The sequence below is a fragment of the Eucyclogobius newberryi genome, unplaced genomic scaffold (genome assembly GCF_026437365.1).
Source record: "Eucyclogobius newberryi isolate DKJ021-1_F unplaced genomic scaffold, fEucNew1.0.hap1 SCAF_133, whole genome shotgun sequence".
NCBI lineage: Eukaryota > Metazoa > Chordata > Actinopteri > Gobiiformes > Gobiidae > Eucyclogobius > Eucyclogobius newberryi.
Genome location: NW_027315761.1, coordinates 28,555 through 95,538, shown reverse-complemented (window position 1 = coordinate 95,538; position 66,984 = coordinate 28,555). Strand labels below are relative to the sequence as shown.

Below are 66,984 nucleotides of genomic sequence, written 5' to 3'. Positions count from 1 at the left end.
ACATCATCATGAAGAGCCTCAATATTTGTTATTATTAAATAATCTATTTACTTTAAATTAAATTCACTTTAAATAAAGCGAGTGTCTGCAGAGCCGCGGCCGAAAATGCCATGTTATTTTTGTGCCGCGGCTCCTGAAACTGCGCCGCTATTTGACAGCGTTTTAGCGCCGTTTTAGACCGCGCCGGGTTAAGGTTAGGGTTAAGGTTAGGGTTAGGGTTAGGGTTAAGGTTAAGGTTAAGGTTAGGGTTAGGGTTAAGGTTAGGGTTAGGGTTAGGGTTAGGGTTAGGGTTAAGGTTAGGGTTAGGGTTAGGGTTAGGGTTGAGGTTAGGGTTAGGGTTAAGGTTAGGGTTAGGGTTAGGGTTTAGGTTAAGGTTAAGGTTAAGGTTAGGGTTAAGGTTAGGGTTAGGGTTAGGGTTAGGGTTAGGGTTAGGGTTAAGGTTAGGGTTAGGGTTAGGGTTAGGGTTAAGGTTAGGGTTAGGGTTAGGGTTAAGGTTAGGGTTAGGGTTAGCCATGACGCTATAAGAGAAGTCCCGCGGTTCCTGAAACTGCGCGGCCATTTGACCGCGGGCCGCGGCTCTGCAGCCACGGCCTTAAATAAATAAGTCCAGCTACAGAATCAAAATCCTTCTCAGCGTCCAGACTTATTATTACGGCTTTGGTTTGTTGTTTTAGGTTCATTATGCGTAAAGATGGTCTTATGTTCTGTTCTGTTCTGTTCTCTGCGAGATGGTCACGACTAAGATCTGAGCGCTCCAAGTGCCAGGGCCGTTTGCTTGTCATGTAAAGATGATGTGATTAAAGTGTGGAACAAGCGTGTGCAGTGATGACTAAAGTGTGGAACACGTGTGTGCAGTGATGACTAAAGTGTGGAACACGCATGTGCAGCAGTGATGATTAAAGTGTGGAACACGTGTGTGCAGCAGTGATGATTAAAGTGTGGAACACGCGTGTGCAGTGAAGTTTAAAGTGTGGAACACGCATGTGCAGCAGTGATGATTAAAGTGTGGAACACGTGTGTGCAGCAGTGATGATTAAAGTGTGGAACATGTGTGTGCAGCAGTGATGATTAAAGTGTGGAACACGTGTGTGCAGCAGTGATGATTAAAGTGTGGAACACGCGTGTGCAGTGAAGTTTAAAGTGTGGAACACGCATGTGCAGCAGTGATGATTAAAGTGTGGAACACGCGTGTGCAGCAGTGATGATTAAAGTGTGGAACACGTGTGTGCAGCAGTGATGATTAAAGTGTGGAACACGCGTGTGCAGTGAAGTTTAAAGTGTGGAACACGCATGTGCAGCAGTGATGATTAAAGTGTGGAACACGCGTGTGCAGCAGTGATGATTAAAGTGTGGAACACGCGTGTGCAGAAGTGATGATTAAAGTGTGGAACACGCGTGTGCAGTGAAGTTTAAAGTGTGGAACACGCGTGTGCAGCAGTAATGATTAAAGTGTGGAACACGTGTGTGCAGCAGTGATGATTAAAGTGTGGAACACGCGTGTGCAGCAGTGATGATTAAAGTGTGGAACACGCGTGTGCAGTGAAGTTTAAAGTGTGGAACACGCATTGCAGCAGTGATGATTAAAGTGTGGAACACGCGTGTGCAGCAGTGATGATTAAAGTGTGGAACACGCGTGTGCAGCAGTGATGGTTAAAGTGTGGAACACGCGTGTACAGTGATGATTAAAGTGTGGAACACGCGTGTGCAGCAGTGATGATTAAAGTGTGGAACACGCGTGTGCAGCAGTGATGATTAAAGTGTGGAACACGCGTGTGCAGTGATGATTAATGTGTGGAACACGCGTGTGCAGTGATGATTAAAGTGTGGAACACGCGTGTGCAGCAGTGATGATTAAAGTGTGGAACACGCGTGTGGAGTGATGATTAAAGTGTGGAACACGCGTGTGCAGCAGTGATGATTAAAGTGTGGAACACGCGTGTGCAGCAGTGATGATGTCATGAGGCCGGTGAGGCTGAGACGACTCCAGGTTTCACACAGAAAGTTCTTTGTGAAAATGACATCACTGTTTTGAGATCAACCAAGCAACAGCAGTACACAGGATCAGCACATCTACGTAGTACACACACACGCAGTACTGTGGTACTTCTGCAGGGCATTTATACTTCTGAGCCAAGAGGGACGTGTGCTAAAGCAAATGGAAAGATCTGAACAGAACACGGGGGAAATGTGGTTTATCTTTTATCATAACAGAAGCTTCAGGAGTTACGGTCATCTACTGTTTATGGATCGAATTGTAATTCATACCTCTCTATTTACTTATAGCTAGTAGTAGTAGTAGTAGTGGTAGTAGTAGTTGTACTAGTAAAACAAGGCCAAGAAATACATCACGTTTTCCACATTAGAGACTCCTTACACTCGGCCGTATGTGTCCGGTGCAGTACTACTGCAGTAACACTATAGTATTACTGCATATATAGTGTATAAACTGCAGTCATACTATAGTGTATATACTGCAGTAATTCTATAGTACTGTAGTGTTTATGTAGGAGTGAAGGGTGCGGCAGATCAGCAGAAAAGACAGTTTGTTTGCTCTTCACTGCTGATAGGAAAGGAATGTCCATCCATGAAATGAATGTGTGAGAACATGCAGAGAACATGCAGAGTACACGCAGAGAACATGCAGAGTACACGCAGAGAACATGCAGAGTACACGCAGAGAACATGCAGAGTACACGCAGAGAACATGCAGAGAACACGCAGGGAACATGCAGAAAACATGCAGAGTACATGCAGAGAACATGCAGAGAACATGCAGAGAACATGCTGAGTACATGCAGAGAACATGCAGAGAACATGCAGAGTACATGCAGAGAACACGCAGGGAACTTGCATAAAACATGCAGAGTACACGCAGAGAACACGCAGAGAACATGCAGGGAACTTGCATAAAACATGCAGAGTACACGCAGAGAACATGCAGAGTACACGCAGAGAACATGCAGAGTACACGCAGAGAACATGCAGAGAACATGCAGAGTACATGCAGAGAACACGCAGGGAACATGCAGAAAACATGCAGAGTACATGCAGAGAACATGCAGAGAACATGCAGAGAACATGCTGAGTACATGCAGAGAACATGCAGAGAACATGCAGAGTACACGCAGAGAACATGCAGAGTACACGCAGAGAACATGCAGAGTACACGCAGAGAACATGCAGAGTACACGCAGAGAACATGCAGAGAACATGCAGAGAACATGCAGAGTACATGCAGAGAACACGCAGGGAACATGCAGAAAACATGCAGAGTACATGCAGAGAACATGCAGAGAACATGCAGAGAACATGCTGAGTACATGCAGAGAACATGCAGAGAACATGCAGAGTACACGCAGAGAACATGCAGAGTACACGCAGAGAACATGCAGAGTACACGTAGAGAACATGCAGAGTACACGCAGAGTACATGCAGAGAACACGCAGGGAACTTGCATAAAACATGCAGAGTACACGCAGAGAACATGCAGAGTACATGCAGAGAACATGCAGAGTACACGCAAAGAACATGCAGAGAACATGCAGAGAACACGCAGAGTACACGCAGAGTACACGCAGAGAACATGCAGGGAACATGCAGAGTACACGCAGAGAACATGCAGAGTACACGCAGGGAACATGCAGAGTACACGCAGAGAACATGCAGAGTACACGCAGAGAACATGCAGAGAACATGCAGAGTACATGCAGAGAACACGCAGGGAACATGCAGAAAACATGCAGAGTACATGCAGAGAACATGCAGGGAACATGCAGAGTACATGCAGAGTACATGCAGGGAACATGCAGAGTACATGCAGAGAACATGCAGAGAACATGCAGAGAACATGCAGAGTACATGCAGAGAAGATTCAGAGAAGATGCAGAGAACATGCAGAGTACATGCAGAGAACATGCAGAGAACATGCAGAGTACATGCAGAGAACATGCAGAGTACATGCAGGGAACATGCAGAGTACATGCAGAGAACATGCAGAGTACATGCAGAATATATGCAGAGAAGATACAGAGTACATATAAAGTACATGTAGAGAACATGCAGAGAACATGCAGAGAACATGCAGAGTACATGCAGAGTACATGCAGGGAACATGCAGAGTACATGCAGAGAACATGCAGAGTACATGCAGAATATATGCAGAGAAGATACAGAGTACATATAAAGTACATGTAGAGAACATGCAGAGAACATGCAGAGAACATGCAGAGTACATGCAGTGAACATGCAGAGTACACGCAGAGAACATGCAGAGTACACGCAGAGAACATGCAGAGTACACGCAGAGAACATGAATGATTTAGAAGTCTGTTGGATTTGAGCCAAGGGCTAGAAGTAGTAGACCTGTAGAACTAGAAGTGTATAACTAGAACTATATAACTAGAACTGTTGAACTAGAACTGTAGAACTAGAACTGTTGAACTAGAACTGTAGAACTAGAACTGTTGAACTAGAACTGTAGAACTAGAACTGTTGAACTAGAACTGTAGAACTAGAACTGTTGAACTAGAACTGTAGAACTAGAACTGTTGAACTAGAACTGTAGAACTAGAACTGTTGAACTAGAACTGTAGAACTAGAACTGTTGAACTAGAACTGTAGAACTAGAACTGTAGAATTAGAAGTGTAGAACTAGAACTATATAACTAGAACTGTTGAAGTAGAAGTGAGTTTTCTAGAAATAGCCTGGTTTACATTGACCAAAGACAGAATTTGAATCACCAGCAATCACAACTTACTACATACTACGTACAACATACTACATATAAAATGCTACGTACAACATACTACATATAACATACTACGTACAACATACTACATATAACATACTACGTACAACATACTACATATAACATACTACGTACAACATACTACATATAACATACTACGTACAACATACAACATATAACATGCTACGTACAACATACTACATATAACATACTATGTACAACATACTACATATAACATACTACGTACAACATACTACATATAACATACTACGTACAACATACTACATATAACATACTACGTACAACATACTACGTACAACATACTACATATAACATACTACGTACAACATACTACATATAACATACTACGTACAACATACTACATATAACATACTACGTACAACATACTACATATAACATACTACGTACAACATACTACATATAACATACTACGTACAACATACAACATATAACATGCTACGTACAACATACTACATATAACATACTACGTACAACATACTACATATAACATACTACGTACAACATACTACATATAACATACTACGTACAACATACAACATATAACATGCTACGTACAACATACTACATATAACCTACTACGTACAACATACTACATATAACATACTACGTACAACATACTACATATAACATACTACGTACAACATACTACATACTACGTACAACATACTACACATAACATACTACGTACAACATACTACATATAACATACTACGTACTACATATAACATATTACGTACAACATACTACATATAACATACTACGTACAACATGCTACATCCAACATACTACATACTACATACAACATACTACATACTACATACAACATACAAAATACTGCATACAACATACTATATACAACATACTACATACAACATACAAACAATATACGGCATACTACATACTACATACAACATACTATATTCTACATACTACATACAAAATACTACATACAACATACTACATACTGCATATTACATAAAACATTCTACATACAACATACTGCATACAACATACTATATACAACATACTACATACTACATACTACATACTAAATACTACATATAACATACTACATACATGTCTAAACTACGATGTTTGTTACTTTCAGGGCTGAATTGGTGCAGAGGATCACAGAAAGTACATTTTAATCAAACTTTAGTTCTTCTGCCGCTAAAACCGTCATAAAAACGAGCCTAAAACATGAGTTCTGTTTTATTAAAGAGGCGAGAAATGTTTGTACACAATCTGCACGTATAGTATTGTATTTATATAGTATTGTATTTATATAGTATTGTATTTATATAGTATTGCAATAGAATATCCCCGTTGCACTACAGTATTGCAGTATCGTAGTATTTGAGTGTGAAGGAATAGAAAGTGCAGTATATAGTCACAGTACTATTGTTGTACTTGAATACTCTGACCACTCCTGTTAAACTGACCACTCCTGTGTAATCTGTCACATCCACGAGAACGCCGTAAAGCACCACATGCTCGTAAAACCGCTGCGGCCTTCATTAGGACCAGGGTCCCACTTTCTGCCTATGAAAGGCGTGGCCTGTGAAAGGCGTGGCCTGTGAAAGGCGTGGCCTGTGAAAGGCGTGGCCCTCGCGGTCGTGGCGCGTGACCATTCAATGATACACTGTTTTATGAATAACCAGGTCTGTGTGATGGACGGAGTTTAGAGCGCTGCATTTGACCCACCAGAACAAGCTTCATTTGACCCGTCAGATCAAGATGCATTTGACCCACCAGAACAAGCCATATCTGACCCACCAGAACAAGCTTCATTTGACCCGTCAGATCAAGATGCATTTGACCCACCAGAACAAGCCATATCTGACCCACCACAACATGCTGCATTTTACCCACCAGAACAAGCCATATTTGACCCAACAGAACAAGCTGCAATCGACCCACCAGAACAAGCTTTAATTGACCCACCAGAACAAGCTATATTTGACCCAGCAGAACAAGCTGCAATCGACCCACCAGAACAAGTTGCATTTGACCCACCAGAACAAGCTGTATTTGACCCTCCAGAACAAGTTGCATTTGACCCACAGAACAAGCTTTAATTGACCCTCCAGAACAAGTTGCATTTGACCCAGCAGAACAAGCTGCAATTGACCCACCAGAACAAGCTGCAATCGACCCACCAGAACAAGCTGCATTTGACCCACCAGAACAAGCTATATTTGACCCACCAGAACAAGCTGCAATCGACCCACCAGAACAAGCTTTAATTGACCCATCAGAACAAGCTATATTTGACCCAGCAGAACAAGCTGCAATTGACCCACCAGAACAAGCTGCATTTGCCCCACCAGAACAAGTTGCATTTTACCCACCAGAACAAGCTTTAATTGACCCTCCAGAACAAGTTGCATTTGACCCACCAGAACAAGCTGCCATTGACCCACCAGAACAAGCAGCAATTGACCCACCAGAACAAGCTTTAATTGACCCGCCAGAACAAGTTGCATTTGACCCACCAGAACAAGCTGCCATTGATCCACCAGAACAAGCAGCAATTGACCCGCCAGAACAAGCTGCAATTGACCCACCAGAACAAGCTTTATTTGACCCACCAGAACAAGCTGCCATTGACCCACCAGAACAAGCAGCAATTGACCCACCAGAACAAGCTTTAATTGACCCGCCAGAACAAGTTGCATTTGACCCACCAGAACAAGCTGCCATTGATCCACCAGAACAAGCAGAAATTGACCCGCCAGAACAAGCTGCAATTGACCCACCAGAACAAGCTTTAATTGACCCTCCAGAACAAGCAGCAATTGACCCACCAGAACAAGCTGCAATTGACCTGCTAGAACAAGTTGCATTTGACCCACCAGAACAAGCTATATTTGACCCACCAGAACAAGTTGCAATTGACCCGCCAGAACAAGTTGCATTTGACCCACCAGAACAAGCTATATTTGACCCAGCAGAACAAGCTATATTTGACCCAGCAGAACAGTCTCTGCGCTCTGGACACTGGGAGAGAACACGTTGTACCCGTGTCCAGAGGGCAGCGCAGACGATCCCGGCTCCGGGCCAGAGCGGTCACTTTAACAATGGAGTGATGGATTTGTCTGTGGAGTCGGTCAACACGGTCAACACCGGGAAACTCTGAGTAAGACGAGCTCGCGGGGCAGTTTGGACCCGGACGGGACCCGCGCGCTTTACTGTCTGAGTGTGGAAAGGAACTGGTAGAAAAAGTGTTAGTAAGAATACACATTGCACTAGAAGTAACAAACAAATACTTTAAACAATGTAGCTGTAGTAGTATTTGTAAAAGGAAAAGTAGCAGGATTTGAAGTAAAAATTGTAGTATCAGAAGAACTGGAGGCAAAATGAAGTAGATTAACAAACATCTGATGTAAATACTGCGGGTTTTAAGTCTTTATAACTAAATATAAGCAAAGGTTTTGTGAGTTAGTTTGCTTTTCTATTACAAAATGTGGAAAATAGCCTTTTTTGAATCATATAAGTAAATAATAACTTGTGGTAAAGTATCTAATATACCTGTGCATAAAACTAATGTGGAGTCAACATTTCCGTAAGTATTTGTCCAGTAAAACCAGAAGCTCTTCATCAAAAGTGAAGAGGGGGCTCACTATTGTCACGAGTTCCCCGAGCCCCCCACTCACAGGGCCGAGGGGGCTCAACCTGGAAACGGACAAATTTAAACGAATCTGGACTAAATGGGACAATAATTTTAATAGAAAGATCATGCGCCTTAACTTTTTTTTATAAACCCAATTTATTTGTCTCTGGCCCTGCTCTTGTCAGTTTTTGTTTCTTTTGTGTTTTATTTAATTTAAAAAAACTAAAATTTTATTATTTAAATAAAATCATAATAATCATAATAGTGCAATAAATAATGAAATAAAAAGTCAAAAGGGATGTAGAAGCCTTGGTGTGAGCGTGTTTAAAGGGTTTGTGCATGTGCAGCAGCAGCAGAACAATGAACATGTGTCTTATAGTAGCTCCATTATGTAACCACTGCCTCTCACACAGTAAATCTGTAACTCGCTGCACTTTCTTCCTTCGTCCTCCCGCTGCCGACCCGTCCCACCACAGACCCGTCCCACCACAGACACCCAGCCCCCCTGTAAAGCCGAGCCCCCTCCCGCAGCCACAGCCAATCACGGGCCAGCTCAGCCTCTCCTGTCACTATAAAAGCCAGCGTCTCCCAGGGAGGTTCCACCAGCCCGCCTGCTCCGTCCAGGATCCTCTCTCTGTCCAGGATTCTCTCTCTGTCTCCACTGGGAACCATGTCAGTCCAAGCTATGAAGACCACCACCTTCTCCACGCGCTCCTCGTCCAGGGGCCCCTCCCAGAGCTTCAGCAGCCGCTCCTTCTCGGGCTACGGGGGCAACGCCGGCAGGGTCGTCCCCCAGCAGAGCTACGCCGTCCGGAGCTCGTACGGGGGCGGCGGCGCGGCGGGAGGCCCGGGCGGGTTCAAGGTGGCCGGGGGGTACATGGCGGGAGGCCGGGGGGCTGCGGGCGGAGGGTCGCTGGAGTTCGGGTACGTGGGGTTCGGCGGCGGCATGGGGGGCGGGATGATGCACGAACCGGCGCACATCACGGCGGTCACGGTCAACAAGAGCCTCCTGGCGCCCCTCAACCTGGAGATAGACCCCAACATCCAGGCGGTGCGCACCCACGAGAAGGAGCAGATCAAGACCCTCAACAACCGCTTTGCGACGTTCATCGATAAGGTGAGGCTCAGGTGTGGGTGGGCAACGGTACGGGACGTTTAGATGATGGACAGTGTCAAATTATAATGTATTATTGTAATTACTCGACATGAAGTGCCTGGAAAAAAACATGATAATAATAAGTCTCCTTTAAAAAACATGTTGTCAAATGTCACTAAACATTCATTTGAGTCCAAACCACCACTAAACTCATAATTACACGTTTTGTGACTGGAGCGAGTGTGTAACGCTCGAGGGCAGTGACAGTGGTGGGGCAGAAGGGGGCAGTATTTGCTAATCAGCGGGTGTAATATAATTTTATTAGAGCGTGTATTAAAAGGACTAAATGGGGCGTGGCTGTGGGCGGGCAATAGGTCAGGATCGTGTTAAAATGCCTGTGATCGTCCACAGACCGCGAAAGGGCAGAAAATCTCTCTCTTTCTCTCTCTCTCTCTCCCTCTCTCTCTCTCTCTCTCTCTCTCTCTCTCTCTCTCTTTCTCTTTCTCTTTCTCTTTCTCTCTCTTTCTTTCTTTCTCTCTCTTTCTTTCTTTCTCTCTTGATGACTTCAGTGTTGAGATAAGGAGGCTCAGTGGAGGTCTAGAGTGGAGGCGTGGTGCAGGTGCAGCAGAGGCAATATCCTGCACCAAACACGGCATTTGAACTAAAGCCTGTTTTTATTGACTTTTCAGAAGTTCAAAGGTTCGTTTGAAATAAAAAGAAATGAAGTGACAGATGTGTGACGAAGACGCCGGGATGGCACAGGAGCCAACATCTTTTATTCAACACTAAAATGAGCCAAAAATGTATTTTCATTTTGTCGGGATAAAGCAGATCGGTCGTACTCCCTCAGACGCTAAAGGAAAGTGTATTTCTGTCAACGAGATAAGCGTCTTTAGGACTGGACAGAACTGCTGAGAGGATTACATTATCTTTTGTTATAAACATTTTCACGTGTGTTTCTACTTCACACAACAACAACTATTACTTCCACTACTTCATACTCCACTTAATAACACACGAGTCACTGTTTGGATGAATATTTACAGATTGTACTGGAGACTGGAGTATTCATCACAACTTCAGACACTTTTATCTGATCAGAGAGTTATGCAAATACTTCTCTCTTTCCACATGTGTGTACTCTATCCTCCTAATATATACTGTACTGCATTCAGAACTAACAGCAGTGGCACTTAGTACTTAAGTAAAGTGCACAGATTAGACACACGTTTAACTACAACGTCTTGAATATGATAAGAGTCAAGATTATTTTTATCTTTTAGGGGCAAAATCCACACGAATTTTGATGAAACGTCGCCTATTGATGACATCACAGAGCGATTCTGTTTTAGCTCTACTTCCTGTCATTTTAATCTGTTCTTTTTTAAACGTTCTTCCGGACCGTTGCCAGAGAGACGATCACGCCCCAAAGTCATGATTATAAAAAAACCTCAGAAATCATGCACTTTAAACTCGCCCTGAAACCGCCGCGGCCCATAAACGTGCCCCGCCCTCGCATACCTGTGCAGGTGTGGGGGCGCGGCCCTGTTTGCAGAAGGACGGTCCACCAAAGGTCAGGAGTCAGTACGAGAGAGAAAAGGTCAAAGCTTTGTGTCGAAACGCCCGGAGTTTAGATCAACAACAGACAAAGCGCGTGTTTTCTTGCAATCGATCTTTTCCGATGTCATTGTCTGTCAAAAAATGCCCATCGATTCTACAAATGTGTAACTTCCAAACAACCGAACTGAAAATCAATCAAATTCTTCCGCTCCTCATCCGTCTCTTCGCGCTCTCTGACTCGTGCGTTTGCTTGTTCTTTTGGCCCAGGTGAGGTTTCTGGAGCAGCAGAACAAGATGCTGGAGACCAAGTGGAAGCTGCTTCAGGAGCAGACCCCGTCCCGCTCCAACGTCGACTCCATGTTCGAGGCCTACATCGCCAACCTGAAGAAGCAGCTGGACGGCCTGGGCCACGAGAAGGTCAAGCTGGAGTCCGACCTGCACCACATGACGGGGCTGGTCGAGGACTACAAGAACAAGTACGAGGAACACAATACGAACACGTATAAGTTATGAAATAATGATGTGCTTGTTTTAGATACGAGGAGGAAATCAATAGACGCAACGAGTGCGAGAACGCCTTTGTGCTGGTCAAGAAGGTACATCACCTTTGAATGTGCTAACGGCTTTGGCTAGCTCTGTGTTAGCGTTGCTACTTCCTGTCTAATTCTATCTCTTTGGGTTTTGCTGCGTCAGTCTGGAATAAATGAAGTGTAAGTACTAATTAATACAAAGGATCAGAGGATAGCGAGTCGTGTGGTGTCACGTGAGTTTGTAAAAGAGTTTGTGTCTCGATGCTAATGCTAATTCTACTGTTGAGGCATAAGAAAATTAAAAACTAAACACGTTCAAATAACAAGCTGAAATAATCTCACATAAAAGTAATCGGACAGTGATTTATTTTTAAATTTTATCTGTGGTTTACATTTTTATAGAAGTTAGCACTAGAAGGGAGAAACGGTTAGCTTAGCATAACTGCTGCTGCACGTTTATCCTCGGTCAGTAAAAGTAGTTTAGAGTTCAGCACTTGGACTATTTTACTATCGTTCAATATGAGTAAAATATTTGTACAAGGAAACTGTATTTATATGTAAAAGGTTGATTAAACTCCGTTCTGCTCTTGTCCCGTGGAAGTCGCTTTATACAAAAGACACCGTGGACTTAATTCATTGACTAAACACCCTGTAGCGCTGACCAGGCCCCGCTAAGCGCCTGAGGTCTGATGTGGACCTCTAAATACTGCACCGTGAAATAAATACTACACTGTGAAATAAATATTGTACCGTGAAATATAAATACTGCACCGTGAAATATAAATACTGCACCGTGAAATATAAATACTGCACCGTGAAATAAATACTGTACAGTCAAATAAATACTGCACCGTCAAATTAATACTGTACGTGAAATAAATACTGTGTGTGATATAAATACTGCACCATGAAATAAATACTGCACCGCGAAATGTATACTGTACGTGAAATAAATACTGGGCCGTGAAATAAATACTGCACTGTGAAATTAATACTGTACGTGAAATAAATCCTGTAAATCCTTGCTGCAGGACACAGATGGAGCCTACATGATCAAAGTGGAGCTGGAGGCCAAACTGGACGCTCTGAGCGACGAGATTGACTTCCTGCGACAGCTTTACGACACCGTGAGAAACGCCGCAGCACGGATCCGACTCGGCTCCGCGCGCGCTCTCCCCACTAAAACCGTATGCATTTTCAGGAGATCGCCGAGCTCCAGAGCCAGATCAAAGACACGTCGGTCACCGTGGAGATGGACAACGGCCGCAACCTGGACATGGACGCCATCGTGGCCGAGGTCAGAGCTCAGTACGAGGACATCGCCAACCGGAGCAGAGCCGAAGCCGAGACGTGGTATCAGTCCAAGGTAGGCATGTCGAGGGTTTACGATTAACGTGAGCAGGAAAATCGCAATTTAACCGTTATCCCGTCCAGACGTTCCTGCTCCAAGGTCGAGCGCAGAGAACCTACCGAGGGACCTACAACAGCACTCGAGTCCTGAGACGAGGCAAAGTCCTGGTTTAGTTCTAAATGTGGCTCGTCAAAAGAGCATTTAATCCATCAGGAAGTGAGTGACACTTTATAGCAGGGATCTTAAAGTGTGCCTGCTTTTAAAGGCCTTTGGCGATCACTGTATACCGACCCTTGGGGTATAGTTACAGTGAAGCCGCGGGTTGTACGACATTATGACTCTTTATACAGCCCAGGAGAACGTGTCCGTGTCAGATTGACCTCTTTCCTCCGGAGGCACTGACTGTCGCCGCGACGCAGTGTCACGTTTGATGAGTTGGTCTGCGATTTTCCCCTTTTCAGACGCTCGTTGCAAGTCCGTGATTCAAAATGAGTCCCAATCCTTTGACGCATTCGCACTACTCGTTTTCAGTTCGCAGAGATGCAGCAGTCCGCGGGGCAGTACGGAGAAGACCTCAAGTCCACCAAGGTCGAGATTGCCGAGATGAACCGGAGAATCATGAGGCTCCAGTCTGAGATCGAGATGGCCAAACAGCAGGTGAACGCTTCATGAGATCAGAGCTTCTTGAGCTTCTTCTTCAACTTCGTTTTTGTGTTCTTCTTCTTCGTGTCCTTCTTCTTCGTGTCCTTCTTCTTCGTGTCCTTCTTCTTCGTGTCCTTCTTCTTCGTGTTCTTCTTCTTCGTGTTCTTCTTCTTAGTGTTCTTTGTGTTCTTCTTCTTCTTCGTTATTCTGAACATTACAGACACTAAGACACAGAATCATCAATAACACACTTTATTCATGAATATTCTTTATCTTGAAACCTTCAGTCAACATATTTCCATCTTTATTCGGTGGATAATGTATTTTAAAAAGTCTGACCACTAAAATGACCCGGCCCATACTGACCCCGCCTCCACCGCAGCGTCTGAAACACGTTACGTTCTCCTCCCACGACAGCGGGCGAACCTGGAGGCGCAGATCGCCGAGGCGGAGGATCGCGGTGAGCTGGCGGTGGCGGACGCCAAGCTGAGGGTCCGCGCCCTGGAGGAGGCGCTGCAGCGAGCCAAGCAGGACATGACCAACCAAGTGCGACAGTACCAGGAGCTCATGAACGTCAAGCTGGCCCTGGACATCGAGATCGCCACCTACAGGAAGCTGCTGGAGGGCGAGGAGAGCAGGTGAGCGAGGAGCGGCCGGCGAGCAGGCGGAGACCGCTCTGAGACGTGTGCTAAACCCCCGTGTGTGTTTCTTCTGGACAGACTGGCCACTGGGATCAAGACCAGCATCTCCAAGCAGACGTGTGAGTGTCCGAGCCATCGCGCGGTCGCTCCAGCTGTAGTTACGACCCCCTGTGGCCTTTTCTAGAACTGCAGCCATCGGGACGTTTTATAACTGTAGAGATTAAAATAGTGGGGGCAGAATTATTCAATATAAAATAATAAGCAATTTCAGATTTTTGTCGATTGTTTGTCAAATGTTCTAGAATCTGTTGTTGTCACATGTCGGCCTTTATGTGGTTAATCCTGTCTCCTATCGTCACCACCCTCATCATGTGACCTGCTTTATCCAATCAAACCCTCTGAATGATCAGTAAAACATAAACAGCAAACGCTTTACATTTAGCTTTACTTTTATGACAAAAGCCTGAGCAGAAAGGACCTCATTTACTTCTTAAATTTCTCAGATTTCTTTTAAATAAACTAAAAAAAACCTCTAATTTAGTTTGAAAATCATCACTTTTCTGTTGATTACAAAAAATCTAAAATGTTCACGATTATCTTTTAGTCTCTATGATTAGATTGTGACTGAAATAATCACGATAATCTTGACCTCCATCCTCAATGTACAATACTTGTTACTCTTTTCGGGTATTTATATATATATATATATATATATATATATATATATATATATTGCCCTGTCATAATATATAATCAGTACAAACAGTATATGAGAATGCAGTAAATTAAACTTTTACGCTTTTTTCTTTTCCAATTCAACATGACCTCTGACCTTTCCACAGCGGTGAACTACAACGCGTACGGGCTGGAGAGCTCGCGCACGCCGTCTTACGTGGCGTGCTCCTTCGGCGGGATGAAGGCGAGCGTCGGGACCAGCGTCGGGCCCCTCGTCTGTCCGGACGGTCCCACCGTGACCAGCGCCACCGTGATGGTGAAGGCCGAGGAACCGGCGGCGGAGCAACAGGAGGTCACGGAGGTCAAAGTGGAAGACGTCATGGAGACGAAGGAGGAGGAGCAAGAGCAGGTGGAGGTGGAGCCAGCGGCTGAATCAATCTGAACTGTTGTTTTACCCTGAGAATGAAAAGCACAAAGAGGTCCAATAAACACCAGATTGAGTTTATTTCAAAACTCACTCACTTGTCTTGTTTTTTTTACTGTCCGGTTACAGTCCCCCTACAGTCCCCCCTACAGGCTCCCTACAGTCCCCCTACAGTCCCCCCTACAGTCCCCCTACAGTCCCCCCTACAGGCTCCCTACAGTCCCCCCTACAGGCTCCCTACAGTCCCCCCTACAGGCTCCCTACAGTCCCCCTACAGGCCACCTACAGGCCCCCTACCCCCCCTACAAGTCGCACGACTCATTGAACTAAAACACAGTTAAAATAAATACATATATTTTGACATTTTGCAAAGAATGATAAAAATGGTATCACAGAATAGCACATTTTTTAGTTTTATAATTTCACTTTCTGTTTGTAATGTCACCATTATTTTAATTAAAAAAATAAAAGTATATGACAGTGACTTTATTTTGTTGAATTGATGTTTAGAGAGTCCAAAAAGTTTCTTTGTGTAAATTCTGCATAAACTTTGGAATGAGTGTCCCTGGTGTGATGTCACTTCCGGTCATTTCATTGACCTGACCCAGTATGAGACCACCCGACCTAGTATGAGACCACCTGACCCAGTATGAGACCACCCGACCCAGTATGAGACCACCCGACCCAGTATGAGACCACCTGACCCAATATAAGACCACCTGACCTAGTATGAGACCACCTGACCCAATATAAGACCACCTGACCCAGTATGAGACCACCTGACCCAGTATGAGACCACCTGACCCAATATAAGACCACCTGACCCAGTATGAGACCACCTGACCCAATATAAGACCACCTGACCTAGTATGAGACCACCTGACCCAGTATGAGACCACCTGACCCAATATAAGACCACCTGACCCAATATAAGACCACCTGACCCAGTATGAGACCACCTGACCCAATATAAGACCACCTGACCCAATATAAGACCACCTGACCCAATATAAGACCACCTGACCCAGTATGAGACCACCCAGTATCATAGTAGTATAATGGTATTATAATAGTAGTATAATGGTATTATAATAGTAGTATAATGGTATTATAATAGTAGTATAATGGTAGTATAATAGTAGTATAATAGTAGTAGTATAATGATAGTATGATAGTAGTATAATAGTAGTATAATATTAGTATAATGGTAGTATAATAGTAGTATAATAGTAGTATAATAGTAGTATAATGGTAGTATAATAGTAGTATAATGGTAGTATAATAGTAGTATAATAGTAGTATAATGGTAGTATAATAGTAGTATAATAGTAGTATAATAGTAGTATAATGGTATTATAATAGTAGTATAATGGTATTATAATAGTAGTATAATGGTAGTATAATAGTAGTATAATGGTAGTATAATAGTAGTATAATAGTAGTATAATAGTAGTATAATAGTAGTATAATAGTAGTATAATGGTAGTATAATAGTAGTATAATAGTAGTATAATGGTAGTATAATAGTAGTATAATAGTAGTATAATAGTAGTAGTATAATGATAGTATGATAGTAGTATAATAGTAGTATAATATTAGTATAATGGTAGTATAATGGTAATATAATAGTAGTATAATAGTAGTATAATGGTATTATAATAGTAGTATAATGGTAGTATAATAGTAGTATAATGGTAGTATAATAGTAGTATAATAGTAGTATAATGGTAGTATAATAGTAGTATAATGGTAGTATAATAGTAGTATAATAGTAGTATAATGGTAGTATAATAGTAGTATAATGGTAGTATAATAGTAGTATAATAGTAGTATAATGGTAGTATAATAGTAGTATAATGGTAGTATAATAGTAGTATAATAGTAGTATAATGGTAGTATAATAGTAGTATAATAGTAGTATAATAGTAGTAGTATAATGATAGTATGATAGTAGTATAATAGTAGTATAATATTAGTATAATGGTAGTATAATGGTAATATAATAGTAGTATAATATTAGTATAATGGTAGTATAATGGTAATATAATAGTAGTATAATAGTAGTATAATAGTAGTATAATAGTAGTATAATAGTAGTAGTATAATGATAGTATAATAGTAGTATAATAGTAGTATAATAGTAGTAGTATAATGATAGTATGATAGTAGTATAATAGTAGTATAATATTAGTATAATGGTAGTATAATAGTAGTATAATAGTAGTATAATGGTAGTATAATAGTAGTATCATCCATCCATAAATTTTCTACCGCTTGTTCCCTTTCGGGGTCGCGGGTGACTGGAGCCTATCCCAGTGACTTCGGGCCTTAGGCGGGGTACACCCTGGACAGTGGTATCATAATAGTAGTATAATGGTTGTATAATAGTAGTATCATAATAGTAGTATAATGGTTGTATAATAGTAGTATCATAATAGTAGTATAATGGTTGTATAATAGTAGTATCATAATAGTAGTATAATGGTTGTATAATAGTAGTATAATAGTAGTAGTATAATGGTAGGATAATAGTAGTATAATAGTAGTATAATGGTAGTATAATAGTAGTATAATGGTAGTATAATAGAAGTATAATAGTAGTATAATAGTAGTATAATGGTAGTATAATAGTAGTATAATAGTAGTATAATAGTAGAATAATAATGATAGTATAATAGTAGTATCATAATAGTAGTATAATGGTAGTATAATAGTAGTATAATAGTATAATAATATTGATAGTATAATAGTACAACAGTCGCTGGTGTGGCCGAACATGTACTGCAGTAAAAGTATGAGATACTAAAAGAAAATCATCCAAATGAAAATGTCTTGGGAGGTGCACACATGTCTGTCCAGAGGGTGGCACTGTTGCTCGTCCCTGAAGGTTTTGAGGGTTTTTTTCTTAATAAATAAGCTTTTTTGAATGTATTTTTTGCAAAGCATCAGCACAGTAGAATATTCCACATCGGTATTAGTGATAATAGTAAGATAATATTGCAGTAGTAGAAATATGTGTAAGCAGGTAGTACTTGTATTGCAGTAGCAGGGAAAGTCGTGGTACAGGTTTAAGCAGCGGAAGTAGTTGTAGTAAAAGTAAGCTGTGGCACTACTAATTAGTACTAATAAGTACTAGTATTTATTATTGTTCATCTTGTATGTAGCACCGAATCACAAAAGCCACTTCCTGTTTGTGAATGTTGTTCATTTACAATAGAAATAAACCTTTTATGATTCTGGTCTAGTGGTAACATGTGCAGTACTTTGACCACAGCGCCTGCAGTAACGCCGCGTGCAGTACTTTGACCACAGCGCCTGCAGTAACGCCGCGTGCAGTACTTTAACCACAGCGCCTGCAGTAACGCCGCGTGCAGTACTTTAACCACAGCGCCTGCAGTAACGCCGCGTGCAGTACTTTAACCACAGCGCCTGCAGTAACGCCGCGTGCAGTACTTTGACCACAGCGCCTGCAGTAACGCCGCATGCAGTACTTTGACCACAGCGCCTGCAGTAACGCCGCATGCAGTACTTTGACCACAGCGCCTGCAGTAACGCCGCATGCAGTACTTTGACCACAGCGCCTGCAGTAACGCCGCATGCAGTACTTTGACCACAGCGCCTGCAGTAACGCCGCATGCAGTACTTTGACCACAGCGCCTGCAGTAACGCCGCATGCAGTACTTTAACCACAGCGCCTGCAGTAACGCCGCGTGCAGTACTTTGACCACAGCGCCTGCAGTAACGCCGCGTGCAGTACTTTGACCACAGCGCCTGCAGTAACGCTGCATGCAGTACTTTGACCACAGCGCCTGCAGTAACGCCGCATGCAGTACTTTGACCACAGCGCCTGCAGTAACGCCGCATGCAGTACTTTAACCACAGCGCCTGCAGTAACGCCGCATGCAGTACTTTGACCACAGCGCCTGCAGTAACGCCGCATGCAGTACTTTAACCACAGCGCCTGCAGTAACGCCGCGTGCAGTACTTTGACCACAGCGCCTGCAGTAACGGCGCGTGCAGTACTTTGACCACAGCGCCTGCAGTAACGCCGCGTGCAGTACTTTGACCACAGCGCCTGCAGTAACGCCGCGTGCAGTACTTTGACCACAGCGCCTGCAGTAACGCCGCGTGCAGTACTTTGACCACAGCGCCTGCAGTAACGCTGCATGCAGTACTTTGACCACAGCGCCTGCAGTAACGCCGCATGCAGTACTTTGACCACAGCGCCTGCAGTAACGCCGCATGCAGTACTTTAACCACAGCGCCTGCAGTAACGCCGCGTGCAGTACTTTGACCACAGCGCCTGCAGTAACGCCGCGTGCAGTACTTTGACCACAGCGCCTGCAGTAACGCCGCGTGCAGTACTTTAACCACAGCGCCTGCAGTAACGCCGCGTGCAGTACTTTGACCACAGCGCCTGCAGTAACGCCGCGTGCAGTACTTTAACCACAGCGCCTGCAGTAACGCCGCGTGCAGTACTTTACCACAGCGCCTGCAGTAACGCTGCATGCAGTACTTTGACCACAGCGCCTGCAGTGACGCCGTGTGCAGTACTTTCCGTGTGGCTCACACAGGTCTGAACACGAGTCTGAATCATGAGCCAAACCCAGGATCTCAGGACTTAAGAACTTTAATTGTTTCTTTTGCTCTGAAATTAAATAAAAACATACGTAATGTGCTGTTTTTGCTTCTCCTGTTTCTGCTCCGACTGCCGCTACTTTGACTACGACACCCAGTCCTTATACAGTCCGAAATACAAGAAGTTCATCTCTTCCTCTGCAGGTGGCGAGCTCCTGCCACAGCTGCCCTGCGACGGACCGACAGGAATGTGGCTGCAGTTCAGCTCAGCTCAGCCCAGTAACACTACAGTAAATACTGCAGTTGTGCCCAAAGTAGGAATGAGGGAAACAATGTAATAAAACTATTTGTAAAATGTCAATTAGTGCCATCAGGCTGTGGTGCCTAACGAGCTTGTTAATGTGGGCGTGGCCTGCAGCTCATGTTCAACGTACTTGTCATTTCTGCTGCGAGAGGGAAACTTCAAAGGCAGAACTTTTCAGTGGTAGATCTTGGTCATGAAAGTACATCCTGAGAAGTACAAATACACGATGAATAACATGTATTAAGTGCAGTACTTCTATAAGGGACGGAAGAGTTTGGCTGACATTCATAGAAATATAATGTATCATTTTTGCTGTGTTTTCTGGTTGCTAGGTTCAGCTCACTCTGGGGATGTCGTGTATATAATTGTGTCATTTCTTTCAAAGACAAACAGGTCCTGCCCAATGCAGTGTTTTCAGTGTAATTACGACTGAAACGTGCTCAAACCTGCATGAGTCCAACTCCTCCTGAGGAAGCTACAGACGTGACCAGCTGAAAGTGCCACAACATTCACTTTCATGTTTGGTTCATAAAAGTAAGACATTGGATAAAGAGTATTCTCCATCTCGAACAGAGGAACAGTGCCGGAAGAGTAGTAAAAGTACTAGGTACTTAGAAACTTGAAAATACCAAGAGTTTTGTGATAAATCCTAGTATTATCTGCGCAACATGAAAGCTCATGACGGGCTGCACTACAGAGTCTGGACCTAAAGAGTTAGAGTTAGTGTTAGGGTTAGTATTAGTGTTAGAGTTAGAGTTAGGGTTAGTGTTAGTGTTAGTGTTAGGGTGAGAGTTAGAGTTAGTGTTAGTGTTAGTGTTAGTGTTAGGGTTAGAGTTAGAGTTAGTGTTAGAGTTAGTGTTAGGGTTAGAGTTAGTGTTAGTGTTAGTGTTAGAGTTAGAGTTAGAGTTAGAGTTAGGGTTAGAGTTAGTGTTAGTGTTAGTGTTAGAGTTAGAGTTAGGGTTAGGGTTAGTGTTAGTGTTAGAGTTAGAGTTAGGGTTAGGGTTAGAGTTAGTGTTAGAGTTAGAGTTAGGGTTAGAGTTAGGGTTAGAGTTAGAGTTAGGGTTAGAGTTAGGGTTAGGGTTAGTGTTAGAGTTAGTGTTAGGGTTAGAGTTAGTGTTAGAGTTAGAGTTAGGGTTAGAGTTAGTGTTAGTGTTAGTGTTAGTGTTAGTGTTAGTGTTAGGGTTAGGGTTAGTGTTAGAGTTAGTGTTAGGGTTAGAGTTAGTGTTAGAGTTAGAGTTAGGGTTAGAGTTAGTGTTAGTGTTAGTGTTAGAGTTAGAGTTAGGGTTAGGGTTAGTGTTAGAGTTAGTGTTAGTGTTAGAGTTAGTGTTAGTGTTAGAGTTAGAGTTAGGGTTAGAGTTAGTGTTAGTGTTAGTGTTAGTGTTAGAGTTAGAGTTAGAGTTAGAGTTAGGGTTAGTGTTAGTGTTAGAGAGTTAGTGTTAGAGTTAGTGTTAGGGTGAGAGTTAGTGTTAGGGTTAGAGTTAGTGTTAGAGTTAGAGTTAGGGTTAGAGTTAGGGTTAGAGTTAGAGTTAGGGTTAGAGTTAGGGTTAGGGTTAGTGTTAGAGTTAGTGTTAGGGTTAGAGTTAGTGTTAGAGTTAGAGTTAGGGTTAGAGTTAGTGTTAGTGTTAGTGTTAGAGTTAGAGTTAGGGTTAGGGTTAGTGTTAGTGTTAGAGTTAGTGTTAGTGTTAGAGTTAGTGTTAGTGTTAGAGTTAGAGTTAGGGTTAGAGTTAGTGTTAGTGTTAGTGTTAGTGTTAGAGTTAGAGTTAGAGTTAGAGTTAGGGTTAGTGTTAGTGTTAGTGTTAGAGAGTTAGTGTTAGAGTTAGTGTTAGGGTGAGAGTTAGAGTTAGGGTTAGAGTTAGTGTTAGGGTTAGAGTTAGGGTTAGAGTTAGGGTTAGAGTTAGAGTTAGGGTTAGAGTTAGGGTTAGTGTTAGTGTTAGAGTTAGTGTTAGTGTTAGAGTTAGAGTTAGAGTTAGGGTTAGAGTTAGTGTTAGTGTTAGAGTTAGAGTTAGGGTTAGAGTTAGTGTTAGGGTTAGTGTTAGAGTTAGTGTTAGGGTTAGAGTTAGTGTTAGTGTTAGTGTTAGAGTTAGAGTTAGGGTTAGAGTTAGTGTTAGTGTTAGAGTTAGGGTTAGTGTTAGTGTTAGTGTTAGAGTTAGTGTTAGAGTTAGTGTTAGGGTGAGAGTTAGAGTTAGGGTTAGAGTTAGTGTTAGGGTTAGAGTTAGGGTTAGAGTTAGGGTTAGAGTTAGAGTTAGGGTTAGAGTTAGGGTTAGGGTTAGAGTTAGGGTTAGAGTTAGTGTTAGTGTTAGTGTTAGAGTTAGAGTTAGGGTTAGAGTTAGTGTTAGTGTTAGTGTTAGAGTTAGAGTTAGGGTTAGTGTTAGTGTTAGTGTTAGAGTTAGTGTTAGAGTTAGGGTTAGTGTTAGTGTTAGAGTTAGTGTTAGAGTTAGTGTTAGGGTGAGAGTTAGAGTTAGGGTTAGAGTTAGTGTTAGGGTTAGAGTTAGTGTTAGTGTTAGAGTTAGAGTTAGAGTTAGGGTTAGTGTTAGTGTTAGTGTTAGAGTTAGTGTTAGAGTTAGTGTTAGGGTGAGAGTTAGAGTTAGGGTTAGAGTTAGTGTTAGGGTTAGAGTTAGGGTTAGTGTTAGAGTTAGTGTTAGGGTTAGGGTTAGAGTTAGTGTTAGTGTTAGAGTTAGAGTTAGGGTTAGTGTTAGTGTTAGAGTTAGTGTTAGAGTTAGTGTTAGGGTGAGAGTTAGAGTTAGGGTTAGAGTTAGTGTTAGGGTTAGAGTTAGGGTTAGTGTTAGAGTTAGAGTTAGGGTTAGAGTTAGGGTTAGGGTTAGAGTTAGGGTTAGAGTTAGTGTTAGTGTTAGTGTTAGTGTTAGTGTTAGAGTTAGAGTTAGGGTTAGAGTTAGTGTTAGTGTTAGTGTTAGAGTTAGTGTTAGGGTTAGAGTTAGTCTTAGTGTTAGTGTTAGTGTTAGAGTTAGAGTTAGGGTTAGAGTTAGTGTTAGTGTTAGTGTTAGAGTTAGAGTTAGAGTTAGGGTTAGTGTTAGTGTTAGTGTTAGAGTTAGTGTTAGGGTGAGAGTTAGAGTTAGGGTTAGAGTTAGTGTTAGGGTTAGAGTTAGGGTTAGTGTTAGTGTTAGTGTTAGAGTTAGAGTTAGGGTTAGAGTTAGTGTTAGTGTTAGTGTTAGTGTTAGAGTTAGAGTTAGGGTTAGTGTTAGTGTTAGTGTTAGAGTTAGTGTTAGAGTTAGTGTTAGGGTGAGAGTTAGAGTTAGGGTTAGAGTTAGTGTTAGGGTTAGAGTTAGGGTTAGTGTTAGGGTGAGAGTTAGAGTTAGTGTTAGTGTTAGAGTTAGAGTTAGGGTGAGAGTTAGAGTTAGTGTTAGTGTTAGTGTTAGAGTTAGAGTTAGGGTTAGAGTTAGGGTTAGGGTTAGAGTTAGGGTTAGGGTTAGGGTTAGTGCTAGAGTTAGTGTTAGGGTTAGTGTTAGAGTTAGAGTTAGGGTTAGAGTTAGTGTTAGTGTTAGGGTTAGAGTTAGTGTTAGTGTTAGAGTTAGAGTTAGGGTGAGAGTTAGAGTTAGTGTTAGTGTTAGTGTTAGAGTTAGAGTTAGGGTGAGGGTTAGAGTTAGTGTTAGTGTTAGAGTTAGAGTTAGGGTTAGAGTTAGTGTTAGGGTTAGTGTTAGTGTTAGAGTTAGTGTTAGTGTTAGGGTTAGAGTTAGTGTTAGAGTTAGAGTTAGGGTTAGAGTTAGGGTTAGGGTTAGGGTTAGGGTTAGAGTTAGGGTTAGGGTAAGGGTTAGTGTTAGTGTTAGAGTTAGTGTTAGGGTTAGAGTTAGTGTTAGTGTTAGAGTTAGAGTTAGGGTTAGAGTTAGGGTTAGAGTTAGGGTTAGGGTTATTGTTAGGGTTAGTGTTAGTGTTAGAGTTAGTGTTAGGGTTAGAGTTAGTGTTAGAGTTAGAGTTAGGGTTAGAGTTAGGGTTAGAGTTAGGGTTAGGGTTAGGGTTAGAGTTAGGGTTAGGGTAAGGGTTAGTGTTAGTGTTAGAGTTAGTGTTAGGGTTAGAGTTAGTGTTAGTGTTAGAGTTAGAGTTAGGGTTAGAGTTAGTGTTAGTATTAGTGTTAGAGTTAGAGTTAGTGTTAGTGTTAGTGTTAGGGTTAGAGTTAGTGTTAGTGTTAGTGTTAGTGTTAGAGTTAGAGTTAGGGTTAGAGTTAGTGTTTGGGTTAGAGTTAGGGTTAGGGTAAGGGTTAGAGTTAGTGTTAGGGTTAGAGTTAGTGTTAGTGTTAGAGTTAGAGTTAGAGTTAGAGTTAGGGTTAGAGTTAGTGTTAGTGTTAGGGTTAGAGTTAGAGTTAGTGTTAGTGTTAGTGTTAGGGTTAGAGTTAGTGTTAGTGTTAGTGTTAGAGTTAGAGTTAGAGTTAGGGTTAGTGTTAGGGTTAGAGTTAGTGTTAGTGTTAGAGTTAGAGTTAGGGTTAGTGTTAGTGTTAGGGTTAGAGTTAGTGTTAGTGTTAGTGTTAGAGTTAGTGTTAGGGTTAGAGTTAGAGTTAGTGTTAGTGTTAGAGTTAGGGTTAGAGTTAGTGTTAGTGTTAGGGTTAGAGTTAGTGTTAGTGTTAGGGTGAGAGTTAGAGTTAGTGTTAGTGTTAGTGTTAGTGTTAGAGTTAGAGTTAGGGTGAGAGTTAGTGTTAGTGTTAGAGTTAGGGTTAGAGTTAGTGTTAGTGTTAGGGTTAGAGTTAGTGTTAGTGTTAGAGTTAGGGTTAGAGTTAGGGTTAGAGTTAGTGTTAGTGTTAGTGTTAGTGTTAGAGTTAGTGTTAGGGTTAGAGTTAGTGTTAGTGTTAGAGTTAGGGTTAGAGTTAGTGTTAGTGTTAGGGTTAGAGTTAGTGTTAGTGTTAGAGTTAGGGTTAGAGTTAGGGTTAGAGCTAGTGTTAGGGTTAGTGTTAGTGTTAGAGTTAGTGTTAGGGTTAGAGTTAGTGTTAGTGTTAGAGTAAGAGTTAGGGTTAGAGTTAGGGTTAGAGTTAGAGTTAGAGTTAGGGTTAGAGTTAGGGTTAGAGTAAGTTTTAGTGTTAGAGTTAGGGTTAGAGTTAGGGTTAGTGTTAGTGTTAGAGTTAGTGTTAGGGTTAGAGTTAGTGTTAGGGTTAGTGTTAGTGTTAGAGTTAGTGTTAGGGTTAGAGTTAGAGTTAGTGTTAGTGTTAGAGTTAGAGTTAGGGTTAGAGTTAGAGTTAGTGTTAGTGTTAGAGTTAGTGTTAGAGTTAGTGTTAGGGTGAGAGTTAGAGTCAGGGTTAGAGTTAGTGTTAGGGTTAGAGTTAGGGTTAGAGTTAGGGTTAGGGTTAGAGTTAGGGTTAGGGTTAGAGTTAGAGTTAGAGTTAGTGTTAGTGTTAGAGTTAGTGTTAGGGTTAGAGTTAGAGTTAGAGTAAGTGTTAGTGTTAGAGTTAGGGTTAGAGTTAGGGTTAGGGTTAGTGTTAGTGTTAGTGTTAGAGTTAGTGTTAGGGTTAGAGTTAGTGTTAGTGTTAGTGTTAGAGTTAGAGTTAGGGTGAGAGTTAGAGTTAGTGTTAAGTGTTAGAGTTAGAGTTAGGGTTAGAGTTAGTGTTAGTGTTAGGGTTAGTGTTAGTGTTAGTGTTAGGGTGAGAGTTAGAGTTAGTGTTGGTGTTAGTGTTAGAGTCAGAGTTAGGGTGAGAGTTAGAGTTAGTGTTAGTGTAAGTGTTAGAGTTAGAGTTAGAGTTAGAGTTAGGGTTAGAGTTAGTGTTAGGGTCAGTGTTAGTGTTAGAGTTAGGGTTAGAGTTAGTGTTAGAGTTAGGGTTAGGGTTAGTGTTAGTGTTAGAGTTAGTGTTAGGGTTAGAGTTAGGGTTAGAGTTAGTGTTAGTGTTAGTGTTAGTGTTAGTGTCAGAGTTAGAGTTAGGGTTAGAGTTAGGGTTAGAGTTACGGTTAGGGTTAGAGTTAGGGTTAGTGTTAGTGTTAGTGTTAGAGTTAGAGTTAGGGTTAGAGTTAGAGTTAGTGTTAGTGTTAGTGTTAGTGTTAGTTAGAGTTAGGGTTAGAGTTAGTGTTAGTGTTAGTGTTAGTGTTAGAGTTAGTGTTAGGGTTAGAGTTAGTGTTAGTGTTAGAGTTAGGGTTAGAGTTAGTGTTAGTGTTAGTGTTAGGGTTAGAGTTAGTGTTAGAGTTAGTGTTAGGGTGAGAGTTAGAGTTAGTGTTAGTGTTAGTGTTAGAGTTAGAGTTAGGGTGAGAGTTAGTGTTAGTGTTAGAGTTAGGGTTAGAGTTAGGGTTAGAGTTAGTGTTAGGGTTAGTGTTAGTGTTAGAGTTAGTGTTAGGGTTAGAGTTAGTGTTAGTGTTAGAGTAAGAGTTAGGGTTAGAGTTAGGGTTAGAGTTAGAGTTAGGGTTAGAGTTAGGGTTAGAGTAAGTGTTAGTGTTAGAGTTAGGGTTAGAGTTAGGGTTAGTGTTAGTGTTAGAGTTAGTGTTAGGGTTAGAGTTAGTGTTAGGGTTAGTGTTAGTGTTAGAGTTAGTGTTAGGGTTAGAGTTAGAGTTAGTGTTAGTGTTAGTGTTAGAGTTAGAGTTAGGGTTAGAGTTAGTGTTAGTGTTAGAGTTAGTGTTAGAGTTAGTGTTAGGGTGAGAGTTAGAGTCAGGGTTAGAGTTAGTGTTAGGGTTAGAGGTAGGGTTAGAGTTAGGGTTAGGGTTAGAGTTAGGGTTAGAGTTAGAGTTAGAGTTAGTGTTATTGTTAGAGTTAGAGTTAGGGTTAGAGTAAGAGTTAGAGTAAGTGTTAGTGTTAGAGTTAGGGTTAGAGTTAGGGTTAGGGTTAGTGTTAGTGTTAGAGTTAGTGTTAGGGTTAGAGTTAGTGTAAGTGTTAGTGTTAGTGTTAGAGTTAGAGTTAGAGTTAGGGTGAGAGTTAGAGTTAGTGTTAGTGTTAGTGTTAGAGTTAGAGTTAGGGTTAGAGTTAGTGTTAGTGTTAGTGTTAGGGTGAGAGTTAGAGTTAGTGTTGGTGTTAGTGTTAGAGTTAGAGTTAGGGTGAGAGTTAGAGTTAGTGTAAGTGTTAGAGTTAGAGTTAGAGTTAGGGTTAGAGTTAGGGTTAGAGTTAGTGTTAGGGTTAGTGTTAGAGTTAGTGTTAGGGTTAGAGTTAGTGTTAGTGTTAGTGTTAGTGTTAGGGTTAGAGTTAGTGTTAGTGTTAGTGTTAGGGTTAGAGTTAGGGTTAGAGTTAGAGTTACGGTTAGGGTTAGAGTTAGGGTTAGGGTTAGTGTTAGTGTTAGTGTTAGAGTTAGTGTTAGTGTTAGTTAGAGTTAGGGTTAGAGTTAGTGTTAGTGTTAGTGTTAGAGTTAGTGTTAGGGTTGGAGTTAGTGTTAGTGTTAGTGTTAGAGTTAGAGTTAGGGTTAGAGTTAGTGTTAGTGTTAGTGTTAGGGTTAGAGTTAGTGTTAGTGTTAGTGTTAGGGTGACAGTTAGAGTTAGTGTTAGTGTTAGTGTTAGTGTCAGAGTTAGAGTTAGGGTTAGAGTTAGGGTTAGAGTTAGAGTTACGGTTAGGGTTAGAGTTAGGGTTAGGGTTAGTGTTAGTGTTAGTGTTAGTGTTAGAGTTAGTGTTAGGGTTAGAGTTAGTGTTAGTGTTAGAGTTAGAGTTAGGGTTAGAGTTAGTGTTAGTGTTAGTGTTAGTTAGAGTTAGGGTTAGAGTTAGTGATAGTGTTAGAGTTAGTGTTAGGGTTAGAGTTAGTGTTAGTGTTAGTGTTAGTGTTAGTTAGAGTTAGGGTTAGAGTTAGTGATAGTGTTAGTGTTAGAGTTAGTGTTAGGGTTAGAGTTAGTGTTAGTGTTAGTGTTAGGGTGAGAGTTAGAGTTAGTGTTAGTGTTAGAGTTAGAGTTAGGGTTAGAGTTAGTGTTAGGGTGAGAGTTAGAGTCAGGGTTAGAGTTAGTGTTAGGGTTAGAGTTAGGGTTAGAGTTAGGGTTAGGGTTAGAGTTAGGGTTAGGGTTAGAGTTAGAGTTAGTGTTAGTGTTAGTGTTAGAGTTAGAGTTAGGGTTAGAGTTAGTGTTAGTGTTGGAGTTAGTGTTAGAGTTAGTGTTAGGGTGAGAGTTAGAGTCAGGGTTAGAGTTAGTGTTAGGGTTAGAGTTAGGGTTAGAGTTAGGGTTAGGGTTAGAGTTAGAGTTAGGGTTAGAGTTAGGGTTAGAGTTAGTGTTAGGGTTAGTGTTAGTGTTAGAGTTAGTGTTAGAGTTAGTGTTAGGGTTAGAGTTAGAGTCAGGGTTAGAGTTAGTGTTAGGGTTAGAGTTAGGGTTAGAGTTAGGGTTAGGGTTAGAGTTAGGGTTAGGGTTAGGGTTAGAGTTAGAGTTAGAGTTAGTGTTAGTGTTAGAGTTAGGGTTAGAGTTAGAGTTAGAGTTAGAGTAAGTGTTAGTGTTAGAGTTAGGGTTAGAGTTAGGGTTAGGGTTAGGGTTAGAGTTAGTGTTAGGGTGAGAGTTAGAGTTAGTGTTAGTGTTAGAGTTAGAGTTAGGGTTAGAGTTAGTGTTAGTGTTAGGGTTAGTGTTAGTGTTAGTGTTAGGGTGAGAGTTAGAGTTAGTGTTGGTGTTAGTGTTAGAGTTAGAGTTAGGGTGAGAGTTAGAGTTAGTGTTAGTGTAAGTGTTAGAGTTAGAGTTAGAGTTAGGGTTAGAGTTAGGGTTAGAGTTAGTGTTAGGGTTAGTGTTAGTGTTAGAGTTAGTGTTAGGGTTAGAGTTAGTGTTAGTGTTAATGTTAGTGTTAGTGTTAGTGTCAGAGTTAGAGTTAGAGTTAGGGTTAGAGTTAGGGTTAGAGTTAGTGTTAGTGTTAGTGTTAGTGTTAGTGTTAGTTAGAGTTAGGGTTAGAGTTAGTGTTAGTGTTAGTTTTAGAGTTAGTGTTAGGGTTAGAGTTAGTGTTAGTGTTAGAGTTAGGGTTAGAGCTAGTGTTAGTGTTAGTGTTAGTGTTAGGGTTAGAGTTAGTGTTAGAGTTAGTGTTAGGGTGAGAGTTAGAGTTAGTGTTAGTGTTAGTGTTAGAGTTAGAGTTAGGGTGAGAGTTAGTGTTAGTGTTAGAGTTAGGGTTAGAGTTAGGGTTAGAGTTAGTGTTAGGGTTAGTGTTAGTGTTAGTGTTAGGGTTAGAGTTAGTGTTAGTGTTAGAGTAAGAGTTAGGGTTAGAGTTAGGGTTAGAGTTAGAGTTAGGGTTAGAGTTAGGGTTAGAGTAAGTGTTAGTGTTAGAGTTAGGGTTAGAGTTAGGGTTAGTGTTAGTGTTAGAGTTAGTGTTAGGGTTAGAGTTAGTGTTAGGGTTAGTGTTAGTGCTAGAGTTAGTGTTAGGGTTAGAGTTAGAGTTAGTGTTAGTGTTAGTGTTAGAGTTAGAGTTAGGGTTAGAGTTAGTGTTAGTGTTAGAGTTAGTGTTAGAGTTAGTGTTAGGGTGAGAGTTAGAGTCAGGGTTAGAGTTAGTGTTAGGGTTAGAGTTAGGGTTAGAGTTAGGGTTAGGGTTAGAGTTAGGGTTAGAGTTAGAGTTAGTGTTATTGTTAGAGTTAGAGTTAGGGTTAGAGTTAGAGTTAGAGTAAGTGTTAGTGTTAGAGTTAGGGTTAGAGTTAGGGTTAGGGTTAGTGTTAGTGTTAGAGTTAGTGTTAGGGTTAGAGTTAGTGTTAGTGTTAGTGTTAGAGTTAGAGTTAGAGTTAGGGTGAGAGTTAGAGTTAGTGTTAGTGTTAGTGTTAGAGTTAGAGTTAGGGTTAGAGTTAGTGTTAGTGTTAGTGTTAGGGTGAGAGTTAGAGTTAGTGTTGGTGTTAGTGTTAGAGTTAGAGTTAGGGTGAGAGTTAGAGTTAGTGTAAGTGTTAGAGTTAGAGTTAGAGTTAGGGTTAGAGTTAGGGTTAGAGTTAGTGTTAGGGTTAGTGTTAGAGTTAGTGTTAGGGTTAGAGTTAGTGTTAGTGTTAGTGTTAGTGTCAGAGTTAGAGTTAGGGTTAGAGTTAGGGTTAGAGTTAGAGTTACGGTTAGGGTTAGAGTTAGGGTTAGGGTTAGGGTTAGTGTTAGTGTTAGAGTTAGAGTTAGGGTTAGAGTTAGTGTTAGTGTTAGTGTTAGTGTTAGTGTTAGTTAGAGTTAGGGTTAGAGTTAGTGTTAGTGTTAGTGTTAGAGTTAGTGTTAGGGTTGGAGTTAGTGTTAGTGTTAGTGTTAGTGTTAGAGTTAGAGTTAGGGTTAGAGTTAGTGTTAGTGTTAGTGTTAGGGTTAGAGTTAGTGTTAGTGTTAGTGTTAGGGTTAGAGTTAGTGTTAGAGTTAGTGTTAGGGTGAGAGTTAGAGTTAGTGTTAGTGTTAGTGTTAGAGTTAGAGTTAGGGTGAGAGTTAGTGTTAGTGTTAGAGTTAGGGTTAGAGTTAGGGTTAGAGTTAGTGTTAGGGTTAGTGTTAGTGTTAGAGTTAGTGTTAGGGTTAGAGTTAGTGTTAGTGTTAGAGTAAGAGTTAGGGTTAGAGTTAGGGTTAGAGTTAGAGTTAGGGTTAGAGTTAGGGTTAGAGTAAGTGTTAGTGTTAGAGTTAGGGTTAGAGTTAGGGTTAGTGTTAGTGTTAGAGTTAGTGTTAGTGTTAGGGTTAGAGTTAGTGTTAGGGTTAGTGTTAGTGTTAGAGTTAGTGTTAGGGTTAGAGTTAGAGTTAGTGTTAGTGTTAGTGTTAGAGTTAGAGTTAGGGTTAGAGTTAGTGTTAGTGTTAGAGTTAGTGTTAGAGTTAGTGTTAGGGTGAGAGTTAGAGTCAGGGTTAGAGTTAGTGTTAGGGTTAGAGTTAGGGTTAGAGTTAGGGTTAGGGTTAGAGTTAGGGTTAGAGTTAGAGTTAGTGTTATTGTTAGAGTTAGAGTTAGGGTTAGAGTTAGAGTTAGAGTAAGTGTTAGTGTTAGAGTTAGGGTTAGAGTTAGGGTTAGGGTTAGTGTTAGTGTTAGAGTTAGTGTTAGGGTTAGAGTTAGTGTTAGTGTTAGTGTTAGTGTTAGAGTTAGAGTTAGAGTTAGGGTGAGAGTTAGAGTTAGTGTTAGTGTTAGTGTTAGAGTTAGAGTTAGGGTTAGAGTTAGTGTTAGTGTTAGTGTTAGGGTGAGAGTTAGAGTTAGTGTTGGTGTTAGTGTTAGAGTTAGAGTTAGGGTGAGAGTTAGAGTTAGTGTAAGTGTTAGAGTTAGAGTTAGAGTTAGGGTTAGAGTTAGGGTTAGAGTTAGTGTTAGAGTTAGTGTTAGGGTTAGTGTTAGTGTTAGAGTTAGTGTTAGGGTTAGAGTTAGTGTTAGTGTTAGAGTAAGAGTTAGGGTTAGAGTTAGGGTTAGAGTTAGAGTTAGGGTTAGAGTTAGGGTTAGAGTAAGTGTTAGTGTTAGAGTTAGGGTTAGAGTTAGGGTTAGTGTTAGTGTTAGAGTTAGTGTTAGGGTTAGAGTTAGTGTTAGGGTTAGTGTTAGTGTTAGAGTTAGTGTTAGGGTTAGAGTTAGAGTTAGTGTTAGTGTTAGTGTTAGAGTTAGAGTTAGGGTTAGAGTTAGTGTTAGTGTTAGAGTTAGTGTTAGAGTTAGTGTTAGGGTGAGAGTTAGAGTCAGGGTTAGAGTTAGTGTTAGGGTTAGAGTTAGGGTTAGAGTTAGGGTTAGGGTTAGAGTTAGGGTTAGAGTTAGAGTTAGTGTTATTGTTAGAGTTAGAGTTAGGGTTAGAGTTAGAGTTAGAGTAAGTGTTAGTGTTAGAGTTAGGGTTAGAGTTAGGGTTAGGGTTAGTGTTAGTGTTAGAGTTAGTGTTAGGGTTAGAGTTAGTGTTAGTGTTAGTGTTAGTGTTAGAGTTAGAGTTAGAGTTAGGGTGAGAGTTAGAGTTAGTGTTAGTGTTAGTGTTAGAGTTAGAGTTAGGGTTAGAGTTAGTGTTAGTGTTAGTGTTAGGGTGAGAGTTAGAGTTAGTGTTGGTGTTAGTGTTAGAGTTAGAGTTAGGGTGAGAGTTAGAGTTAGTGTAAGTGTTAGAGTTAGAGTTAGAGTTAGGGTTAGAGTTAGGGTTAGAGTTAGTGTTAGGGTTAGTGTTAGAGTTAGTGTTAGGGTTAGAGTTAGTGTTAGTGTTAGTGTTAGTGTCAGAGTTAGAGTTAGGGTTAGAGTTAGGGTTAGAGTTAGAGTTACGGTTAGGGTTAGAGTTAGGGTTAGGGTTAGTGTTAGTGTTAGAGTTAGAGTTAGGGTTAGAGTTAGTGTTAGTGTTAGTGTTAGTGTTAGTTAGAGTTAGGGTTAGAGTTAGTGTTAGTGTTAGTGTTAGAGTTAGTGTTAGGGTTGGAGTTAGTGTTAGTGTTAGTGTTAGTGTTAGAGTTAGAGTTAGGGTTAGAGTTAGTGTTAGTGTTAGTGTTAGGGTTAGAGTTAGTGTTAGTGTTAGTGTTAGGGTGAGAGTTAGAGTTAGTGTTAGTGTTAGTGTTAGTGTCAGAGTTAGAGTTAGGGTTAGAGTTAGGGTTAGAGTTAGAGTTACGGTTAGGGTTAGAGTTAGGGTTAGGGTTAGTGTTAGTGTTAGTGTTAGTGTTAGAGTTAGTGTTAGGGTTAGAGTTAGTGTTAGTGTTAGAGTTAGAGTTAGGGTTAGAGTTAGTGTTAGTGTTAGTGTTAGTTAGAGTTAGGGTTAGAGTTAGTGATAGTGTTAGAGTTAGTGTTAGGGTTAGAGTTAGTGTTAGTGTTAGTGTTAGTGTTAGTTAGAGTTAGGGTTAGAGTTAGTGATAGTGTTAGTGTTAGAGTTAGTGTTAGGGTTAGAGTTAGTGTTAGTGTTAGTGTTAGGGTGAGAGTTAGAGTTAGTGTTAGTGTTAGAGTTAGAGTTAGGGTTAGAGTTAGTGTTAGGGTGAGAGTTAGAGTCAGGGTTAGAGTTAGTGTTAGGGTTAGAGTTAGGGTTAGGGTTAGAGTTAGGGTTAGGGTTAGAGTTAGAGTTAGAGTTAGTGTTAGTGTTAGTGTTAGAGTTAGAGTTAGGGTTAGAGTTAGTGTTAGTGTTGGAGTTAGAGTTAGAGTTAGTGTTAGGGTGAGAGTTAGAGTCAGGGTTAGAGTTAGTGTTAGGGTTAGAGTTAGGGTTAGAGTTAGGGTTAGGGTTAGAGTTAGAGTTAGGGTTAGAGTTAGGGTTAGAGTTAGTGTTAGGGTTAGTGTTAGTGTTAGAGTTAGTGTTAGAGTTAGTGTTAGGGTTAGAGTTAGAGTCAGGGTTAGAGTTAGTGTTAGGGTTAGAGTTAGGGTTAGAGTTAGGGTTAGGGTTAGAGTTAGGGTTAGGGTTAGAGTTAGAGTTAGAGTTAGAGTTAGTGTTAGTGTTAGAGTTAGAGTTAGGGTTAGAGTTAGAGTTAGAGTAAGTGTTAGTGTTAGAGTTAGGGTTAGAGTTAGGGTTAGGGTTAGGGTTAGAGTTAGTGTTAGGGTTAGAGTTAGTGTTAGGGTTAGTGTTAGTGTTAGAGTTAGTGTTAGGGTTAGAGTTAGAGTTAGTGTTAGTGTTAGTGTTAGAGTTAGAGTTAGGGTTAGAGTTAGTGTTAGTGTTAGAGTTAGTGTTAGAGTTAGTGTTAGGGTGAGAGTTAGAGTCAGGGTTAGAGTTAGTGTTAGGGTTAGAGTTAGGGTTAGAGTTAGGGTTAGGGTTAGAGTTAGGGTTAGAGTTAGAGTTAGTGTTATTGTTAGAGTTAGAGTTAGGGTTAGAGTTAGAGTAAGTGTTAGTGTTAGAGTTAGGGTTAGAGTTAGGGTTAGGGTTAGTGTTAGTGTTAGAGTTAGTGTTAGGGTTAGAGTTAGTGTTAGTGTTAGTGTTAGTGTTAGAGTTAGAGTTAGAGTTAGGGTGAGAGTTAGAGTTAGTGTTAGTGTTAGTGTTAGAGTTAGAGTTAGGGTTAGAGTTAGTGTTAGTGTTAGTGTTAGGGTGAGAGTTAGAGTTAGTGTTGGTGTTAGTGTTAGAGTTAGAGTTAGGGTGAGAGTTAGAGTTAGTGTAAGTGTTAGAGTTAGAGTTAGAGTTAGGGTTAGAGTTAGGGTTAGAGTTAGTGTTAGGGTTAGTGTTAGAGTTAGTGTTAGGGTTAGAGTTAGTGTTAGTGTTAGTGTTAGTGTCAGAGTTAGAGTTAGGGTTAGAGTTAGGGTTAGAGTTAGAGTTACGGTTAGGGTTAGAGTTAGGGTTAGGGTTAGTGTTAGTGTTAGAGTTAGAGTTAGGGTTAGAGTTAGTGTTAGTGTTAGTGTTAGTGTTAGTGTTAGTTAGAGTTAGGGTTAGAGTTAGTGTTAGTGTTAGTGTTAGAGTTAGTGTTAGTGTTAGGGTGAGAGTTAGGGTTAGAGTTAGTGTTAGTGTTAGTGTTAGGGTTAGAGTTAGTGTTAGTGTTAGTGTTAGGGTGAGAGTTAGAGTTAGTGTTAGTGTTAGTGTTAGTGTCAGAGTTAGAGTTAGGGTTAGAGTTAGGGTTAGAGTTAGAGTTACGGTTAGGGTTAGAGTTAGGGTTAGGGTTAGTGTTAGTGTTAGTGTTAGAGTTAGTGTTAGGGTTAGAGTTAGTGTTAGTGTTAGAGTTAGAGTTAGGGTTAGAGTTAGTGTTAGTGTTAGTGTTAGTTAGAGTTAGGGTTAGAGTTAGTGATAGTGTTAGAGTTAGTGTTAGGGTTAGAGTTAGTGTTAGTGTTAGTGTTAGTTAGAGTTAGGGTTAGAGTTAGTGATAGTGTTAGTGTTAGAGTTAGTGTTAGGGTTAGAGTTAGTGTTAGTGTTAGTGTTAGGGTGAGAGTTAGAGTTAGTGTTAGTGTTAGAGTTAGAGTTAGGGTTAGAGTTAGTGTTAGGGTGAGAGTTAGAGTCAGGGTTAGAGTTAGTGTTAGGGTTAGAGTTAGGGTTAGGGTTAGAGTTAGGGTTAGGGTTAGAGTTAGAGTTAGAGTTAGTGTTAGTGTTAGTGTTAGAGTTAGAGTTAGGGTTAGAGTTAGTGTTAGTGTTGGAGTTAGTGTTAGAGTTAGTGTTAGGGTGAGAGTTAGAGTCAGGGTTAGAGTTAGTGTTAGGGTTAGAGTTAGGGTTAGGGTTAGAGTTAGAGTTAGGGTTAGAGTTAGGGTTAGAGTTAGTGTTAGGGTTAGTGTTAGTGTTAGAGTTAGTGTTAGAGTTAGTGTTAGGGTTAGAGTTAGAGTCAGGGTTAGAGTTAGTGTTAGGGTTAGAGTTAGGGTTAGAGTTAGGGTTAGGGTTAGAGTTAGGGTTAGGGTTAGAGTTAGAGTTAGAGTTAGTGTTAGTGTTAGAGTTAGAGTTAGGGTTAGAGTTAGAGTTAGAGTAAGTGTTAGTGTTAGAGTTAGGGTTAGAGTTAGGGTTAGGGTTAGGGTTAGAGTTAGTGTTAGGGTGAGAGTTAGAGTTAGTGTTAGTGTTAGAGTTAGAGTTAGGGTTAGAGTTAGTGTTAGTGTTAGGGTTAGTGTTAGTGTTAGTGTTAGGGTGAGAGTTAGAGTTAGTGTTGGTGTTAGTGTTAGAGTTAGAGTTAGGGTGAGAGTTAGAGTTAGTGTTAGTGTAAGTGTTAGAGTTAGAGTTAGAGTTAGGGTTAGAGTTAGGGTTAGAGTTAGTGTTAGGGTTAGTGTTAGTGTTAGAGTTAGTGTTAGGGTTAGAGTTAGTGTTAGTGTTAGTGTTAGTGTCAGAGTTAGAGTTAGGGTTAGAGTTAGGGTTAGAGTTAGAGTTACGGTTAGGGTTAGAGTTAGGGTTAGGGTTAGGGTTAGTGTTAGTGTTAGAGTTAGAGTTAGGGTTAGAGTTAGTGTTAGTGTTAGTGTTAGAGTTAGAGTTAGGGTTAGAGTTAGTGTTAGTGTTAGTGTTAGGGTTAGAGTTAGTGTTAGTGTTAGGGTGAGAGTTAGAGTTAGTGTTAGTGTTAGTGTTAGTGTTAGTGTCAGAGTTAGAGTTAGGGTTAGAGTTAGGGTTAGAGTTAGAGTTACGGTTAGGGTTAGAGTTAGGGTTAGGGTTAGTGTTAGTGTTAGTGTTAGTGTTAGAGTTAGTGTTAGGGTTAGGGTTAGAGTTAGTGTTAGTGTTAGAGTTAGAGTTAGGGTTAGAGTTAGTGTTAGTGTTAGTGTTAGTGTTAGTTAGAGTTAGGGTTAGAGTTAGTGATAGTGTTAGAGTTAGTGTTAGGGTTAGAGTTAGTGTTAGTGTTAGTTAGAGTTAGGGTTAGAGTTAGTGATGGTGTTAGTGTTAGAGTTAGTGTTAGGGTTAGAGTTAGTGTTAGTGTTAGTGTTAGGGTGAGAGTTAGAGTTAGTGTTAGTGTTAGAGTTAGAGTTAGGGTGAGAGTTAGTGTTAGTGTTAGAGTTAGAGTTAGGGTTAGAGTTAGGGTTAGAGTTAGTGTTAGGGTTAGTGTTAGTGTTAGAGTTAGTGTTAGGGTTAGAGTTAGTGTTAGTGTTAGTGTTAGAGTTAGAGTTAGGGTTAGAGTTAGGGTTAGAGTTAGAGTTAGAGTTAGGGTTAGAGTTAGGGTTAGAGTAAGTGTTAGTGTTAGTGTTAGAGTTAGAGTTAGGGTGAGAGTTAGAGTTAGTGTTAGTGTTAGTGTTAGAGTTAGAGTTAGGGTTAGAGTTAGTGTTAGTGTTAGTGTTAGGGTTAGAGTTAGTGTTAGTGTTAGTGTTAGTGTTAGGGTGAGAGTTAATGTTAGTGTTAGTGTTAGAGTTAGAGTTAGGGTGAGAGTTAGAGTTAGTGTTAGTGTTAGTGTTAGAGTTAGAGTTAGGGTTAGAGTTAGGGTTAGGGTTAGAGTTAGTGTCAGGGTTAGTGTTAGTGTTAGAGTTAGTGTTAGGGTTAGAGTTAGTGTTAGTGTTAGTGTTAGGGTTAGGGTTAGAGTTAGGGTTAGTGTTAGTGTTAGAGTTAGTGTTAGGGTTAGAGTTAGTGTTAGGGTTAGAGTTAGTGTTAGAGTTAGAGTTAGGGTTAGAGTTAGGGTTAGAGTTAGAGTTAGGGTTAGAGTTAGGGTTAGGGTTAGTGTTAGAGTTAGTGTTAGGGTTAGAGTTAGTGTTAGAGTTAGAGTTAGGGTTAGAGTTAGTGTTAGTGTTAGAGTTAGAGTTAGGGTTAGGGTTAGTGTTAGTGTTAGAGTTAGTGTTAGGGTTAGAGTTAGTGTTAGTGTTAGAGTTAGAGTTAGGGTTAGAGTTAGTGTTAGTGTTAGTGTTAGTGTTAGAGTTAGAGTTAGAGTTAGAGTTAGGGTTAGTGTTAGTGTTAGTGTTAGAGAGTTAGTGTTAGAGTTAGTGTTAGGGTGAGAGTTAGAGTTAGGGTTAGAGTTAGTGTTAGGGTTAGAGTTAGGGTTAGAGTTAGGGTTAGAGTTAGAGTTAGGGTTAGAGTTAGGGTTAGTGTTAGTGTTAGAGTTAGTGTTAGTGTTAGAGTTAGAGTTAGAGTTAGGGTTAGAGTTAGTGTTAGTGTTAGAGTTAGAGTTAGGGTTAGAGTTAGTGTTAGGGTTAGTGTTAGAGTTAGTGTTAGGGTTAGAGTTAGTGTTAGTGTTAGTGTTAGTGTTAGAGTTAGAGTTAGGGTTAGAGTTAGTGTTAGTGTTAGAGTTAGGGTTAGTGTTAGTGTTAGTGTTAGAGTTAGTGTTAGAGTTAGTGTTAGGGTGAGAGTTAGAGTTAGGGTTAGAGTTAGTGTTAGGGTTAGAGTTAGGGTTAGAGTTAGGGTTAGAGTTAGAGTTAGGGTTAGAGTTAGGGTTAGGGTTAGAGTTAGGGTTAGAGTTAGTGTTAGTGTTAGTGTTAGAGTTAGAGTTAGGGTTAGAGTTAGTGTTAGTGTTAGTGTTAGAGTTAGAGTTAGGGTTAGTGTTAGTGTTAGTGTTAGAGTTAGTGTTAGAGTTAGGGTTAGTGTTAGTGTTAGAGTTAGTGTTAGAGTTAGTGTTAGGGTGAGAGTTAGAGTTAGGGTTAGAGTTAGTGTTAGGGTTAGAGTTAGTGTTAGTGTTAGAGTTAGAGTTAGGGTTAGTGTTAGTGTTAGAGTTAGTGTTAGAGTTAGTGTTAGGGTGAGAGTTAGAGTTAGGGTTAGAGTTAGTGTTAGGGTTAGAGTTAGGGTTAGTGTTAGAGTTAGTGTTAGGGTTAGAGTTAGTGTTAGTGTTAGAGTTAGAGTTAGAGTTAGGGTTAGTGTTAGTGTTAGAGTTAGTGTTAGAGTTAGTGTTAGGGTGAGAGTTAGAGTTAGGGTTAGAGTTAGTGTTAGGGTTAGAGTTAGGGTTAGTGTTAGAGTTAGAGTTAGGGTTAGAGTTAGGGTTAGGGTTAGAGTTAGGGTTAGAGTTAGTGTTAGTGTTAGTGTTAGTGTTAGAGTTAGAGTTAGGGTTAGAGTTAGTGTTAGTGTTAGTGTTAGAGTTAGTGTTAGGGTTAGAGTTAGTCTTAGTGTTAGTGTTAGTGTTAGAGTTAGAGTTAGGGTTAGAGTTAGTGTTAGTGTTAGTGTTAGAGTTAGAGTTAGGGTTAGTGTTAGTGTTAGTGTTAGTGTTAGAGTTAGTGTTAGGGTGAGAGTTAGAGTTAGGGTTAGAGTTAGTGTTAGGGTTAGAGTTAGGGTTAGTGTTAGTGTTAGTGTTAGAGTTAGAGTTAGGGTTAGAGTTAGTGTTAGTGTTAGTGTTAGAGTTAGAGTTAGGGTTAGTGTTAGTGTTAGTGTTAGAGTTAGTGTTAGAGTTAGTGTTAGGGTGAGAGTTAGAGTTAGGGTTAGAGTTAGTGTTAGGGTTAGAGTTAGGGTTAGTGTTAGGGTGAGAGTTAGAGTTAGTGTTAGTGTTAGAGTTAGAGTTAGGGTGAGAGTTAGAGTTAGTGTTAGAGTTAGGGTTAGGGTTAGGGTTAGTGCTAGAGTTAGTGTTAGGGTTAGTGTTAGAGTTAGAGTTAGAGTTAGGGTTAGAGTTAGTGTTAGTGTTAGGGTTAGAGTTAGTGTTAGGGTGAGAGTTAGAGTTAGGGTTAGAGTTAGTGTTAGGGTTAGAGTTAGTGTTAGTGTTAGAGTTAGAGTTAGGGTTAGTGTTAGTGTTAGAGTTAGTGTTAGAGTTAGTGTTAGGGTGAGAGTTAGAGTTAGGGTTAGAGTTAGTGTTAGGGTTAGAGTTAGGGTTAGTGTTAGAGTTAGTGTTAGGGTTAGAGTTAGTGTTAGTGTTAGAGTTAGAGTTAGAGTTAGGGTTAGTGTTAGTGTTAGAGTTAGTGTTAGAGTTAGTGTTAGGGTGAGAGTTAGAGTTAGGGTTAGAGTTAGTGTTAGGGTTAGAGTTAGGGTTAGTGTTAGAGTTAGAGTTAGGGTTAGAGTTAGGGTTAGGGTTAGAGTTAGGGTTAGAGTTAGTGTTAGTGTTAGTGTTAGAGTTAGAGTTAGGGTTAGAGTTAGTGTTAGTGTTAGTGTTAGAGTTAGTGTTAGGGTTAGAGTTAGTCTTAGTGTTAGTGTTAGTGTTAGAGTTAGAGTTAGGGTTAGAGTTAGTGTTAGTGTTAGTGTTAGAGTTAGAGTTAGGGTTAGTGTTAGTGTTAGTGTTAGTGTTAGAGTTAGTGTTAGGGTGAGAGTTAGAGTTAGGGTTAGAGTTAGTGTTAGGGTTAGAGTTAGGGTTAGTGTTAGTGTTAGTGTTAGAGTTAGAGTTAGGGTTAGAGTTAGTGTTAGTGTTAGTGTTAGAGTTAGAGTTAGGGTTAGTGTTAGTGTTAGTGTTAGAGTTAGTGTTAGAGTTAGTGTTAGGGTGAGAGTTAGAGTTAGGGTTAGAGTTAGTGTTAGGGTTAGAGTTAGGGTTAGTGTTAGGGTGAGAGTTAGAGTTAGTGTTAGTGTTAGAGTTAGAGTTAGGGTGAGAGTTAGAGTTAGTGTTAGAGTTAGGGTTAGGGTTAGGGTTAGTGCTAGAGTTAGTGTTAGGGTTAGTGTTAGAGTTAGAGTTAGGGTTAGAGTTAGTGTTAGTGTTAGGGTTAGAGTTAGTGTTAGGGTGAGAGTTAGAGTTAGGGTTAGAGTTAGTGTTAGGGTTAGAGTTAGTGTTAGTGTTAGAGTTAGAGTTAGGGTTAGTGTTAGTGTTAGAGTTAGTGTTAGAGTTAGTGTTAGGGTGAGAGTTAGAGTTAGGGTTAGAGTTAGTGTTAGGGTTAGAGTTAGGGTTAGTGTTAGAGTTAGTGTTAGGGTTAGAGTTAGTGTTAGTGTTAGAGTTAGAGTTAGAGTTAGGGTTAGTGTTAGTGTTAGAGTTAGTGTTAGAGTTAGTGTTAGGGTGAGAGTTAGAGTTAGGGTTAGAGTTAGTGTTAGGGTTAGAGTTAGGGTTAGTGTTAGAGTTAGAGTTAGGGTTAGAGTTAGGGTTAGGGTTAGAGTTAGGGTTAGTGTTAGAGTTAGTGTTAGGGTTAGAGTTAGTGTTAGTGTTAGAGTTAGAGTTAGAGTTAGGGTTAGTGTTAGTGTTAGAGTTAGTGTTAGAGTTAGTGTTAGGGTGAGAGTTAGAGTTAGGGTTAGAGTTAGTGTTAGGGTTAGAGTTAGGGTTAGTGTTAGAGTTAGAGTTAGGGTTAGAGTTAGGGTTAGGGTTAGAGTTAGGGTTAGAGTTAGTGTTAGTGTTAGTGTTAGTGTTAGAGTTAGAGTTAGGGTTAGAGTTAGTGTTAGTGTTAGTGTTAGAGTTAGTGTTAGGGTTAGAGTTAGTCTTAGTGTTAGTGTTAGTGTTAGAGTTAGAGTTAGGGTTAGAGTTAGTGTTAGTGTTAGTGTTAGAGTTAGAGTTAGGGTTAGTGTTAGTGTTAGTGTTAGTGTTAGAGTTAGTGTTAGGGTGAGAGTTAGAGTTAGGGTTAGAGTTAGTGTTAGGGTTAGAGTTAGGGTTAGTGTTAGTGTTAGTGTTAGAGTTAGAGTTAGGGTTAGAGTTAGTGTTAGTGTTAGTGTTAGAGTTAGAGTTAGGGTTAGTGTTAGTGTTAGTGTTAGAGTTAGTGTTAGAGTTAGTGTTAGGGTGAGAGTTAGAGTTAGGGTTAGAGTTAGTGTTAGGGTTAGAGTTAGGGTTAGTGTTAGGGTGAGAGTTAGAGTTAGTGTTAGTGTTAGAGTTAGAGTTAGGGTGAGAGTTAGAGTTAGTGTTAGAGTTAGGGTTAGGGTTAGGGTTAGTGCTAGAGTTAGTGTTAGGGTTAGTGTTAGAGTTAGAGTTAGGGTTAGAGTTAGTGTTAGTGTTAGGGTTAGAGTTAGTGTTAGGGTGAGAGTTAGAGTTAGGGTTAGAGTTAGTGTTAGGGTTAGAGTTAGTGTTAGTGTTAGAGTTAGAGTTAGGGTTAGTGTTAGTGTTAGAGTTAGTGTTAGAGTTAGTGTTAGGGTGAGAGTTAGAGTTAGGGTTAGAGTTAGTGTTAGGGTTAGAGTTAGGGTTAGTGTTAGAGTTAGTGTTAGGGTTAGAGTTAGTGTTAGTGTTAGAGTTAGAGTTAGAGTTAGGGTTAGTGTTAGTGTTAGAGTTAGTGTTAGAGTTAGTGTTAGGGTGAGAGTTAGAGTTAGGGTTAGAGTTAGTGTTAGGGTTAGAGTTAGGGTTAGTGTTAGTGTTAGTGTTAGAGTTAGAGTTAGGGTTAGAGTTAGTGTTAGTGTTAGTGTTAGAGTTAGAGTTAGGGTTAGTGTTAGTGTTAGTGTTAGAGTTAGTGTTAGAGTTAGTGTTAGGGTGAGAGTTAGAGTTAGGGTTAGAGTTAGTGTTAGGGTTAGAGTTAGGGTTAGTGTTAGGGTGAGAGTTAGAGTTAGTGTTAGTGTTAGAGTTAGAGTTAGGGTGAGAGTTAGAGTTAGTGTTAGAGTTAGGGTTAGGGTTAGGGTTAGTGCTAGAGTTAGTGTTAGGGTTAGTGTTAGAGTTAGAGTTAGGGTTAGAGTTAGTGTTAGTGTTAGGGTTAGAGTTAGTGTTAGGGTGAGAGTTAGAGTTAGGGTTAGAGTTAGTGTTAGGGTTAGAGTTAGTGTTAGTGTTAGAGTTAGAGTTAGGGTTAGTGTTAGTGTTAGAGTTAGTGTTAGAGTTAGTGTTAGGGTGAGAGTTAGAGTTAGGGTTAGAGTTAGTGTTAGGGTTAGAGTTAGGGTTAGTGTTAGAGTTAGTGTTAGGGTTAGAGTTAGTGTTAGTGTTAGAGTTAGAGTTAGAGTTAGGGTTAGTGTTAGTGTTAGAGTTAGTGTTAGAGTTAGTGTTAGGGTGAGAGTTAGAGTTAGGGTTAGAGTTAGTGTTAGGGTTAGAGTTAGGGTTAGTGTTAGAGTTAGAGTTAGGGTTAGAGTTAGGGTTAGGGTTAGAGTTAGGGTTAGTGTTAGAGTTAGTGTTAGGGTTAGAGTTAGTGTTAGTGTTAGAGTTAGAGTTAGAGTTAGGGTTAGTGTTAGTGTTAGAGTTAGTGTTAGAGTTAGTGTTAGGGTTAGAGTTAGGGTTAGTGTTAGAGTTAGAGTTAGGGTTAGAGTTAGGGTTAGTGTTAGAGTTAGTGTTAGGGTTAGAGTTAGTGTTAGTGTTAGTGTTAGTGTTAGAGTTAGAGTTAGGGTTAGAGTTAGGGTTAGAGTTAGAGTTAGAGTTAGGGTTAGAGTTAGGGTTAGAGTTAGGGTTAGAGTTAGGGTTAGGGTTAGGGTTAGAGTTAGTGTTAGGGTTAGTGTTAGTGTTAGAGTTAGTGTTAGGGTTAGAGTTAGTGTTAGTGTTAGTGTTAGGGTTAGGGTTAGAGTTAGGGTTAGGGTTAGTGTTAGTGTTAGAGTTAGTGTTAGGGTTAGAGTTAGTGTTAGGGTTAGAGTTAGAGTTAGGGTTAGAGTTAGGGTTAGTGTTAGGGTGAGAGTTAGTGTTAGTGTTAGAGTTAGAGTTAGGGTGAGAGTTAGAGTTAGTGTTAGTGTTAGTTAGAGTTAGGGTGAGAGTTAGTGTTAGTGTTAGTGTTAGAGTTAGTGTTAGGGTTAGAGTTAGTGTTAGTGTTAGAGTTAGGGTTAGAGTTAGTGTTAGTGTTAGTGTTAGGGTTAGAGTTAGTGTTAGTGTTAGTGTTAGGGTGAGAGTTAGAGTTAGTGTTAGTGTTAGTGTTAGAGTTAGAGTTAGGGTGAGAGTTAGTGTTAGTGTTAGAGTTAGGGTTAGAGTTAGGGTTAGAGTTAGTGTTAGGGTTAGTGTTAGTGTTAGAGTTAGCCATAGGGTTGGAGTTAGTGTTAGAGTAAGAGTTAGGGTTAGAGTTAGGGTTAGAGTTAGAGTTAGGGTTAGAGTTAGGGTTAGAGTAAGTGTTAGTGTTAGAGTTAGGGTTAGAGTTAGGGTTAGTGTTAGTGTTAGAGTTAGTGTTAGGGTTAGAGTTAGTGTTAGGGTTAGTGTTAGTGTTAGAGTTAGTGTTAGAGTTAGTGTTAGGGTGAGAGTTAGAGTCAGGGTTAGAGTTAGTGTTAGGGTTAGAGTTAGGGTTAGAGTAAGGGTTAGGGTTAGAGTTAGGGTTAGGGTTAGAGTTAGAGTTAGAGTTAGTGTTAGTGTTAGAGTTAGAGTTAGGGTTAGAGTTAGAGTTAGAGTAAGTGTTAGTGTTAGAGTTAGGGTTAGAGTTAGGGTTAGGGTTAGTGTTAGTGTTAGAGTTAGTGTTAGGGTTAGAGTTAGTGTTAGTGTTAGTGTTAGAGTTAGAGTTAGGGTGAGAGTTAGAGTTAGTGTTAGTGTTAGAGTTAGAGTTAGGGTTAGAGTTAGTGTTAGTGTTAGGGTTAGGGTTAGTGTTAGTGTTAGTGTTAGGGTGAGAGTTAGAGTTAGTGTTGGTGTTAGTGTTAGAGTTAGAGTTAGAGTTAGGGTGAGAGTTAGAGTTAGTGTTAGTGTAAGTGTTAGAGTCAGAGTTAGAGTTAGAGTTAGAGTTAGGGTGAGAGTTAGAGTTAGTGTTAGTGTAAGTGTTAGAGTCAGAGTTAGAGTTAGGGTTAGAGTTAGAGTTAGAGTTAGGGTTAGAGTTAGTGTTAGTGTTAGGGTTAGTGTTAGTGTTAGTGTTAGGGTGAGAGTTAGAGTTAGTGTTGGTGTTAGTGTTAGAGTTAGAGTTAGGGTGAGAGTTAGAGTTAGTGTTAGTGTAAGTGTTAGAGTTAGAGTTAGAGTTAGGGTTAGAGTTAGGGTTAGAGTTAGTGTTAGGGTTAGTGTTAGTGTTAGAGTTAGTGTTAGGGTTAGAGTTAGTGTTAGTGTTAGTGTTAGTGTTAGTGTTAGTGTCAGAGTTAGAGTTAGAGTTAGGGTTAGAGTTAGGGTTAGAGTTAGAGTTACGGTTAGGGTTAGAGTTAGGGTTAGGGTTAGTGTTAGTGTTAGAGTTAGAGTTAGGGTTAGAGTTAGTGTTAGTGTTAGTGTTAGTTAGAGTTAGAGTTAGGGTTAGAGTTAGTGTTAGTGTTAGAGTTAGTGTTAGGGTTAGAGTTAGTGTTAGTGTTAGTGTTAGTGTTAGTGTTAGAGTTAGAGTTAGGGTTAGAGTTAGTGTTAGTGTTAGTGTTAGGGTTAGAGTTAGTGTTAGTGTTAGGGTGAGAGTTAGAGTTAGTGTTAGTGTTAGTGTTAGTGTTAGTGTTAGAGTTAGTGTTAGTGTTAGTGTTAATGTTAGTGTCAGAGTTAGAGTTAGGGTTAGAGTTAGGGTTAGAGTTAGAGTTACGGTTAGGGTTAGAGTTAGGGTTAGGGTTAGTGTTAGTGTTAGTGTTAGTGTTAGAGTTAGTGTTAGGGTTAGAGTTAGTGTTAGTGTTAGAGTTAGAGTTAGGGTTAGAGTTAGTGTTAGTGTTAGTGTTAGTTAGAGTTAGGGTTAGAGTTAGTGATAGTGTTAGAGTTAGTGTTAGGGTTAGAGTTAGTGTTAGTGTTAGTTAGAGTTAGGGTTAGAGTTAGTGATGGTGTTAGTGTTAGAGTTAGTGTTAGGGTTAGAGTTAGTGTTAGTGTTAGTGTTAGTGTTAGTGTTAGGGTGAGAGTTAGAGTTAGTGTTAGTGTTAGAGTTAGAGTTAGGGTGAGAGTTAGTGTTAGTGTTAGAGTTAGAGTTAGGGTTAGAGTTAGGGTTAGAGTTAGAGTTAGTGTTAGGGTTAGTGTTAGTGTTAGAGTTAGTGTTAGGGTTAGAGTTAGTGTTAGTGTTAGTGTTAGTGTTAGAGTTAGAGTTAGGGTTAGAGTTAGGGTTAGAGTTAGAGTTAGGGTTAGAGTTAGGGTTAGAGTAAGTGTTAGTGTTAGTGTTAGAGTTAGAGTTAGGGTGAGAGTTAGAGTTAGTGTTAGTGTTAGTGTTAGAGTTAGAGTTAGGGTTAGAGTTAGTGTTAGTGTTAGTGTTAGGGTTAGAGTTAGTGTTAGTGTTAGTGTTAGTGTTAGGGTGAGAGTTAGTGTTAGTGTTAGTGTTAGAGTTAGAGTTAGGGAGAGAGTTAGAGTTAGTGTTAGTGTTAGTGTTAGAGTTAGAGTTAGGGTTAGAGTTAGGGTTAGGGTTAGAGTTAGTGTTAGGGTTAGTGTTAGTGTTAGAGTTAGTGTTAGGGTTAGAGTTAGTGTTAGTGTTAGTGTTAGGGTTAGGGTTAGAGTTAGGGTTAGTGTTAGTGTTAGAGTTAGTGTTAGGGTTAGGGTTAGTGTTAGTGTTAGAGTTAGTGTTAGGGTTAGAGTTAGTGTTAGGGTTAGAGTTAGAGTTAGGGTTAGAGTTAGGGTTAGTGTTAGGGTGAGAGTTAGTGTTAGTGTTAGAGTTAGAGTTAGGGTGAGAGTTAGAGTTAGTGTTAGTGTTAGTGTTAGTTAGAGTTAGTGTTAGGGTTAGAGTTAGTGTTAGTGTTAGAGTTAGGGTTAGAGTTAGTGTTAGTGTTAGTGTTAGGGTTAGAGTTAGTGTTAGTGTTAGTGTTAGAGTTAGAGTTAGGGTGAGAGTTAGTGTTAGTGTTAGAGTTAGTGTTAGAGTTAGAGTTAGTGTTAGTGTTAGAGTTAGAGTTAGGGTGAGAGTTAGTGTTAGTGTTAGAGTTAGGGTTAGAGTTAGGGTTAGAGTTAGTGTTAGGGTTAGTGTTAGTGTTAGAGTTAGTCATAGGGTTGGAGTTAGTGTTAGAGTAAGAGTTAGGGTTAGAGTTAGGGTTAGAGTTAGAGTTAGGGTTAGAGTTAGGGTTAGAGTAAGTGTTAGTGTTAGAGTTAGGGTTAGAGTTAGGGTTAGTGTTAGTGTTAGAGTTAGTGTTAGGGTTAGAGTTAGTGTTAGGGTTAGTGTTAGTGTTAGAGTTAGTGTTAGAGTTAGTGTTAGGGTGAGAGTTAGAGTCAGGGTTAGAGTTAGTGTTAGGGTTAGAGTTAGGGTTAGAGTAAGGGTTAGGGTTAGAGTTAGGGTTAGTGTTAGTGTTAGTGTTAGAGTTAGTGTTAGAGTTAGTGTTAGGGTGAGAGTTAGAGTTAGGGTTAGAGTTAGTGTTAGGGTTAGAGTTAGGGTTAGTGTTAGGGTGAGAGTTAGAGTTAGTGTTAGTGTTAGAGTTAGAGTTAGGGTGAGAGTTAGAGTTAGTGTTAGAGTTAGGGTTAGGGTTAGGGTTAGTGCTAGAGTTAGTGTTAGGGTTAGTGTTAGAGTTAGAGTTAGAGTTAGGGTTAGAGTTAGTGTTAGTGTTAGGGTTAGAGTTAGTGTTAGGGTGAGAGTTAGAGTTAGGGTTAGAGTTAGTGTTAGGGTTAGAGTTAGTGTTAGTGTTAGAGTTAGAGTTAGGGTTAGTGTTAGTGTTAGAGTTAGTGTTAGAGTTAGTGTTAGGGTGAGAGTTAGAGTTAGGGTTAGAGTTAGTGTTAGGGTTAGAGTTAGGGTTAGTGTTAGAGTTAGTGTTAGGGTTAGAGTTAGTGTTAGTGTTAGAGTTAGAGTTAGAGTTAGGGTTAGTGTTAGTGTTAGAGTTAGTGTTAGAGTTAGTGTTAGGGTGAGAGTTAGAGTTAGGGTTAGAGTTAGTGTTAGGGTTAGAGTTAGGGTTAGTGTTAGAGTTAGAGTTAGGGTTAGAGTTAGGGTTAGGGTTAGAGTTAGGGTTAGAGTTAGTGTTAGTGTTAGTGTTAGAGTTAGAGTTAGGGTTAGAGTTAGTGTTAGTGTTAGTGTTAGAGTTAGTGTTAGGGTTAGAGTTAGTCTTAGTGTTAGTGTTAGTGTTAGAGTTAGAGTTAGGGTTAGAGTTAGTGTTAGTGTTAGTGTTAGAGTTAGAGTTAGGGTTAGTGTTAGTGTTAGTGTTAGTGTTAGAGTTAGTGTTAGGGTGAGAGTTAGAGTTAGGGTTAGAGTTAGTGTTAGGGTTAGAGTTAGGGTTAGTGTTAGTGTTAGTGTTAGAGTTAGAGTTAGGGTTAGAGTTAGTGTTAGTGTTAGTGTTAGAGTTAGAGTTAGGGTTAGTGTTAGTGTTAGTGTTAGAGTTAGTGTTAGAGTTAGTGTTAGGGTGAGAGTTAGAGTTAGGGTTAGAGTTAGTGTTAGGGTTAGAGTTAGGGTTAGTGTTAGGGTGAGAGTTAGAGTTAGTGTTAGTGTTAGAGTTAGAGTTAGGGTGAGAGTTAGAGTTAGTGTTAGAGTTAGGGTTAGGGTTAGGGTTAGTGCTAGAGTTAGTGTTAGGGTTAGTGTTAGAGTTAGAGTTAGGGTTAGAGTTAGTGTTAGTGTTAGGGTTAGAGTTAGTGTTAGGGTGAGAGTTAGAGTTAGGGTTAGAGTTAGTGTTAGGGTTAGAGTTAGTGTTAGTGTTAGAGTTAGAGTTAGGGTTAGTGTTAGTGTTAGAGTTAGTGTTAGAGTTAGTGTTAGGGTGAGAGTTAGAGTTAGGGTTAGAGTTAGTGTTAGGGTTAGAGTTAGGGTTAGTGTTAGAGTTAGTGTTAGGGTTAGAGTTAGTGTTAGTGTTAGAGTTAGAGTTAGAGTTAGGGTTAGTGTTAGTGTTAGAGTTAGTGTTAGAGTTAGTGTTAGGGTGAGAGTTAGAGTTAGGGTTAGAGTTAGTGTTAGGGTTAGAGTTAGGGTTAGTGTTAGAGTTAGAGTTAGGGTTAGAGTTAGGGTTAGGGTTAGAGTTAGGGTTAGTGTTAGAGTTAGTGTTAGGGTTAGAGTTAGTGTTAGTGTTAGAGTTAGAGTTAGAGTTAGGGTTAGTGTTAGTGTTAGAGTTAGTGTTAGAGTTAGTGTTAGGGTGAGAGTTAGAGTTAGGGTTAGAGTTAGTGTTAGGGTTAGAGTTAGGGTTAGTGTTAGAGTTAGAGTTAGGGTTAGAGTTAGGGTTAGGGTTAGAGTTAGGGTTAGAGTTAGTGTTAGTGTTAGTGTTAGTGTTAGAGTTAGAGTTAGGGTTAGAGTTAGTGTTAGTGTTAGTGTTAGAGTTAGTGTTAGGGTTAGAGTTAGTCTTAGTGTTAGTGTTAGTGTTAGAGTTAGAGTTAGGGTTAGAGTTAGTGTTAGTGTTAGTGTTAGAGTTAGAGTTAGGGTTAGTGTTAGTGTTAGTGTTAGTGTTAGAGTTAGTGTTAGGGTGAGAGTTAGAGTTAGGGTTAGAGTTAGTGTTAGGGTTAGAGTTAGGGTTAGTGTTAGTGTTAGTGTTAGAGTTAGAGTTAGGGTTAGAGTTAGTGTTAGTGTTAGTGTTAGAGTTAGAGTTAGGGTTAGTGTTAGTGTTAGTGTTAGAGTTAGTGTTAGAGTTAGTGTTAGGGTGAGAGTTAGAGTTAGGGTTAGAGTTAGTGTTAGGGTTAGAGTTAGGGTTAGTGTTAGGGTGAGAGTTAGAGTTAGTGTTAGTGTTAGAGTTAGAGTTAGGGTGAGAGTTAGAGTTAGTGTTAGAGTTAGGGTTAGGGTTAGGGTTAGTGCTAGAGTTAGTGTTAGGGTTAGTGTTAGAGTTAGAGTTAGGGTTAGAGTTAGTGTTAGTGTTAGGGTTAGAGTTAGTGTTAGGGTGAGAGTTAGAGTTAGGGTTAGAGTTAGTGTTAGGGTTAGAGTTAGTGTTAGTGTTAGAGTTAGAGTTAGGGTTAGTGTTAGTGTTAGAGTTAGTGTTAGAGTTAGTGTTAGGGTGAGAGTTAGAGTTAGGGTTAGAGTTAGTGTTAGGGTTAGAGTTAGGGTTAGTGTTAGAGTTAGTGTTAGGGTTAGAGTTAGTGTTAGTGTTAGAGTTAGAGTTAGAGTTAGGGTTAGTGTTAGTGTTAGAGTTAGTGTTAGAGTTAGTGTTAGGGTGAGAGTTAGAGTTAGGGTTAGAGTTAGTGTTAGGGTTAGAGTTAGGGTTAGTGTTAGTGTTAGTGTTAGAGTTAGAGTTAGGGTTAGAGTTAGTGTTAGTGTTAGTGTTAGAGTTAGAGTTAGGGTTAGTGTTAGTGTTAGTGTTAGAGTTAGTGTTAGAGTTAGTGTTAGGGTGAGAGTTAGAGTTAGGGTTAGAGTTAGTGTTAGGGTTAGAGTTAGGGTTAGTGTTAGGGTGAGAGTTAGAGTTAGTGTTAGTGTTAGAGTTAGAGTTAGGGTGAGAGTTAGAGTTAGTGTTAGAGTTAGGGTTAGGGTTAGGGTTAGTGCTAGAGTTAGTGTTAGGGTTAGTGTTAGAGTTAGAGTTAGGGTTAGAGTTAGTGTTAGTGTTAGGGTTAGAGTTAGTGTTAGGGTGAGAGTTAGAGTTAGGGTTAGAGTTAGTGTTAGGGTTAGAGTTAGTGTTAGTGTTAGAGTTAGAGTTAGGGTTAGTGTTAGTGTTAGAGTTAGTGTTAGAGTTAGTGTTAGGGTGAGAGTTAGAGTTAGGGTTAGAGTTAGTGTTAGGGTTAGAGTTAGGGTTAGTGTTAGAGTTAGTGTTAGGGTTAGAGTTAGTGTTAGTGTTAGAGTTAGAGTTAGAGTTAGGGTTAGTGTTAGTGTTAGAGTTAGTGTTAGAGTTAGTGTTAGGGTGAGAGTTAGAGTTAGGGTTAGAGTTAGTGTTAGGGTTAGAGTTAGGGTTAGTGTTAGAGTTAGAGTTAGGGTTAGAGTTAGGGTTAGGGTTAGAGTTAGGGTTAGTGTTAGAGTTAGTGTTAGGGTTAGAGTTAGTGTTAGTGTTAGAGTTAGAGTTAGAGTTAGGGTTAGTGTTAGTGTTAGAGTTAGTGTTAGAGTTAGTGTTAGGGTTAGAGTTAGGGTTAGTGTTAGAGTTAGAGTTAGGGTTAGAGTTAGGGTTAGTGTTAGAGTTAGTGTTAGGGTTAGAGTTAGTGTTAGTGTTAGTGTTAGTGTTAGAGTTAGAGTTAGGGTTAGAGTTAGGGTTAGAGTTAGAGTTAGAGTTAGGGTTAGAGTTAGGGTTAGAGTTAGGGTTAGAGTTAGGGTTAGGGTTAGGGTTAGAGTTAGTGTTAGGGTTAGTGTTAGTGTTAGAGTTAGTGTTAGGGTTAGAGTTAGTGTTAGTGTTAGTGTTAGGGTTAGGGTTAGAGTTAGGGTTAGGGTTAGTGTTAGTGTTAGAGTTAGTGTTAGGGTTAGAGTTAGTGTTAGGGTTAGAGTTAGAGTTAGGGTTAGAGTTAGGGTTAGTGTTAGGGTGAGAGTTAGTGTTAGTGTTAGAGTTAGAGTTAGGGTGAGAGTTAGAGTTAGTGTTAGTGTTAGTTAGAGTTAGGGTGAGAGTTAGTGTTAGTGTTAGTGTTAGAGTTAGTGTTAGGGTTAGAGTTAGTGTTAGTGTTAGAGTTAGGGTTAGAGTTAGTGTTAGTGTTAGTGTTAGGGTTAGAGTTAGTGTTAGTGTTAGTGTTAGGGTGAGAGTTAGAGTTAGTGTTAGTGTTAGTGTTAGAGTTAGAGTTAGGGTGAGAGTTAGTGTTAGTGTTAGAGTTAGGGTTAGAGTTAGGGTTAGAGTTAGTGTTAGGGTTAGTGTTAGTGTTAGAGTTAGCCATAGGGTTGGAGTTAGTGTTAGAGTAAGAGTTAGGGTTAGAGTTAGGGTTAGAGTTAGAGTTAGGGTTAGAGTTAGGGTTAGAGTAAGTGTTAGTGTTAGAGTTAGGGTTAGAGTTAGGGTTAGTGTTAGTGTTAGAGTTAGTGTTAGGGTTAGAGTTAGTGTTAGGGTTAGTGTTAGTGTTAGAGTTAGTGTTAGAGTTAGTGTTAGGGTGAGAGTTAGAGTCAGGGTTAGAGTTAGTGTTAGGGTTAGAGTTAGGGTTAGAGTAAGGGTTAGGGTTAGAGTTAGGGTTAGGGTTAGAGTTAGAGTTAGAGTTAGTGTTAGTGTTAGAGTTAGAGTTAGGGTTAGAGTTAGAGTTAGAGTAAGTGTTAGTGTTAGAGTTAGGGTTAGAGTTAGGGTTAGGGTTAGTGTTAGTGTTAGAGTTAGTGTTAGGGTTAGAGTTAGTGTTAGTGTTAGTGTTAGAGTTAGAGTTAGGGTGAGAGTTAGAGTTAGTGTTAGTGTTAGAGTTAGAGTTAGGGTTAGAGTTAGTGTTAGTGTTAGGGTTAGGGTTAGTGTTAGTGTTAGTGTTAGGGTGAGAGTTAGAGTTAGTGTTGGTGTTAGTGTTAGAGTTAGAGTTAGAGTTAGGGTGAGAGTTAGAGTTAGTGTTAGTGTAAGTGTTAGAGTCAGAGTTAGAGTTAGAGTTAGAGTTAGGGTGAGAGTTAGAGTTAGTGTTAGTGTAAGTGTTAGAGTCAGAGTTAGAGTTAGGGTTAGAGTTAGAGTTAGAGTTAGGGTTAGAGTTAGTGTTAGTGTTAGGGTTAGTGTTAGTGTTAGTGTTAGGGTGAGAGTTAGAGTTAGTGTTGGTGTTAGTGTTAGAGTTAGAGTTAGGGTGAGAGTTAGAGTTAGTGTTAGTGTAAGTGTTAGAGTTAGAGTTAGAGTTAGGGTTAGAGTTAGGGTTAGAGTTAGTGTTAGGGTTAGTGTTAGTGTTAGAGTTAGTGTTAGGGTTAGAGTTAGTGTTAGTGTTAGTGTTAGTGTTAGTGTTAGTGTCAGAGTTAGAGTTAGAGTTAGGGTTAGAGTTAGGGTTAGAGTTAGAGTTACGGTTAGGGTTAGAGTTAGGGTTAGGGTTAGTGTTAGTGTTAGAGTTAGAGTTAGGGTTAGAGTTAGTGTTAGTGTTAGTGTTAGTTAGAGTTAGAGTTAGGGTTAGAGTTAGTGTTAGTGTTAGAGTTAGTGTTAGGGTTAGAGTTAGTGTTAGTGTTAGTGTTAGTGTTAGTGTTAGAGTTAGAGTTAGGGTTAGAGTTAGTGTTAGTGTTAGTGTTAGGGTTAGAGTTAGTGTTAGTGTTAGGGTGAGAGTTAGAGTTAGTGTTAGTGTTAGTGTTAGTGTTAGTGTTAGAGTTAGTGTTAGTGTTAGTGTTAATGTTAGTGTCAGAGTTAGAGTTAGGGTTAGAGTTAGGGTTAGAGTTAGAGTTACGGTTAGGGTTAGAGTTAGGGTTAGGGTTAGTGTTAGTGTTAGTGTTAGTGTTAGAGTTAGTGTTAGGGTTAGAGTTAGTGTTAGTGTTAGAGTTAGAGTTAGGGTTAGAGTTAGTGTTAGTGTTAGTGTTAGTTAGAGTTAGGGTTAGAGTTAGTGATAGTGTTAGAGTTAGTGTTAGGGTTAGAGTTAGTGTTAGTGTTAGTTAGAGTTAGGGTTAGAGTTAGTGATGGTGTTAGTGTTAGAGTTAGTGTTAGGGTTAGAGTTAGTGTTAGTGTTAGTGTTAGTGTTAGTGTTAGGGTGAGAGTTAGAGTTAGTGTTAGTGTTAGAGTTAGAGTTAGGGTGAGAGTTAGTGTTAGTGTTAGAGTTAGAGTTAGGGTTAGAGTTAGGGTTAGAGTTAGAGTTAGTGTTAGGGTTAGTGTTAGTGTTAGAGTTAGTGTTAGGGTTAGAGTTAGTGTTAGTGTTAGTGTTAGTGTTAGAGTTAGAGTTAGGGTTAGAGTTAGGGTTAGAGTTAGAGTTAGGGTTAGAGTTAGGGTTAGAGTAAGTGTTAGTGTTAGTGTTAGAGTTAGAGTTAGGGTGAGAGTTAGAGTTAGTGTTAGTGTTAGTGTTAGAGTTAGAGTTAGGGTTAGAGTTAGTGTTAGTGTTAGTGTTAGGGTTAGAGTTAGTGTTAGTGTTAGTGTTAGTGTTAGGGTGAGAGTTAGTGTTAGTGTTAGTGTTAGAGTTAGAGTTAGGGAGAGAGTTAGAGTTAGTGTTAGTGTTAGTGTTAGAGTTAGAGTTAGGGTTAGAGTTAGGGTTAGGGTTAGAGTTAGTGTTAGGGTTAGTGTTAGTGTTAGAGTTAGTGTTAGGGTTAGAGTTAGTGTTAGTGTTAGTGTTAGGGTTAGGGTTAGAGTTAGGGTTAGTGTTAGTGTTAGAGTTAGTGTTAGGGTTAGGGTTAGTGTTAGTGTTAGAGTTAGTGTTAGGGTTAGAGTTAGTGTTAGGGTTAGAGTTAGAGTTAGGGTTAGAGTTAGGGTTAGTGTTAGGGTGAGAGTTAGTGTTAGTGTTAGAGTTAGAGTTAGGGTGAGAGTTAGAGTTAGTGTTAGTGTTAGTGTTAGTTAGAGTTAGTGTTAGGGTTAGAGTTAGTGTTAGTGTTAGAGTTAGGGTTAGAGTTAGTGTTAGTGTTAGTGTTAGGGTTAGAGTTAGTGTTAGTGTTAGTGTTAGAGTTAGAGTTAGGGTGAGAGTTAGTGTTAGTGTTAGAGTTAGTGTTAGAGTTAGAGTTAGTGTTAGTGTTAGAGTTAGAGTTAGGGTGAGAGTTAGTGTTAGTGTTAGAGTTAGGGTTAGAGTTAGGGTTAGAGTTAGTGTTAGGGTTAGTGTTAGTGTTAGAGTTAGTCATAGGGTTGGAGTTAGTGTTAGAGTAAGAGTTAGGGTTAGAGTTAGGGTTAGAGTTAGAGTTAGGGTTAGAGTTAGGGTTAGAGTAAGTGTTAGTGTTAGAGTTAGGGTTAGAGTTAGGGTTAGTGTTAGTGTTAGAGTTAGTGTTAGGGTTAGAGTTAGTGTTAGGGTTAGTGTTAGTGTTAGAGTTAGTGTTAGAGTTAGTGTTAGGGTGAGAGTTAGAGTCAGGGTTAGAGTTAGTGTTAGGGTTAGAGTTAGGGTTAGAGTAAGGGTTAGGGTTAGAGTTAGGGTTAGGGTTAGAGTTAGAGTTAGAGTTAGTGTTAGTGTTAGAGTTAGAGTTAGGGTTAGAGTTAGAGTTAGAGTAAGTGTTAGTGTTAGAGTTAGGGTTAGAGTTAGGGTTAGGGTTAGTGTTAGTGTTAGAGTTAGTGTTAGGGTTAGAGTTAGTGTTAGTGTTAGTGTTAGAGTTAGAGTTAGGGTGAGAGTTAGAGTTAGTGTTAGTGTTAGAGTTAGAGTTAGGGTTAGAGTTAGTGTTAGTGTTAGGGTTAGGGTTAGTGTTAGTGTTAGTGTTAGGGTGAGAGTTAGAGTTAGTGTTGGTGTTAGTGTTAGAGTTAGAGTTAGAGTTAGGGTGAGAGTTAGAGTTAGTGTTAGTGTAAGTGTTAGAGTCAGAGTTAGAGTTAGGGTTAGAGTTAGGGTTAGAGTTAGTGTTAGGGTTAGTGTTAGTGTTAGAGTTAGTGTTAGGGTTAGAGTTAGTGTTAGTGTTAGTGTTAGTGTCAGAGTTAGAGTTAGGGTTAGAGTTAGGGTTAGAGTTAGAGTTACGGTTAGGGTTAGAGTTAGGGTTAGGGTTAGTGTTAGTGTTAGAGTTAGAGTTAGGGTTAGAGTTAGTGTTAGTGTTAGTGTTAGTGTTAGTGTTAGTGTTAGTTAGAGTTAGGGTTAGAGTTAGTGTTAGTGTTAGAGTTAGTGTTAGGGTTAGAGTTAGTGTTAGTGTTAGTGTTAGTGTTAGAGTTAGGGTTAGAGTTAGTGTTAGTGTTAGTGTTAGGGTTAGAGTTAGTGTTAGTGTTAGTGTTAGGGTGAGAGTTAGAGTTAGTGTTAGTGTTAGTGTTAGAGTTAGAGTTAGGGTGAGAGTTAGTGTTAGTGTTAGAGTTAGGGTTAGAGTTAGGGTTAGAGTTAGTGTTAGGGTTAGTGTTAGTGTTAGAGTTAGTGTTAGAGTTAGTGTTAGTGTTAGTGTTAGAGTTAGTGTTAGGGTTAGAGTTAGTGTTAGTGTTAGAGTTAAAGTTAGGGTTAGAGTTAGAGTTAGTGTTAGTGTTAGTGTTAGATTTAGGGTTAGAGTTAGGGTTAGTGTTAGGGTGAGAGTTAGAGTTAGTGTTAGTGTTAGTGTTAGTGTTAGTGTTAGAGTTAGAGTTAGGGTGAGAGTTAGAGTTAGTGTTAGTGTTAGTGTTAGAGTTAGAGTTAGGGTTAGAGTTAGTGTTAGTGTTAGTGTTAGGGTTAGAGTTAGAGTTAGGGTGAGAGTTAGAGTTAGTGTTAGTGTTAGAGTTATAGTTAGGGTTATAGTTAGGGTTAGAGTTAGTGTTAGTGTTAGTGTTAGAGTTAGAGTTAGAGTTAGGGTTAGAGTTAGGGTTAGAGTTAGAGTTAGAGTTAGGGTTAGAGTAAGTGTTAGTGTTAGAGTTAGGGTTAGGGTTAGAGTTAGGGTTAGTGTTAGTGTTAGAGTTAGTGTTAGGGTTAGAGTTAGTGTTAGTGTTAGTGTTAGAGTTAGAGTTAGGGTTAGAGTTAGTGTTAGTGTTAGTGTTAGGGTGAGAGTTAGAGTTAGTGTTAGTGTTAGTGTTAGAGTTAGAGTTAGGGTGAGAGTTAGTATTAGTGTTAGAGTTAGAGTTAGGGTTAGAGTTAGGGTTAGAGTTAGTGTTAGGGTTAGTGTTAGTGTTAGAGTTAGTGTTAGGGTTAGAGTTAGTGGTAGTGTTAGTGTTAGAGTTAGAGTTAGGGTTAGAGTTAGAGTTAGAGTTAGGGTTAGAGTTAGGGTTAGAGTAAGTGTTAGTGTTAGAGTTAGGGTTAGGGTTAGAGTTAGGGTTAGTGTTAGTGTTAGAGTTAGTGTTAGGGTTAGAGTTAGTGTTAGGGTTAGTGTTAGTGTTAGAGTTAGTGTTAGGGTTAGAGTTAGAGTTAGTGTTAGTGTTAGTGTTAGAGTTAGAGTTAGGGTTAGAGTTAGTGTTAGTGTTAGAGTTAGTGTTAGAGTTAGTGTTAGGGTGAGAGTTAGAGTTAGGGTTAGAGTTAGTGTTAGGGTTAGAGTTAGGGTTAGAGTTAGGGTTAGAGTTAGGGTTAGAGTTAGGGTTAGGGTTAGAGTTAGAGTTAGTGTTAGTGTTAGTGTTAGAGTTAGAGTTAGGGTTAGAGTTAGAGTTAGAGTAAGTGTTAGTGTTAGAGTTAGGGTTAGAGTTAGGGTTAGTGTTAGTGTTAGAGTTAGTGTTAGGGTTAGAGTTAGTGTTAGTGTTAGTGTTAGAGTTAGGGTGATAGTTAGAGTTAGTGTTAGTGTTAGAGTTAGAGTTAGAGTTAGGGTTAGAGTTAGTGTTAGTGTTAGGGTTAGTGTTAGTGTTAGTGTTAGGGTGAGAGTTAGAGTTAGTGTTAGTGTTAGTGTTAGAGTTAGAGTTAGGGTGAGAGTTAGAGTTAGTGTTAGTGTAAGTGTTAGAGTTAGAGTTAGGGTTAGAGTTAGGGTTAGAGTTAGTGTTAGGGTTAGTGTTAGTGTTAGAGTTAGTGTTAGGGTTAGAGTTAGTGTTAGTGTTAGTGTTAGTGTCAGAGTTAGAGTTAGGGTTAGAGTTAGGGTTAGAGTTAGAGTTACGGTTAGAGTTAGGGTTAGGGTTAGGGTTAGGGTTAGGGTTAGGGTTAGTGTTAGAGTTAGAGTTAGGGTTAGAGTTAGTGTTAGTGTTAGTCAGAGTTAGTGTTAGAGTTAGTGTTAGTGTTAGTGTTAGTGTTAGTGTTAGAGTTAGTGTTAGGGTTAGAGTTAGTGTTAGTGTTAGTGTTAGAGTTAGAGTTAGGGTTAGAGTTAGTGTTAGTGTTAGTGTTAGTGTTAGAGTTAGTGTTAGGGTTAGAGTTAGTGTTAGTGTTAGAGTTAGAGTTAGGGTTAGAGTTAGTGTTAGTGTTAGTCAGAGTTAGTGTTAGAGTTAGTGTTAGTGTTAGTGTTAGAGTTAGGGTTAGAGTTAGTGTTAGTGTTAGTGTTAGAGTTAGAGTTAGGGTTAGAGTTAGTGTTAGTGTTAGTGTTAGTGTTAGGGTTAGAGTTAGTGTTAGTATTAGTGTTAGGGTGAGAGTTAGAGTTAGTGTTAGTGTTAGTGTTAGAGTTAGAGTTAGGGTGAGAGTTAGTGTTAGTGTTAGAGTTAGGGTTAGAGTTAGGGTTAGAGTTAGTGTTAGGGTTAGTGTTAGTGTTAGAGTTAGTGTTAGGGTTAGAGTTAGTGTTAGTGTTAGTGTTAGAGTTAGAGTTAGGGTTAGAGTTAGGGTTAGAGTTAGAGTTAGAGTTAGGGTTAGAGTTAGGGTTAGAGTAAGTATTAGTGTTAGAGTTAGGGTTAGGGTTAGAGTTAGGGTTAGGGTTAGTGTTAGTGTTAGAGTTAGTGTTAGGGTTAGAGTTAGTGTTAGTGTTAGTGTTAGTGTTAGAGTTAGTGTTAGTGTTAGGGTGAGAGTTAGAGTTAGTGTTAGTGTTAGAGTTAGAGTTAGTGTTAGGGTTAGAGTTAGTGTTAGTGTTAGTGTTAGAGTTAGAGTTAGGGTTAGAGTTAGTGTTAGTGTTAGGGTTAGAGTTAGTGTTAGTGTTAGTGTTAGGGTGAGAGTTAGAGTTAGAGTTAGAGTTAGTGTTAGTGTTAGTGTTAGAGTTAGAGTTAGGGTGAGAGTTAGTGTTAGTGTTAGAGTTAGGGTTAGAGTTAGGGTTAGAGTTAGTGTTAGGGTTAGACTTAGTGTTAGTGTTAGTGTTAGAGTTAGAGTTAGGGTTAGAGTTAGGGTTAGAGTTAGAGTTAGAGTTAGGGTTAGAGTTAGGGTTAGAGTAAGTGTTAGTGTTAGAGTTAGGGTTAGGGTTAGGGTTAGAGTTAGGGTTAGGGTTAGTGTTAGTGTTAGAGTTAGTGTTAGGGTTAGAGTTAGTGTTAGTGTTAGTGTTAGAGTTAGAGTTAGGGTGAGAGTTAGAGTTAGAGTTAGTGTTAGTGTTAGAGTTAGAGTTAGTGTTAGTGTTAGTGTTAGTGTTAGGGTTAGAGTTAGTGTTAGTGTTAGTGTTAGGGTGAGAGTTAGAGTTAGTGTTAGTGTTACTGTTAGAGTTAGAGTTAGGGTGAGAGTTAGAGTTAGTGTTAGTGTTAGTGTTAGAGTTAGAGTTAGGGTTAGAGTTAGGGTTAGAGTTAGTGTTAGGGTTAGTGTTAGTGTTAGAGTTACTGTTAGGGTTAGAGTTAGTGTTAGTGTTGGTGTTAGTGTTAGAGTTAGAGTTAGGGTTAGAGTTAGGGTTAGAGTTAGAGTTAGGGTTAGGGTTAGGGTTAGGGTTAGAGTTAGGTTTAGGGTTAGGGTTAGTGTTAGAGTTAGTGTTAGGGTTTGAGTTAGTGTTAGAGTTAGAGTTAGGGTTAGAGTTAGTGTTAGTATTAGTGTTAGTGTTAGAGTTAGAATTAGAGTTAGGTTTAGAGTTAGTGTTAGTGTTAGTGTTAGAGTTAGAGTTAGGGTTAGAGTTAGAGTTAGTGTTAGGGTGAGAGTTAGAGTTAGTGTTAGTGTTAGTGTTAGAGTTAGAGTTAGGGTTAGAGTTAGTGTTAGTGTTAGTGTTAGAGTTAGGGTTAGTGTTAGTGTTAGTGTTAGTGTTAGAGTTAGTGTTAGAGATAGTGTTAGGGTGAGAGTTAGAGTTAGAGTTAGGGTTAGAGTTAGTGTTAGGGTTAGAGTTAGGGTTAGAGTTAGAGTTAGGGTTAGTGTTAGTGTTAGTGTTAGAGTTAGTGTTAGGGTGAGAGTTAGAGTTAGGGTTAGAGTTAGTGTTAGGGTTAGAGTTAGGGTTAGAGTTAGGGTTAGTGTTAGAGTTAGTGTTAGGGTTAGAGTTAGTGTTAGTGTTAGGGTTAGAGTTAGAGTTATGGTTAGTGTTAGAGTTAGAGTTAGGGTGAGAGTTAGTGTTAGTGTTAGAGTTAGAGTTAGGGTTAGTGTTAGGGTTAGAGTTAGTGTTAGGGTTAGTGTTAGTGTTAGAGTTAGTGTTAGGGTTAGAGTTAGTGTTAGTGTTAGAGTTAGAGTTAGGGTTAGAGTTAGGGTTAGAGTTAGAGTTAGGGTTAGAGTTAGGGTTAGAGTAAGTGTTAGTGTTAGAGTTAGGGTTAGGGTTAGTGTTAGAGTTAGAGTTAGTGTTAGTGTTAGTGTTAGGGTGAGAGTTAGAGTTAGTGTTAGTGTTAGAGTTAGAGTTAGGGTGAGAGTTAGAGTTAGTGTTAGTGTAAGTGTTAGAGCTAGAGTTAGGGTTAGAGTTAGGGTTAGAGTTAGTGTTAGGGTTAGTGTTAGTGTTAGAGTTAGTGTTAGGGTTAGATTTAGAGTTAGGGTTAGAGTTAGTGTTAGGGTTAGTGTTAGTGTTAGAGTTAGTGTTAGGGTGAGAGTTAGAGTTAGTGTTAGTGTTAATGTTAGAGTTAGAGTTAGGGTTAGAGTCAGGGTTAGAGTTAGTGTTAGGGTTAGTGTTAGTGTTAGAGTTAGTGTTAGTGTTAGAGTTAGAGTTAGGGTTAGAGTTAGAGTTAGAGTAAGTGTTAGTGTTAGAGTTAGGGTTAGAGTTAGGGTTAGGGTTCGGGTTAGTGTTAGAGTTAGTGTTAGGGTTAGAGTTAGTGTTAGTGTTAGTGTTAGAGTTAGGGTGAGAGTTAGAGTTAGTGTTAGTGTTAGAGTTAGAGTTAGGGTTAGAGTTAGAGTTAGTGTTAGTGTTAGGGTTAGTGTTAGTGTTAGTGTTAGGGTGAGAGTTAGAGTTAGTGTTGGTGTTAGTGTTAGAGTTAGAGTTAGGGTGAGAGTTAGAGTTAGTGTTAGTGTAAGTGTTAGAGTTAGAGTTAGAGTTAGAGTTAGGGTTAGAGTTAGGGTTAGAGTTAGTGTTAGGGTTAGTGTTAGTGTTAGAGTTAGTGTTAGGGTTAGAGTTAGTGTTAGTGTTAGTGTCAGAGTTAGAGTTAGGGTTAGAGTTAGGGTTAGAGTTAGAGTTACGGTTAGGGTTAGAGTTAGGGTTAGGGTTAGTGTTAGTGTTAGAGTTAGAGTTAGGGTTAGAGTTAGTGTTAGTGTTAGTGTTAGCGTTAGTTAGAGTTAGGGTTAGGGTTAGAGTTAGTGTTAGTGTTAGTGTTAGAGTTAGTGTTAGGGTTAGAGTTAGTGTTAGTGTTAGTGTTAGTGTTAGTGTTAGAGTTAGAGTTAGGGTTAGAGTTAGTGTTTGTGTTAGTGTTAGGGTTAGATATAGTGTTAGTGTTAGTGTTAGGGTGAGAGTTAGAGTTAGTGTTAGTGTTAGTGTTAGTGTTAGTGTCAGAGTTAGAGTTAGGGTTAGAGTTAGGGTTAGAGTTAGAGTTACGGTTAGGGTTAGAGTTAGGGTTAGGGTTAGTGTTAGTGTTAGTGTTAGTGTTAGTGTTAGTGTTAGTGTTAGTGTTAGAGTTAGTGTTAGGGTTAGAGTTAGTTTTAGTGTTAGAGTTAGAGTTAGGGTTAGAGTTAGTGTTAGTGTTAGTGTTAGTTAGAGTTAGGGTTAGAGTTAGTGATAGTGTTAGAGTTAGTGTTAGGGTTAGAGTTAGTGTTAGTGTTAGTTAGAGTTAGGGTTAGAGTTAGTGATGGTGTTAGTGTTAGAGTTAGTGTTAGGGTTAGAGTTAGTGTTAGTGTTAGTGTTAGGGTGAGAGTTAGAGTTAGTGTTAGTGTTAGTGTTAGAGTTAGAGTTAGGGTGAGAGTTAGTGTTAGTGTTAGAGTTAGAGTTAGGGTTAGAGTTAGGGTTAGAGTTAGTGTTAGGGTTAGTGTTAGTGTTAGAGTTAGTGTTAGGGTTAGAGTTAGTGTTAGTGTTAGTGTTAGAGTTAGAGTTAGGGTTAGAGTTAGGGTTAGAGTTAGAGTTAGAGTTAGGGTTAGAGTTAGGGTTAGAGTAAGTGTTAGTGTTAGAGTTAGGGTTAGAGTTAGTGATGGTGTTAGTGTTAGAGTTAGTGTTAGGGTTAGAGTTAGTGTTAGTGTTAGTGTTAGTGTTAGGGTGAGAGTTAGAGTTAGTGTTAGTGTTAGTGTTAGTGTTAGAGTTAGAGTTAGGGTGAGAGTTAGTGTTAGTGTTAGAGTTAGAGTTAGGGTTAGAGTTAGGGTTAGAGTTAGTGTTAGGGTTAGTGTTAGTGTTAGAGTTAGTGTTAGGGTTAGAGTTAGTGTTAGTGTTAGTGTTAGAGTTAGAGTTAGGGTTAGAGTTAGGGTTAGAGTTAGAGTTAGGGTTAGAGTTAGTGTTAGGGTTAGAGTTAGTGTTAGTGTTAGTGTTAGTGTTAGTGTTAGTGTTAGTGTTAGAGTTAGAGTTAGGGTGAGAGTTAGAGTTAGTGTTAGTGTTAGAGTTAGAGTTAGGGTTAGAGTTAGTGTTAGTGTTAGTGTTAGGGTTAGAGTTAGTGTTAGTGTTAGTGTTAGTGTTAGGGTGAGAGTTAGTGTTAGTGTTAGTGTTAGAGTTAGAGTTAGGGTGAGAGTTAGAGTTAGTGTTAGTGTTAGAGTTAGAGTTAGGGTTAGAGTTAGGGTTAGAGTTAGTGTTAGGGTTAGTGTTAGTGTTAGAGTTAGTGTTAGGGTTAGAGTTAGTGTTAGTGTTAGTGTTAGAGTTAGAATTAGGGTTAGAGTTAGGGTTAGAGTTAGAGTTAGGGTTAGGGTTAGAGTTAGGGTTAGGGTTAGTGTTAGTGTTAGAGTTAGTGTTAGGGTTAGGGTTAGTGTTAGTGTTAGAGTTAGTGTTAGGGTTAGAGTTAGTGTTAGGGTTAGAGTTAGAGTTAGGGTTAGAGTTAGGGTTAGTGTTAGGGTGAGAGTTAGTGTTAGTGTTAGAGTTAGAGTTAGGGTGAGAGTTAGTGTTAGTGTTAGTGTTAGTGTTAGGGTTAGAGTTAGTGTTAGTGTTAGGGTTAGAGTTAGAGTTATGGTTAGTGTTAGAGTTAGAGTTAGGGTGAGAGTTAGTGTTAGTGTTAGAGTTAGAGTTAGGGTTAGTGTTAGGGTTAGAGTTAGTGTTAGGGTTAGTGTTAGTGTTAGAGTTAGTGTTAGGGTTAGAGTTAGTGTTAGTGTTAGAGTTAGAGTTAGGGTTAGAGTTAGGGTTAGAGTTAGAGTTAGGGTTAGAGTTAGGGTTAGAGTAAGTGTTAGTGTTAGAGTTAGGGTTAGGGTTAGTGTTAGAGTTAGAGTTAGTGTTAGTGTTAGTGTTAGGGTGAGAGTTAGAGTTAGTGTTAGTGTTAGAGTTAGAGTTAGGGTGAGAGTTAGAGTTAGTGTTAGTGTAAGTGTTAGAGCTAGAGTTAGGGTTAGAGTTAGGGTTAGAGTTAGTGTTAGGGTTAGTGTTAGTGTTAGAGTTAGTGTTAGGGTTAGATTTAGAGTTAGGGTTAGAGTTAGTGTTAGGGTTAGTGTTAGTGTTAGAGTTAGTGTTAGGGTGAGAGTTAGAGTTAGTGTTAGTGTTAATGTTAGAGTTAGAGTTAGGGTTAGAGTCAGGGTTAGAGTTAGTGTTAGGGTTAGTGTTAGTGTTAGAGTTAGTGTTAGTGTTAGAGTTAGAGTTAGGGTTAGAGTTAGAGTTAGAGTAAGTGTTAGTGTTAGAGTTAGGGTTAGAGTTAGGGTTAGGGTTCGGGTTAGTGTTAGAGTTAGTGTTAGGGTTAGAGTTAGTGTTAGTGTTAGTGTTAGAGTTAGGGTGAGAGTTAGAGTTAGTGTTAGTGTTAGAGTTAGAGTTAGGGTTAGAGTTAGAGTTAGTGTTAGTGTTAGGGTTAGTGTTAGTGTTAGTGTTAGGGTGAGAGTTAGAGTTAGTGTTGGTGTTAGTGTTAGAGTTAGAGTTAGGGTGAGAGTTAGAGTTAGTGTTAGTGTAAGTGTTAGAGTTAGAGTTAGAGTTAGAGTTAGGGTTAGAGTTAGGGTTAGAGTTAGTGTTAGGGTTAGTGTTAGTGTTAGAGTTAGTGTTAGGGTTAGAGTTAGTGTTAGTGTTAGTGTCAGAGTTAGAGTTAGGGTTAGAGTTAGGGTTAGAGTTAGAGTTACGGTTAGGGTTAGAGTTAGGGTTAGGGTTAGTGTTAGTGTTAGAGTTAGAGTTAGGGTTAGAGTTAGTGTTAGTGTTAGTGTTAGCGTTAGTTAGAGTTAGGGTTAGGGTTAGAGTTAGTGTTAGTGTTAGTGTTAGAGTTAGTGTTAGGGTTAGAGTTAGTGTTAGTGTTAGTGTTAGTGTTAGTGTTAGAGTTAGAGTTAGGGTTAGAGTTAGTGTTTGTGTTAGTGTTAGGGTTAGATATAGTGTTAGTGTTAGTGTTAGGGTGAGAGTTAGAGTTAGTGTTAGTGTTAGTGTTAGTGTTAGTGTCAGAGTTAGAGTTAGGGTTAGAGTTAGGGTTAGAGTTAGAGTTACGGTTAGGGTTAGAGTTAGGGTTAGGGTTAGTGTTAGTGTTAGTGTTAGTGTTAGTGTTAGTGTTAGTGTTAGTGTTAGAGTTAGTGTTAGGGTTAGAGTTAGTTTTAGTGTTAGAGTTAGAGTTAGGGTTAGAGTTAGTGTTAGTGTTAGTGTTAGTTAGAGTTAGGGTTAGAGTTAGTGATAGTGTTAGAGTTAGTGTTAGGGTTAGAGTTAGTGTTAGTGTTAGTTAGAGTTAGGGTTAGAGTTAGTGATGGTGTTAGTGTTAGAGTTAGTGTTAGGGTTAGAGTTAGTGTTAGTGTTAGTGTTAGGGTGAGAGTTAGAGTTAGTGTTAGTGTTAGTGTTAGAGTTAGAGTTAGGGTGAGAGTTAGTGTTAGTGTTAGAGTTAGAGTTAGGGTTAGAGTTAGGGTTAGAGTTAGTGTTAGGGTTAGTGTTAGTGTTAGAGTTAGTGTTAGGGTTAGAGTTAGTGTTAGTGTTAGTGTTAGAGTTAGAGTTAGGGTTAGAGTTAGGGTTAGAGTTAGAGTTAGAGTTAGGGTTAGAGTTAGGGTTAGAGTAAGTGTTAGTGTTAGAGTTAGGGTTAGAGTTAGTGATGGTGTTAGTGTTAGAGTTAGTGTTAGGGTTAGAGTTAGTGTTAGTGTTAGTGTTAGGGTGAGAGTTAGAGTTAGTGTTAGTGTTAGTGTTAGTGTTAGAGTTAGAGTTAGGGTGAGAGTTAGTGTTAGTGTTAGAGTTAGAGTTAGGGTTAGAGTTAGGGTTAGAGTTAGTGTTAGGGTTAGTGTTAGTGTTAGAGTTAGTGTTAGGGTTAGAGTTAGTGTTAGTGTTAGTGTTAGAGTTAGAGTTAGGGTTAGAGTTAGGGTTAGAGTTAGAGTTAGGGTTAGAGTTAGTGTTAGGGTTAGAGTTAGTGTTAGTGTTAGTGTTAGTGTTAGTGTTAGAGTTAGAGTTAGGGTGAGAGTTAGAGTTAGTGTTAGTGTTAGAGTTAGAGTTAGGGTTAGAGTTAGTGTTAGTGTTAGTGTTAGGGTTAGAGTTAGTGTTAGTGTTAGTGTTAGTGTTAGGGTGAGAGTTAGTGTTAGTGTTAGTGTTAGAGTTAGAGTTAGGGTGAGAGTTAGAGTTAGTGTTAGTGTTAGAGTTAGAGTTAGGGTTAGAGTTAGGGTTAGAGTTAGTGTTAGGGTTAGTGTTAGTGTTAGAGTTAGTGTTAGGGTTAGAGTTAGTGTTAGTGTTAGTGTTAGAGTTAGAATTAGGGTTAGAGTTAGGGTTAGAGTTAGAGTTAGGGTTAGGGTTAGAGTTAGGGTTAGGGTTAGTGTTAGTGTTAGAGTTAGTGTTAGGGTTAGGGTTAGTGTTAGTGTTAGAGTTAGTGTTAGGGTTAGAGTTAGTGTTAGGGTTAGAGTTAGAGTTAGGGTTAGAGTTAGGGTTAGTGTTAGGGTGAGAGTTAGTGTTAGTGTTAGAGTTAGAGTTAGGGTGAGAGTTAGTGTTAGTGTTAGTGTTAGTGTTAGGGTTAGAGTTAGTGTTAGTGTTAGGGTTAGAGTTAGAGTTATGGTTAGTGTTAGAGTTAGAGTTAGGGTGAGAGTTAGTGTTAGTGTTAGAGTTAGAGTTAGGGTTAGTGTTAGGGTTAGAGTTAGTGTTAGGGTTAGTGTTAGTGTTAGAGTTAGTGTTAGGGTTAGAGTTAGTGTTAGTGTTAGAGTTAGAGTTAGGGTTAGAGTTAGGGTTAGAGTTAGAGTTAGGGTTAGAGTTAGGGTTAGAGTAAGTGTTAGTGTTAGAGTTAGGGTTAGGGTTAGTGTTAGAGTTAGAGTTAGTGTTAGTGTTAGTGTTAGGGTGAGAGTTAGAGTTAGTGTTAGTGTTAGAGTTAGAGTTAGGGTGAGAGTTAGAGTTAGTGTTAGTGTAAGTGTTAGAGCTAGAGTTAGGGTTAGAGTTAGGGTTAGAGTTAGTGTTAGGGTTAGTGTTAGTGTTAGAGTTAGTGTTAGGGTTAGATTTAGAGTTAGGGTTAGAGTTAGTGTTAGGGTTAGTGTTAGTGTTAGAGTTAGTGTTAGGGTGAGAGTTAGAGTTAGTGTTAGTGTTAATGTTAGAGTTAGAGTTAGGGTTAGAGTCAGGGTTAGAGTTAGTGTTAGGGTTAGTGTTAGTGTTAGAGTTAGTGTTAGTGTTAGAGTTAGAGTTAGGGTTAGAGTTAGAGTTAGAGTAAGTGTTAGTGTTAGAGTTAGGGTTAGAGTTAGGGTTAGGGTTCGGGTTAGTGTTAGAGTTAGTGTTAGGGTTAGAGTTAGTGTTAGTGTTAGTGTTAGAGTTAGGGTGAGAGTTAGAGTTAGTGTTAGTGTTAGAGTTAGAGTTAGGGTTAGAGTTAGAGTTAGTGTTAGTGTTAGGGTTAGTGTTAGTGTTAGTGTTAGGGTGAGAGTTAGAGTTAGTGTTGGTGTTAGTGTTAGAGTTAGAGTTAGGGTGAGAGTTAGAGTTAGTGTTAGTGTAAGTGTTAGAGTTAGAGTTAGAGTTAGAGTTAGGGTTAGAGTTAGGGTTAGAGTTAGTGTTAGGGTTAGGGTTAGTGTTAGTGTTAGAGTTAGTGTTAGGGTTAGAGTTAGTGTTAGTGTTAGTGTCAGAGTTAGAGTTAGGGTTAGAGTTAGGGTTAGAGTTAGAGTTACGGTTAGGGTTAGAGTTAGGGTTAGGGTTAGTGTTAGTGTTAGAGTTAGAGTTAGGGTTAGAGTTAGTGTTAGTGTTAGTGTTAGCGTTAGTTAGAGTTAGGGTTAGGGTTAGAGTTAGTGTTAGTGTTAGTGTTAGAGTTAGTGTTAGGGTTAGAGTTAGTGTTAGTGTTAGTGTTAGTGTTAGTGTTAGAGTTAGAGTTAGGGTTAGAGTTAGTGTTTGTGTTAGTGTTAGGGTTAGATATAGTGTTAGTGTTAGTGTTAGGGTGAGAGTTAGAGTTAGTGTTAGTGTTAGTGTTAGTGTTAGTGTCAGAGTTAGAGTTAGGGTTAGAGTTAGGGTTAGAGTTAGAGTTACGGTTAGGGTTAGAGTTAGGGTTAGGGTTAGTGTTAGTGTTAGTGTTAGTGTTAGTGTTAGTGTTAGTGTTAGTGTTAGAGTTAGTGTTAGGGTTAGAGTTAGTTTTAGTGTTAGAGTTAGAGTTAGGGTTAGAGTTAGTGTTAGTGTTAGTGTTAGTTAGAGTTAGGGTTAGAGTTAGTGATAGTGTTAGAGTTAGTGTTAGGGTTAGAGTTAGTGTTAGTGTTAGTTAGAGTTAGGGTTAGAGTTAGTGATGGTGTTAGTGTTAGAGTTAGTGTTAGGGTTAGAGTTAGTGTTAGTGTTAGTGTTAGGGTGAGAGTTAGAGTTAGTGTTAGTGTTAGTGTTAGAGTTAGAGTTAGGGTGAGAGTTAGTGTTAGTGTTAGAGTTAGAGTTAGGGTTAGAGTTAGGGTTAGAGTTAGTGTTAGGGTTAGTGTTAGTGTTAGAGTTAGTGTTAGGGTTAGAGTTAGTGTTAGTGTTAGTGTTAGAGTTAGAGTTAGGGTTAGAGTTAGGGTTAGAGTTAGAGTTAGAGTTAGGGTTAGAGTTAGGGTTAGAGTAAGTGTTAGTGTTAGAGTTAGGGTTAGAGTTAGTGATGGTGTTAGTGTTAGAGTTAGTGTTAGGGTTAGAGTTAGTGTTAGTGTTAGTGTTAGGGTGAGAGTTAGAGTTAGTGTTAGTGTTAGTGTTAGTGTTAGAGTTAGAGTTAGGGTGAGAGTTAGTGTTAGTGTTAGAGTTAGAGTTAGGGTTAGAGTTAGGGTTAGAGTTAGTGTTAGGGTTAGTGTTAGTGTTAGAGTTAGTGTTAGGGTTAGAGTTAGTGTTAGTGTTAGTGTTAGAGTTAGAGTTAGGGTTAGAGTTAGGGTTAGAGTTAGAGTTAGGGTTAGAGTTAGTGTTAGGGTTAGAGTTAGTGTTAGTGTTAGTGTTAGTGTTAGTGTTAGAGTTAGAGTTAGGGTGAGAGTTAGAGTTAGTGTTAGTGTTAGAGTTAGAGTTAGGGTTAGAGTTAGTGTTAGTGTTAGTGTTAGGGTTAGAGTTAGTGTTAGTGTTAGTGTTAGTGTTAGGGTGAGAGTTAGTGTTAGTGTTAGTGTTAGAGTTAGAGTTAGGGTGAGAGTTAGAGTTAGTGTTAGTGTTAGAGTTAGAGTTAGGGTTAGAGTTAGGGTTAGAGTTAGTGTTAGGGTTAGTGTTAGTGTTAGAGTTAGTGTTAGGGTTAGAGTTAGTGTTAGTGTTAGTGTTAGAGTTAGAATTAGGGTTAGAGTTAGGGTTAGAGTTAGAGTTAGGGTTAGGGTTAGAGTTAGGGTTAGGGTTAGTGTTAGTGTTAGAGTTAGTGTTAGGGTTAGGGTTAGTGTTAGTGTTAGAGTTAGTGTTAGGGTT

General features: G+C 39.6%; 1 protein-coding gene across 1 annotated transcript; it reads left to right on the top strand.

Moving 5' to 3' along the window:
• Positions 1-9,010: 9,010 nt before the first annotated feature.
• LOC140359035 (intermediate filament protein ON3-like) lies at positions 9,011-15,356 on the top strand. Its single transcript, XM_072443908.1, has 9 exons — positions 9,011-9,521; positions 11,328-11,536; positions 11,596-11,656; positions 12,622-12,717; positions 12,792-12,956; positions 13,473-13,598; positions 14,001-14,221; positions 14,303-14,343; positions 15,067-15,356. Exons 1-9 carry the CDS (start codon positions 9,075-9,077, stop codon positions 15,339-15,341), a joined length of 1,641 nt encoding a protein of 546 aa, XP_072300009.1. The 5' UTR covers positions 9,011-9,074; the 3' UTR covers positions 15,342-15,356.
• The last annotated feature ends 51,628 nt before the right edge of the window (positions 15,357-66,984 follow it).

Bases quoted from the DNA above. Each gene is read 5' to 3' on its own strand.
- LOC140359035 (XM_072443908.1), top strand. From the start codon at position 9,075: ATGTCAGTCCAAGCTATGAAGACCACCACCTTCTCCACGCGCTCCTCG. The intron at 12,718-12,791 runs GTGAGAAACGCC...ATGCATTTTCAG, and splicing joins TGCGACAGCTTTACGACACC to GAGATCGCCGAGCTCCAGAG. The intron at 14,344-15,066 runs GTGAGTGTCCGA...ACCTTTCCACAG, and splicing joins CAGCATCTCCAAGCAGACGT to CGGTGAACTACAACGCGTAC.